This window comes from Danio rerio, chromosome 22 (genome assembly GCF_049306965.1).
Source record: "Danio rerio strain Tuebingen ecotype United States chromosome 22, GRCz12tu, whole genome shotgun sequence".
NCBI lineage: Eukaryota > Metazoa > Chordata > Actinopteri > Cypriniformes > Danionidae > Danio > Danio rerio.
Window position 1 is genome coordinate 30368519 of NC_133197.1, and position 72089 is coordinate 30440607.

At 36.9% G+C, this 72089-nt stretch overlaps 2 long non-coding RNA genes across 2 annotated transcripts; both read right to left on the reverse strand.

Moving 5' to 3' along the window:
* Positions 1-11793: 11793 nt before the first annotated feature.
* On the reverse strand, positions 11794-40569 carry LOC141380215 (uncharacterized). Its single transcript, XR_012397854.1, has 4 exons — positions 40495-40569; positions 24042-24153; positions 16175-16283; positions 11794-13188 (listed from the first exon to the last, which is right to left on the reverse strand). It is a non-coding gene; the product is annotated as an uncharacterized lncRNA (long non-coding RNA).
* An 11573-nt stretch (positions 40570-52142) lies between these two features.
* Positions 52143-58529, reverse strand: LOC141380216 (uncharacterized). Its single transcript, XR_012397855.1, has 3 exons — positions 58285-58529; positions 55318-55718; positions 52143-54828 (listed from the first exon to the last, which is right to left on the reverse strand). It is a non-coding gene; the product is annotated as an uncharacterized lncRNA (long non-coding RNA).
* Positions 58530-72089: the final 13560 nt, after the last annotated feature.

Here is a 72089-nt window from a genome sequence, read left to right on the forward strand (position 1 = left end):
GGGGTTGGAACTAAAATATGCAGGACATCGGCCCTCCAGGACCGAGTTTGGAAACCACTGCCTTAATGTGTTTATGTCTTTATTAATTTTTTTTTGGTAATGTTTACTTTCACCGGCTCACTTAGGGAAACTCCTGAGATAAATAAGTCATGTCTTACAACTTTAATTATACATATATTTAAAATGCTGCGCTTCTCACCACCTTTATTCAGTTGCAATGACTTTTGGGACATCTCGAGAGAGAGTTTGATGCTTAGGTCTGCATCGGTGCTTTTTAGATACCAAAAACACACACAGGAACTTTCATGCATCTTCCTTTCTTGAGTTTTGGAACTGAACTTTTTTTTTCAAGATCGCTGAAAAAACTAAAAACATTGAGAAACAGCCTATGACTTACACCAACCCTAAATCGAACCTACTTGCAGTATAATCTTTTCCGCTTGGAGGTCTCTGGGCTGCAGTGATACCTACACTGTAAGAAAAAAATCGTAAAAAAAAGGTCAAATGACTGGCAGCTACGGCTGCCAAACAAAAACCATAAAATTTCGGTAAAATGTCTTTGTTGAAATAAAGTGCAAAAAATAATAAATATACAGATATTTTCATTCAAATGTTTACAGAAAAACACTGTTATTTTACAGACTTTTCCTAGATTATTACGATCAAATCCGTTCAATAAAGTTGCACACTAAGATTTTTACAAAGAAACACTGTTATTATACAGACTTTTTATAGATTATTATGATCAAACACCATCAATAAAGTGACTGCACTAAAAGTTCAAGAGAAAACAATGTTATTTACAAAAATTTTCCCTAAATCATTACGATTAAACACCTTTAATAACATGCCAAGACATGCTCATGATTGTAATTTAACAGTTTTATTTTGGATCAAAAAAATTAGGAAAAAACTACAATCGAGATTGTAGTTTAACAACTGATTAAAATTATCACAACTTTAAAATTACAGTTGTTACATTGTATTGAATAGCATTTATGTAAAACATGTAGAGGCTTAAGTTACATGGAATGATTCAGTTCCAAATCCTTAATGAAAAGGAACTGTAAGGTGAAGATCCAAATGCAGGTTTATTACACAGAGATGGCCAGGCAAACAACAGTCAACACAGGGGCAAACAGATGTAACATTATGCAGGGAACCCAGAGTCATGGTCAAATAACAGGCAAACGGTCAGTCCCGGTAGCAAACAACGTAAATAATTAACAAACAAAGCAAGGCAAAAGAAGAGAAATGCGTCAGAATGTTCACAGTAACAGTATAACAAGATTAAGCAATTGGTCTATGCTGCTTTTAAAGTGCATGTAATCAGTTCATAACGATCCTCCGACTGTGTGTTTGCAATCGGCGGAATCCGGAACAGGTGCATATGAGCGCACTTAGTGTGTAACTTTATTGAACGGATTTGATCGTAATAATCTAGCAAAAGTCTGTAAAATAAGTGTTTCTTTGTAAAACTCTTAGCATGTAACTTTATTGAATGGATTTGATCGTAATAATCTAGGAAAAGTCTGTAAAATAACAGTGTTTTTCTGTAAACATTTGAATGAAAATATCTGTAGATTTATTATTTTTTGCACTTTATTTCAACAAAGAAATTTTACCGTAATTTTATGGTTTTTGTTTGGCAGCCGTAACGGCCAGTCATTTGACCTGTTTTACGTTTTTTTATTTTTTATTTTTTTACAGACCAAGTAATTACAATTTATTACTTTAATTTTACATAATTTTAAATGTACTTTAAAAAAAAAAACTGGAAAAAACACTGTGTTTATAATATGGAAATTTTGTTGTATAAAACAGACAAATTGCTGTAATTTGTCATTACTTATATAGTATATAAAATAACAGTCAAGCTGTTAATTTACAGATATTGTTTGTAATTTTTACGGATTTTTGAATATAAATTAAAAATAACTGAAAAAAATACTGTATAAATAATACAGTAATTTCCCTGTATAAAAAACTAAAATGTCAGTAATTTGTCTTTAATGATAAAGTACCTAAAATGAAAGTCAAACTGTGAATTTAAAGAGATTGTCATTTTACTAAATTCTATATATAATTTTAAATGACAAAAAATTATTGTAAAAAATTTAGGGATATTTTCTGTAAAAATAGTTTTTTTTTTTTTTTTACAGTGTACTGTACTTCCAACGATCGGCTTGAAGTTTTCAGACCTTTTTAAGAATAAAATGAGCATTATGAGATCATACTTCCAGTACGTAAACTATTCAAGAAAGTTACATGTCTTGTTTGATCGTTTGGTCAAATGTCATATATATTACAAAATGATCATATCACACCTTTATACTTACAAGAACTGAACACTTTAAGAAAGATGACACACTTTTTTATAGGGATGCACCAGATTTTTGTCTGCTGAGAAATTATTCTCTTCAAGAAAGTATATTGTTGTTTTTTATACCCCATTAAGAACAAGCTGTAATTGTGCATATACTATGTTCACATTCCTTTCTTTTAATGCTGAATGACAATGTTTATGACTCCACATCTACAGGATTGTAGACATACATGCATGTTTCTCATTTTGGGCAAAAAGAGAAAGGACAAACCACTGATGGTTACATAAGAAGATTGGCCTTGTAATGTAATTACCGCTGATGAATGAACTGTGTGCACTGCCTTGCCCTTCTCAGATCAGTCATTTTTTGAGTGATTTGAAGGTTTTGTTGTTGTTCTGGTTCTGCTTTCAAAGTCCTGTTCTTAATTAAAGCAATATACCAGTAATCTGGCAATGCATGTAAGATTTAATGCACAGTCTGGGGGTCATTATCACAAAATAAACTATAAAGGGCAAAGTTAGAGTTGTTTACCAAATAAGTAAAAACAAGGTAATAAAGTTTTTGTTAAGAATGTTTCCGTATCTGATTTTTTTAATTTAAACTTTTGTTAAGAAAAACAGTACACAAGAACACATCATCAGTAATGATCTATTGTCTACTGACAAACTAATGTAATTCAAATTTACAAACATTTCATTACACATATATTTTGTTGTTGTTATTAATATAAACAATATGAAAATGAAATATATATATATATATATATATATATATATATATATATATATATATATATATATATATATATATATTTTTTTTTTTTTTTTTTTTTTTTTGCTATATTAAATTTTACTAATCCTAATAATTTGAATAAAAACATTTTTATTACATAAACATTCAGTTTAAACCGAGCATCAGATTGGGGAAGGTGATTTAAATGACTTTGAATGTGGCAAGGTTGTTGGTGCCTGACGGGCTGGTCTGAGTATTTCAGAAACTACTGATCTACTGGAATTTTCAAACACAACCATCTCTAGGGTTTACAGAGAATGGTCCGTGTGGAGAGGAAAGCATGATCGAACACCCAATGAGGGGAGAGCATGATCAGAGCCCGGCGACTAATTAGCAGTCCAATAAGAAATAATAAATAACACCTGTTTATTCTAGTGATTGGGCTGGAGAGACACCCTTCTTAAGGAGAACAGAAGGAGCAGCCTGGAGAGAGTAGAGAGCACACAAACACACAGCTGCACATGTGGTGCCATTTAAAAATAATAAAACATTTTTGCTTACCTGAATCGCCAACCTTTACTACTTCTTCCCACAACAATGAACTTTACTACAGTCCGAAAAAGAGAAAATATCCAGTGAGCGACAGTTCTGAGGACGCACATGCCTTGTTAATGCCAGAGGTAAGAGGAGAATGGCCAGACTGGTTCCAGCTGATAGAAAGTAACTGACATATCCACTTGTTATAACCAAGGTATGCAGAAGAGCATCTCTGAATGCATAACATGTCAAACTATGAGGAGGATGGGCAACTGCAGCAGAAGACTACACCTGGTACCACTCCTGTCAACTAAGAACAGGAAACAAAACTGGACAATAGAAGATTGGAAAAACATCAACAACATGAAAGCATGAATCCATTCTGCTTTGTATCAACGGTTCAGGCTGCTGCTGGTGGTGTAATGGTGTAGGGGATATTTTTTTTGGCACACTTAGGATCTATTAGGGTAAATTAAGCATCTTGTCAATCCCACAGCCTACCCGAGTATTGTTGCCGACTATGTAACAATGTGGACCACAGCATACCCACAGTGTTACCACAGCGTATACATCTTCAGATGGCTACTTCCAGCAGGATACTGTACCATGTCATAAAACGCAAATCATCTCAGACTGGTTTCTTGAACATCAAAATGAGTTCACTGTACTCAAATGGCCTCCACAGTCACCAGACCTCATTCCAATAGAGCACTTTTGGGATGTGGTGTAATGGGAGATTGGAATTATGGATGTGCAGCTGACAAATCTGCAGAAACTGTGTGATGCTATCATGTCAATATGGACCATATTTGGGGAATATTTCCAGTATCTTGTTGTTTCTATGCCAAGAAGGATTAAGGCAGTTCTAAAGGCAAAAGAGGTCCAACCTGGGACGAGTAGGGTGTACCTAATAAAGTGGCCAGTAAGTTTATATATTTTAGTTAGTACACATGCAAACAAGATCAAACACTGTCACCACCACCTTGTGAAAAAAAAAAAAAAAAAAAAAACATATGATGCTTGTTTCAAAGACCACTGGGGTAAAAGAAGACAAAGAGGGGAACAGACCATTAAACTAAAAGTTTGGCAAAGCACAAAAAAAACTCTCAAACTGTTCAATGTGAGATCTCATTTCAGACGCTTCATAGTCATACTGACTACTGGCAAGCAAAAACGCCATGTGCGCATGAATTCAAAGTCTGGATTTATGAGGCCAGTAGCACTGAGGTGTGAAAGGAAAATGGTTTGTTGATGTTACTGGCCAATCTGATTCATTCAACTCTCCATCAGTACTTCATCCAAACGTACAGCGAGAGAAATGCTGAATTGAAAGTGAAGGGTGAAGTCTCTCAATGCTAAAGCGCCTTTGTTCAAGTGTTCACTAAGAACGTCATCTGTCATTTGGGATGATCCTGGTACTTTACTGAGTTATGGCGGGCTCTCTTAGGAAGAGCTGACACATTTGGCCAACCCTACTGTCTTTATGTCATCCTCAGGAAGAATCATTGGAAGAAATCATCATTCACTAATAAAGCGCATGTCATGCTTACCATGGAAAATTATATGTTGCTGCAGACGAAGGGTTAAAACGAACTCTGGGATTTAAGACTTGTATGGTTTGATTGAATGTAAGAAATATAATAAAAAAGAAATATAATATTTTAGTAGTTAAACAAATAAAAAGAAAATAACAATCTAGTTTTTATATGGAACTCAGTTTCAATAAATTTGTAAGTATTTTTGTATTTTCAGAAAGATGGGTTTATGAAAGAATAATGTAACGGATCTCCAATACATTTAACATTTTCTTAAAACCTGAAATTTCCACTACCGATTAAGATCTCTCATATCGACAGCTATAAATGTGCCGATAGCCTCAGTGATTTGTTTTGCCCTGTTCGGATGTCTGGGTTTACATTGACGTTACTAGCCATTTTGCGAGCTAGTGTAGCACGTGCCTGGCTGGAGTAGTGTTTAGAGGTGGGCGGGTATGGTGATGTGTAAACAGGTTATTGAGATTGGATGTTTTGTGTCAGTGTCCAGGGTTGGTGGAGCAACGGAGGCGAAGCCAGCACGAGCAGGCTGACACAGAAGCAAGTAAGACTGCTATTGAGTGCATGCTTTAACAAAGTGATGATCTGAGTTCAAAAGCGATAATCTACTGTTTAACATGTGGAAGACAGCATGTTGTCTGCCACGTCATTTGGGATGCCATGTTGAGGGTTGCCACACTGAAAACCTTTTATTTTGTACTTGTTCTCTTTTATCTTATTACATATTAGTCTGAATCGAATCATTCGCTTCGTAATACATATTGAACCGAAAATCTCGTACCGAGTGGTTCAATACACAGAGGCATATCGTTACACCCTTAATATATATATATATATATATATATATATATATATATATATATATATATATATATATATATATATATATATATATATATATATCAAAGGATTATGCTGTAGAAAACCAATTACAGACCTTATTTAAGATCACAGTTGAGTTTTGGGCAGTTAGTTTGGGCAGGTCTGAATTAGGGGCAAGAGAAACAGAAAATCTATTTATCAATGAATTTCTCTAGCAATTCTGAAAAAGAATTCTCAAAAGTTAATTATTCAAATTAGATAAGAATCAATTTGATTATATCAAATGAACTAGCTAGAAAAATAATAAACTTTGGCAAGTGGATATTGGCTTGTCATACACAGATCACCTTGCAATCAACTGACCTAATGCCAGATTCACATGGGGCTTCAGTGTCAACACTTGACGGAGGGCATGTCTGAAGTTGGGGCTGATACGATCTTCATAGCAGCATCAGCCATTAAAATTAGTCCGCAATCGGCTACTGTCGTCAACTGGGGTATTTGCATAAAGTGATCTGATTGGCTGACACGTTCGTTGACTTTAAAAAAGTTGAGAAATTCCTAATTCCAGGAGCAATCAACGCTGCTAAAAATAGCACCAACAAATGCACAATTTAGTTCGGCAACACTTGACGTCACCCATTCAAAGTGAATGGGAAGTGTTGACGCTGACGCTCTATGTGATTTGGGTGTATTGAACCCAGATGTTAGTGTTTTAAACAGTAATTGTAAAAAAATATCAAATAGTGGTGAGCTACCGAGCACACTGACCATGGCAGATAAGCCATAAATACGTTGGTAAGACTAATAAGTGTTCAATTAGATTAATAAGATAAGTTGGTAAGACTAATGTGTTCAATTACAAATCATAGATGCTTTTAAGGTGTTTTGTGGTATTTTCTTGGTATAAAGCAAATAACTTCGCAAAAATAATATTCCTTGAAAAGATGTCCCTCTTATTCATCAGTAACAGTGTGAAAAGGAACAAAAGTTGTACAATATCGTAAAATTTAATTTAAACTACAGGAAAACACATGTCAAAGTAAGTTTTTACAGTTTTAAGTCAAGTTCGCTTCACATGTCGAACGATACAGTAGAACAAAATGTTGTGTCTCACAGGACTATGGTGCTACATAAATAAACATAATTATATATATGAACACAACACTGGATGTGGGCAACGCAATGGCGCAGTAGGTAGTGCTGTCGCCTTAGAGCAAGAAGGTCGCTGGCATTTCTGTGTGGAGTTTGCATGTTCTTCCTGCAATTGTGTGGGTTTCCTCCGGGTGCTCCAGTTTCCCCCACAGTCCAAAGACATGCAGTACTGGTGAATTAGTCGGCTAAATTGTCCGTAGTATATGAGTGTGAATGGGTGTGTGGATGTTTACCAGAGATATGTTGCGTCTGGAAGGGCATCCGCTGCGTAAACACGTGCTGGATAAGTTGGCGATTCATAAAGCTGTGGTGACCCCGGATTATTAAAGGGACTAAGCCGAAAAGAAAATAAATGAATGAACACTGGACGTAAGAGCTATTTTAAACTACTATTGTAATACATAGCTAACATAATCTAACTATACTAACTATACATAGACTAATAGTGTGTGTAGAGGTTTTTTTAAGGTTAGACTGGTCAGCAAATGTTCAGCATATATTCAAATTCCTTTAGCGCTATCTCCATTGTATATATGAAATAACATTATATTTGTGTATACAAAGTGTTCATATGGTGTGCGCTACCTCAAGTTGACTGACACGGCACAGCACTCCACCTCTCTTTAAGTGTGTGACCTGCTTTAGATGGATCATGTGACATCTTAATGCAAATTCAAACCAAGCCTATTTTAGCAAGGCTACATTTGTTGGATTGATTGCTAAAATTTGAAATATTAAGAGATTAAATTTTTTTTTTACTTTCATCATCCACCATACCGGGCTTTATATAGTTCTATCATTGTTTCGATGTTTTAATCTTATATTTATATAAATCATAGAGACCAAAGGCTCTTGAAGTCAAAAGCAATAGTAAAATTACAGTTTTTTACAATGGCTATGACACTTTTTTCAATACATTTAACAAGTTTGCTAAACTCTTAACGCAGCAACACACCTAAATTACACAACTGGCAAAACAGTTAATTTTATGCTCAAAATCACACATTATAAACGAAACCTCTAAACTACTTTTCAAAATACAAAAATAAACGAACACACTACACCATGTCTAACAAAACACTACAATCATGTTTCAAAATGAAATTATTGTTCAAAACACTAACACATGTTCTCTTCCAACATAAACATTCAGTCAATCAGAACACACTGACAATAAAAACACTACCATCAGCTGACATTACAGAAACTCCATTAGTTTATGTCAGCTCCGCTCTTATATTTGAAGTCTCGTTACAGTTTTGTTTCGTTGGGTTAAGTAAATGCATGCATTTTCTTTCGTTTACGGCAAAAATTATATACAAAACGAAGAAAAAAAATTGCTTCATAAAATTTACAGTTTATGTAAAAAAAAATACAGATACAGAATTTCTGCAGTACAGACTTTTTTTGCAGAAGGACATCACTGCAAACAGAAAAAGCACCACAATTATAATAAAATAACAAAGTAATCTTCTATTCTGCCCGGTCTTTTACCACATGTTCTCATCCACATTATACTTACAGTTTTTTACAATGGCTATGACACTTTTTTCAATACATTTAACAAGTTTGCTAAACTCTTAACGCAGCAACACACCTAAAATACACAATTGGCAAAACAGTTAATTTTATGCTCAAAATCACACATTATAAACTAAACCTCTAAACTACTTTTCAAAATACAATAATAAATGAACACACTACACCATGTCTAACAAAACACTGCAAACATGTTTCAAAATGAAATTATTGTTCAAAACACTAACACATGTTCTCGTCCAACATAAACATTCAGTCAATCAGAACACACTGACAATAAAAACACTATCATCAGCTGACATTACAGAAACTCCATTAGTTTATGTGTCAGCTCTGCCCTTATATTTGAAGTCTCGTTACAGTTTTGTTTTGTTGGGTTAAGTAAACGCATGCATTTTCTTGCGTTTACGGCAAAAATTCTATACAAAGCGTAGAAAAAAAATTGCTTTATAAAATTTACAGTTTATGTAAAAAAAATACAGACACAGAATTTCTGCAGTACAGCCTTTTTTTTTGCAGAAGGACATCACTGCAAACAGGAAAAGCACCACAAATATAATAAAATAACAAAGTAATCTTCTATACTGCCCGGTCTTTTGCCACATGTTCTCATCCACATTATACTTGATATCTTCTGTGGCCCGGCACGGTAACTGTGGCCCTTTGGCCTATTATGTTTTTCCTACGGCGACATCCCCAGCCTTGTCAACATTGAAAATTTTATGTGGTACTTGATTGGCCTCTAACTTCATGACTCTCTGAAAGTAATTAGACACAGTGTATGCAAATGCTGTACTGTATATGTACTGTATGTACTAATGAACTCCAGGTTTAAAGAGTAGTTTACTGCAAAACACACTGTGTATAGTACAGTAATGACTGTAATGCATAATCTTACATGGACGTATTGGTGACAGAGTTCTTTGATGCGCTCACTGTTCCTTTCAAAAACCTCAAGATTCCTCTATTAGAACATATGATCATGTGATTGGAAAAACCAAAACAAGACATGAGTGTGCTTTCTAGATGGGAATCAGCTGTCATATATATATATATATATATATATATATATATATATATATATATATATATATATATATATATATATATATATATATATATATATATATATATATGAGAGACTCATATTGCGGTTATAAATATATATAAATAAAAAAAATAAATAAATTAAAATATATATATATATATATATATATATATATATATATATATATATATTTATTTATATAACCGCAATATGCTGTTTCTCATTGGCAATTGAATAAAAACAGGGAATAAACTTGTGTTTCAATTCACAATTAGAACAGCTGTTCACTTTGACTTTATCCTATATAATTTCTGTTTAGAACATGGTGTTATCTGTTCTGACATACTGTGTTAAAGCATTTGTAAATTTGACTGTAAAATTACATTGTTTTGTTCTTGGTTGTGCTTGTGTGTAAAAGAAGTTCAAGCATTTTAAATTTGTGTTAACTGGATGCATTTTGTGTCGAAACAACAAGAAATGTGTTAATTGTATAGCCCACGAAGACGGATGTTGTGCTAACTGTGTTAAGAGTTTAGGAAACTTGTTAAATGTATTGATAAAAGTGTCATAGCAATTGTAAAAAACTGTAATATCTTCTGTGGCCCGGCACGGTAACTGTGGCCCTTTGGCCTATTATGGTTTTCCTACGGCGACATCCCCAGCCTTGTCAACATTGAAAATTTCATGTGGTACTTGATTGGCCTCTAACTTCATGACTCTCTGAAAGTAATTACTCACAGTGTATGCAAATGCGGTACTGTATATGTGCTGTTTGTACTAATGAACTCCAGGTTTAAAGAGTAGTTTATTGCAAAACACACTGTGTATAGTTCAGTAATGACTGTATTGCATAATCTTACATGGATGTATTGGTGACAGAGTTCTTTGATGTGCTCACTGTTCCTTTCAAAAACCTCAAGAGTCCTCTATTAGAACATATGATCATGTGATTGGAAAAACCAAAACAAGACATGAGTGTGCTTTCTAGATGGGAATCAGCTGTCATATATATATATATGAGAGAGACTCATATTGTGGTTTTATATATATATATATATATATATATATATATATATATATATATATATATATATATATTTTTTTTTTTTTTTCAGTTGCCAATGAGAAACAGCATAATGCGGTTATATAAATAAATAAATAAATATATATATATATATATATATATATATATATATATATATATATATATATATATATATATATATATATATATATATATATATACATTTACTTATTTATTTATATAACCGCAATATGCTGTTTCTCATTGGCAATTGAATAAAATACAGGGAATAAACTTGTGTTTCAATTCACAATTAGAACAGCTGTTCACTTTGACTTTATCCTATATAATTTCTGTTTAGAACATGGTGTTATCTGTTCTGACATATTGTGTTAAAGCATTTGTAAATTTGACTGTAAATTTACATTGTTTTGTTCTTGGTTGTGCTTGTGTGTAAAAGAAGTTAAAGCATTTTAAATTTGTGTTAATTGGATGCATTTTGTGTCAAAACAACAAGAAATGTGTTAATTGTTTAGCCCACGAAGACGGATGTTGTGCTAATTGTGTTAAGAGTTTAGGAAACTTGTTAAATGTATTGATAAAAGTGTCATAGCAATTGTAAAAAACTGTAATAGCTTATGTATTTTCCCAGCAAAACAACACATTAATTGCTGCATGTATTGAAACTAATTTCAAGAGTTCACACTTAGATATTGCTTGACAGCTGTAAGCAGGTTTGGCATGCTGTCCCGGGAGAGAACCCTGAGCTCGGAGATAGTTGAGCCCAGGGCTCCCGCCAGGTCCATAGAGCATGTGAGGGGAGTACGAGATCAGGTGGTTCTCGAGAGCTCCCCTTTTTGTAAAGGAGAAAAGGAGGAGAAAGGGGTGGATGGGGGGTTTCTTCGGAAAACGAAGATAAGGGAGTAATGTCTAGCTAGGCTACTTATAGTGGGTTAGGATAGATCTGATTGGCTAACTAATGAGTGTAGATAGGTGGCCAGCTGCTGTCAATTATATCACGTGCTCCTCTCGAAATTAGTTTAAAAACTTCACTTTGAGAAAAATCACCGCAGAACAATCATTTCAGGACAAAATAATCAAATGTTTCTTGCACAGATTGGTGGAGCACTGAGCACAAACCTTAAGTTTACAGTATTCTATCAGGTTAAGCCTGCTGAATTCATTTTATTGCTGATAAACAAGTGAAAAAGAAATGAAATCGCAGTAAACAATAGAACAATAACAATAGACAAAACACATAAACACTGTATAACCCCAAATCAGAAACAAAAAAATGGGAGAATATAGAAAACAGAAGTTAAAAAAGAAAGTAGTTATTTCAAAATTTACTTTGACTTGTATTTCATTGCAGACAATATAACAAACATTAATATAATGTATTCCACGTGACTTGTATTGTATATATATATTTTTTCAAAATAAACATATTTCAATTTTAATTCTTGCAACACATTTTAAAAAAAGGACAAAAGTTAGGACAAAAGCAATATAGAGCTTGTACTTGACCGGCTTGCCTGTAGTCCTGAACTGTCTCCAATAGAGAATGTGTGGTGCATTTTCAAGAGCAAATGCGACAACGAAGACTCTGTACTGTTGCCAACCTTAAAACTAGATTAGGTTAGATTCAACTTTATTGTCATGTACAAGTAAAAACAAAATGCATTAAGACTTGTTTGCTATTAAGACTTGTTAATTTATTAAGACTTGTTTGCAATAAGATCGAGACAAAATTTCATCCGAAACACTTAATTACTTACAGTTACTAATTACTTACATTAGTGTTTACAGTCCCTAAAAGCGTTGTAAAAAGGAAGGGCAACATTACAAAGTGATAAATGCTTTACAGTTCCTATGTTTTTGAAATGTGAACCAAAATTGGAAAACGTTTTTACTTTGAAAAAGCTAAAATAATAAAAATCATGAGGAACACCTTAAATAATGTGCTGTTGTATTGACTGCGATGAAACACATGTCAAAGTAATTTTGAAACCACTACACTCTTTTTTATTTGCGTTTTCCATACTGTCCCAACTTTTTCTGATTTGGGGTTGTATTAATGGGAAGTAAAATTTAAAATGACAAATTGAAATCACTGGAAATGAACAAATTGTTAAAAAAATTAATAAATAAATAAATAAATAAATAAAAAACTGGCTTTCAATGTCAGCAATAGACCTTTTAAAATTCCACTATATTCCATGTATTCCATGACCTGTGAATACCGGAGCACCCCAACCTTATATGTGAAGGGGGATATTTTTCACTCCCGTTCTCCGTCTCAAGAGAGTGTCATAATGAACAGAGCAGATACTGTCACAAAACATCAAACTCAGTTAACAAACCTTTAACAGGACACTTCTCCAGGTACAGCATGTTCTGAGCCTGTGGATATCACTGCAAATCTTTCCAACAGAAACTTTCATCTTATTTCTGTGGAAACATAATGAAGTCCGGAGTTACAGGTCAATCTACTGAATGGGAGGCCATTTATGAACATCACATAAATGTGGGTATAAACAAGTTGATTTCTAGTAGATTTCAATAAAATTTTATACATTACTTCTTATTTTTGGCTAGTAGTACACTGTAAGAAAATTGCAGGGTTCCACACAATTCATTTATGTTATCCCAACACAAATCAGTTATGTTGACTTAACAAATTTAAGTCAATTGAATATAAAACAATTAAGTTTTCCCAATGAAATCTCAAGAACTGTGATGTTTCAGCTTTTCTGTAGTTTGAACAAGCAGTAGTGTATTAACTTGAGTGTAAATAACAAAAACAAATTTTGACCTTCATTCATTCATTCTTTTTTCTTCAGCTTAGTCCCTTATTTATCAGAGTGCTAAGGTGCCACAGCAGAATGAACCATCAATTATTCCAGCATATATTTTATGCAGCGGATGCCTTTCTAGTTGCAATCCAGTGCTGAGAAAATAATTGTGATCTTTTAACTCTTTAGATATTTGGGGATGACACTGTGATTATTAAAAAAATATTTCATATCTGGGCTACACACAAGCTAATTTAATCATTTATTTTTTAATTTAAGTAGATTCATTAAAGAGCTTGAAGTACTTTTCAAATTTACTACCTTTTGTCGTTTTGTTATGTTAGGGATAAAATTGTGTTCAGTGTTGCTTAAAATGTGTGTCAAAATAAGATATGTCACCAAAAATCATTCCACTAGCTGACACACAGAAAAAGTTATGGCCAAATTAAGCACATAAGGGTTTAAACTACTAGGTTGTCCACAAATAACCTTATTATTTGGGTTGTTTTAACACATTAAATATAGTTTGAACAAGCAGCAAAAGTCTTTTTTAAGTGTGTTACCATCCTGTGTTTATATTATACAGTTCTCTGTTCTAAAATATTTTTTAAATAATTTTTTCCTTAATATATTAAAATGTCAACCTTTACATGCATCATAATGACAATTACAGTATATTACATTGATTTGTCTGTAAAACCACATTAAAATGTCAACTATTTTATTAAGATGGGAATAACTGCAAGGTGTACAGCTATTTAAAGAGGCGATACTATGCTTTTTTTTTCCCTCTCCAATGTCCCCTGAAAATGTTCAGCTCAAAACATATTGCATCTTTTATAACACTTTTTTAAATGGAAGCAAAATCACAAAGGTGGGCAAAAGCCTTAATGCCTTTACAGTTTGTGCTTCAAATAATCTTGCAACAAAAACACACAATAATAATATTATGTCTGTGAATGGTGAAAAAAGGTATACCTCAGTATATTAGATATGTTCATTAGCATCTTTTGGACATGAAATCAACACAATACTAACACAACTCAACCAGAGGCCTGTTTCAGTAAGGAGGTTAAACCATCTCAGAGTTTAAACTTGAACTCTGAGTTGACTTACTGAGAGATTAAAAACTCAAGAGTTTTCGGTTTCAGAATAGCTGATCTGAGGTAGGTCAATCAAGTCTGAGTAGACTAAATTAGAGTTGAGTGTGCACACCGCGACTAAAAAAAAAGGCATTATCAATAGAGCGCAAATATTATGAGTCACCATGGCAACAACTGAAAAAAAAGAGATCAGCATTTTTTTTCTTCCTGCTGAAGTTATAGCAAATATGACCATCATTTTATTTTTCAAAAGCAACACCACTGCATCAGTGAAACAGAGATAACATAGCTGCTCAAGTTAATGCATTTACATTTAAAATATTTAAAGTATTTAGTATAAATAAATAAAAACATTTGTAATGTAATGTGTGACGTTTATAGACTTTTTTTTTGAGTGGAATTGGCTGTAATTTACTAATTATTTCAGATGTATTTGCATTAAATTACATAAAGTAGGCTACTGAATAGTTTCTACAACAAATTTAACAAAACAAGAATGCATAAAACCTTAACTCCATGTTCTGTGGAAATCAATTAAGTTAACGTTACACTTTTAACAAATTTATGTGGATTAAACATATTAAAAAAGTTGTCCCAATGAATTATCAAGAATTGTGTTGTTTCAAAGGGGTGGTCCACAATGTAATTTTAAGGCTTGGTTGTGTTTATAAGATGCAAAGCAATGTGTGCTCATGTTTCACTTGAAGGAAATTGCGTTATTTTTTCATATATCTCACTTTGATTATACGCAGCTCCTCAGCTAACATGAAAACGACTGTCATATTTCCTAGTTCCTCTGAAAGGCCCACCCTTAAGTGACTCTGATTGGTCATCGTCATAATGTGCTGCTATTCGCGGATCGGCTTGACGTCACGCCTGTAAAAGCACGCACTTTTCTGCTATGTAAACATGCAGTCAACCTCCTGCCTGCTCTAAAATAAAATCTGATAAGTGTCTGTAACGAGTGAAAATGAGGTGCGGCTCCTTTAAGAGTTTGCCATTGTGTGTGTGGTGTGAAAGTTGTCTGCGTCTATGTGTGTGTGAATGTGTGAACTTTCTGTAACAAGCGCATGTGCGCAGGACTTTCTTTTTCTCTGATGCTCGGATTAAGCAATTTTCTGTAATATATCGTGACAGAAGAATAAAGCACAAGATGTGGGATGCTACCTGTTAAGCCTTGATTTATTATTCGACCACAAGTCAGGTAAGCTAACCTGTATTTTTTTAAATCTATGCGTTACACGACGGCTTTCACGTGTATCCGGAATATGCAGGTGTAAGTAATATGAATCATCCAGATATCTTTTGCGACTTCTTTATCCGAGATATGGAAAATATGCCTGAAAAGCTGCCTGAAGACAATCAGTGCAGTCGCGCGCACTGTGTGTTTACAGCAGTTTGACTGATAAATATGAATTTGTAGCTCACTCAATTGCCCGCAAAGCAGCATTTCCCATTGTTTACATCATTGCTACAGCATATCGTTAACGCTAGACACTGTACATGTCATGATCATTTTTAACTAATAAAAACACTTACTGGTTGTGGCTTATAGCTTCTGCTGAAGAGATTTTAGCCGAATCCAGCACTGAACTGCTCTCTTTGTGTCGTGTCCTTTGGAAGCCCAAATACAGAAACAGACGAAGCTCTGTGGAAACAGCTGTGTTTAGATGCATTTTTAGCTTCATCTCTGCTATAACGTTACAGCGCCTCTGGCCACGGCCCTTACCTGCATGTGCAGTTTGGATGCACAGTAACAAACTTTTGTGATCTCACAGGGGGCGGAAGTATTTTTTGTAGTACCCAAAATGTATTCATTGTAGGCTTTGCTAAGCTAACTCTTTAAAAACCAAGGTCTCCCTTTGCATTGAATTTAGAACTTTTTACATTCAGAGATTATGTTTATGTTAATGTTTATGCTTATGTTCACACAGCTACATTACACTTAACTAAAGTTTAACTAAAGTCAACTAAAGTTTAAAATATGATATCATAGTGGACCACCCCTTTCAACTTATTTTAATTAAGTTGTTTGAACAAGTACAAAAACTTTAGTGTAGAAGTGTAGAATGTAAGTAGAACTAAACAGTAGTTTTTATTTGATAGTTTTTAGAACAAGTAATAATCCCATTAATCTAGTTACAGTACATGTCCCTGTTGAAGGTCAGTGAAATTAAGCTAATTATTAATTTTTTGCAGTAATATCAAAGGTAAAACTTAAAACTAAGGTATTAAATCTAATTGTAATTTTCCTTAAAGAGCCCATATTATACATGAAATAAGGTCATATCTTGGTTGTAAGGGTCTCCAACAACAGTCTAATATGCATGCAAGGTCAAAAAACACTTTCATGGTCTTATAATCTGCATTTATTTTTACCTAATTATCCCAGCGACTCCTGTATGAATCGTCCAGTGATTCATTTGTTCCCAAACCCCTCCTTAGCGCGGAGCTAATCTGCGCTGATTGGACCGATGACAGTCTGTCGCGATTGGTCGACTGCCTTCAGTCAGAGAGGGAAATGGCCAATAGCTAATCAGCAATTTAAAAAGTAATCACAGTTCATACACGCTCGATAGTGTAGGCGTGGACTTTAGCTGCCACACTATGGCGAGTGGATAGTGCCACGGATAACCGAACGAAGGAGACAGTCGTGTACTCGCCATACCACACACACACAAAAACACACACACACCTCCGGATGACAACGCTCCCGCTTCAGCCCGCACCTGCCAGGTTTTAGCCTGAGAACCCGCTCCGTTTTCTGCCCGCCGCGCCCGGTCCCGCTAGAGCGGAGAACACAACCAAATATCACCCAGTATACAGTCCAGACAGCCAAGGTGTCTGTATAAACACATACACACAGCACAAAGTACACAAAGCTCGTTCGTTCGTTCGCTCTCTCTCTCGCTCTCTCTCTCTCTCTCTCTCTCTCTCTCTCTCTCTCTCTCTCTCCCCGCGCCAGATTTCTGCGGCGCGGGAATACATTTCCGAATAAATCGCGGGAGCAGAACTCTAGCACGGAGCTCCATAAACAAACAGCACGCGTCGCGTTTTTAACGTGACTTTGCACGCGATAAGATAATATATCCAGTTAACCTGATACAGTACACGCGGTTACAAGTAACAAATCACAACTAAATACATTTGCAAGCTAGAGTAAACGAGGCAACAACTTTAACCGCACGTACTTACACTTGAGAAATGTAGGAAGAAACCCATCCTGACGTCCATCAGTTACTCTTTACTGATCCTTCCTTTAACAAACTCAGATGAAGTATTCTTTGTAGCATGTAGCTTCCAGAAGTTTCCAACTGCTTGGTTATAATGCTGATGTTTCATCTTTGGGTAGAGACTCAATATATCCATCTGCAGTGTGACTTCAATCGACCGGCATGTTTGTGTGCGTGTGTTTGTGGGTGTGCGTGTGTTTGTGGGTGTGTGTGTGTGTGTGTGTGTCTGGGTTACTGCGTCAGAGGGCGGGGCCTCAGGTTTGAAATCTCCCGGGTTTGCGCGTGCACGTGAAAAACTTTGTTTCGTTCGTACGTCATGGCGAAACACCTAATGAGTCGGTATCAAGGCGACTCGTTTGAAGCACTATGATTCGACTCTTTTATAGATGAATCAACAGTTTTAAACACTGTATTCTTACAGATTTAAGCCTTAGCTGGATACTTCACTTCACTTAGAGCTGTGTTACACACTACATGGAGGGGAATTTTCAAAAACCCATAATATGGGCTCTTTAAAAGGGGAAAACTTTGCTCTTTGTGTGACTGAAATGTGAACTCAGAGTTTAACAAATAAAACATGTTCCATGCTTACCACAATAACTGACTCTGAGTAAAAGTTACCTTTCTTTCAGAAACAGGCTTGACTTGCCCTGCTTTCTCAAGTATGACAAACCTGCCATTTTGAAATGGTAAACGCCCAGGTTACGTACGTAGCCCACGTTCCCCGAATAGGGAACTTCGACGTGTGTCTGTATAAGCAGACTTTGGGAGTGCTTTAGATGACCAATCATTTCTGAAGAAATAAAAACGGGCCAATGAAATGCCAATTGAATTGGTGGAACTTAGCTCCACACCTGAAACTGATGAGCCAATTAGTGCTATATCAGTCGGCTGTGTGAGTTAGCTCGTTAGTTGGCCAAAGCGTGAGCGCACTGACATCACCAAGAGCGCAACCTTCCAACGTCCCCTAGGCCCAACATATTACCATTACATGGGAATAAATGTTTAAGTTTAATCGGGGGTTGTAAGTGTGCTTTTATCTAGCTAATATAGACTAGGGATTTTTGGAAATACGACAGTACGTTGGGAAGCGTCAGTCCCCGCAGGGGGAGGACGCGGTGGAGACCACCTGCTACCCAGAAGGGGAGACCTGATGGTAAGGCGGCATATGGACTAGCCTAATGAGGGGGAGTGCTACATATGATAAGTTGGTTAGCGGTCAGGGAAGACACAGGACCGCCTGATAAGGGAGAACACACAGTGATAATAATGCATATGGCATCACCAGGTGGGGATGCACATAGCTGGCATTGATCCTCAATATGCGTGTAGACCAAATGGGCGTACCAACTGCACACTGAGCCATGCATTCGACTCCTCCGCTGAGTCAATGATGGGGGCCTCGGAGGAACTCTCAAGGGTTCGCCTGAGAAGGGAAACTTACTAGCAGAGTAGAAAAAAGCGTTTGTGACACCGAGCTTAATTCCCCCCCGATTGATTGGGGTTACCCAATAATCGGGAGGAAACTGGCTCCACTCGAAGATTATAGAACCTCGCGAATGTGTTAGGTGTCGCCCAACCCGCTGCTCTGCAGATATCTGTGAGAGAGGCGCCCATGAAGAAGCGACACCTCTTGTAGAGTGCGCTCTCACGCTAGGAGGGCGCGGTTTGCCCTGGCGTTGATAAGCGAGGGCAATGGCATCAACTAACCAGTGGGCCAACCTCTGTTTTGATACGGCACTTCCCTTCTGCCGACCACCATAACAGATAAAGAGATGTTTACATGATCTTACATTTTGCGTTTGTTCCACATAAAGGCGCAAAGCGCGAATGGGACAAAGCAGTGAGTGGGTTAAGCCTGCCTCCTCCAAAGGCAGCGCTTGCAGGTTCACCACCTGATCTCAAAATGGGGTGGTAGGAACCTTGGGCACATAGCCAGGTCTCAGGACAATGTGAGAGTAACCGGGCCCGAATTCAAGGCAAGATTTGCTGACCGAAAATGCCTCCAGATCCCCAACTCTCTTGAATGACGCCAATACGATCAGCAAAGCTGTCTTTAATGACAGAATTTTAAGAGATACTGACTGGAGTGGCTCGAACGGATCTCTCTGCAGACCCGCTAGGGCTAGAGAGAGATCCCAAAAGGGCATGAGAGTGGGGCGGGACGGATTTAACCGCCAGGAATCGGATGATTAGATCATGCTTCCCGAGCATGTTGCCATCTACCGCGTCATGATGAGCGGAGATCGCAGCCACGTAAACCTTTAGAGTGGAGGGTGTCAGCCTGCACTCCAGCTTATCTTGAAGGAAGGATAACACAATGCTAATCTGGCAAGTTCTCGGCGAGAAGCGCACCACTCAGAGAATAGACTCCACTTCAGGCCATAGGCATGCCTCGTAGTGGGTGCTCTAGCCTAATTGATGGTGTTAAGTACCGCGTGCGGTAAGTCACCTAAGTCTTCCGCGCTCCGTCTATGGATCACATGTGGAGGTTCCAGAGATCTGGGCGTGGGTGCCAGATGGTGCCCCGTCCCTGAGAAGGTCCTCCCGTAGGGGATGCGCGAAGGAGGGGCTGCCGCAAGGAGTGTGAGCTACGAAACCCAGGTCCGGTTGGGCCAGAGGGGCGCAACAGACAAGACCTGCTGCTTGTCCTCCCTGACTTCGTACAAAGTTTGTGCGATTAGGCTCACTGGGGGAAAGGCATATTTGTGCGTGCCTGATGGCCAGTGCATCCGTGCCGAGGAGGGCCTCGGTCAAGGAATAAAACAGCTGGCAATGTGCATTCTCAGTGGAAGCAAACAGATCGATCTGGGCTTCCACGAAGCACGCCCATATCAGCTGGACCGAATCGGGGTGGAGTCTCCACTAGCCTCGGGACATTAGCTGCCGTAAGAGCGCACTGGCTGCACGGTTGAGCTTGCCCGGAATGTGGATGGCACGCAGCGATTTCAGCCGCGTGTGACTCCAAAGGAGCAGACGGCGAGCGAGCTGAGACATATGGCAAGAGCATTTACCCCCCATATGGTTGATATAAGCCACCGTTGCCATGCTGTCAGTCCTGACCAGCATGTGTTTCCGCTCCAGCACCGGAAAAAAGCGGCGGAGAGCCAGATACACTGCCAACAGCTCCAGGCAGTTGATATGCCAATGCAGGTGGGGTCCGGACCACAAACCCACGGCTGCATGCTCGTTGTACACGGCCCCCCAGCCCATGCTGGAGGCATCTGTCGTTACGACAACATGCCTGAATACTAGCCCTACAGGCACTCCCACCTGTAGAAAAAACAGATCCGTTTGAGGGCTGAGGGTGCGGAGACACAGCGGAGTGACGTGCAAACGGTGCGTGTCCGCGCGCCATGCCCGTCTGGGGACTCAATCGCAAAGCCAACGCGAAGTGGTCTCATATGAAGCAAACTGAGCAGCGTGACCGCGGATGCCATATGCCCCAGGAGCCTCTGAAAACATTTCAGTGGGACCACTATCTTTCTGTGGAGCTCGTTTACACAGGAAAGCATCAGCCTGGCGCACTCCTCGGAGAGGCAACCATAGCAACCGAATCCAGCTCCAGCCCAAGATAAGAGATCCTCTGCACAGGGCAAAGTCTGCTCTTCCCTCGGTTGACCTGAAACCCCAACTGGTCGAGGTGCCAAAGCACTTTGTCTCTGTGCATAATCAGCTGATTGCGGAATGAGGCTAGAATGAGCCAATCGTCTCGATAGCTGAGTATGCGTATGCCCGCAAGGAACATGAGCACTAAGGCACCCTCCGTGAGCTTGGTGAAAACCTGCGAAGACAGAGAAAGCCCGGAGGACTTTGTATTGCCACGCTCATCCTTCAAACGTGAACCAGAGAACAGGGCGGTGGCGTGGAAGAAAGGAGACGTGAAAACATGTGTCCTTCAGTTCTGAGGCTGCAAACAAATCCTATGGATAGACGCCCTGAATCAAGCGTTTCTGCGTGAGCATTCTGAAAGGCATTTTGTATTGCCCCTTCGGCGAGGAGCTGCCGCAGCGGAAGGGGCAGTGGGAGGAGCAGTTTTCCGAGCCCGCTGATCGATGACTACACCCATCGCCTTGGACTGCTCTTTCACCGTGGAGAATTCCTGGGTGAACTCCCCAAAGGATGTCGCCGAACAGGCCAGCCTGGGATATGGGAGCGTTAAGAAAGCGAGCTTTGTCAACGTCACTCATATCAGCCAAGCTCAGCCAAAGGTGGCGTTTCTGGACCGCTAATATGGCCATCGTCTTCCCCAGGGCACGAGCATCCGATTTGGTGGTCATGAGAGCATAATCGGTTGCCGTGCGGAGTTCATGCAGCAAGCCCGGGGGAGAACCTTCCTCCTGCATCTCGGCCAGCTTCTCGGCTTGGTAGCGTTGATAGGTAGCCATAGCGTGCAGAGCGGAGGCGGCCTGACCCGCAGCAGTGTAGGTTCTGGCCATGAGAGACTCAGATAACCTGCACGCCTTGGAAGGGAGTTTTAGACATCATAGAGGGAGGTGAGAGCGGGAGCGCACGAGGACCGGGCAGAAAAAGGTGCCCTCCATGCCTGCGTGAGCTCTCTGTGTACCTCCGGGAAGAAGGGGACGGGGGTCTAGAAGGCTTGGCCTTCACCCCCACGTAGCACCCGTCTATGCAGTCCGGCCGCGGTTCTGGGGGACAAGCCATCTGCAGCCCCATGGCCGAAGCAGCCCGGGATAATGCGGCTAACATGTACAATTCCAGATCCATAACCATACTGACAACCCCGGAGGGTGGCAGGGGGTCCGGATCTTCCTCGGAGCATGTCAACCCACCCTCCGATGCATCGATGGATGTCACGCCCCCGTTGTCATCTAATGCAAGCACGGCCAGCCCGGACGATGGACCAGCACTTACACTCGAAGCAGAAACAGAGCGCACTGGAGAGGAGCGGCGGCGATGGATTAGGTCACACTGTAACCCTCAGGTCTGCCCAAGTGCTAACCGCTTGGCAGGGAGCAGTAGGGGTGACTTGCCCTAATAAAAGAGCTCGCCGCAACCTCAATTGCGCAACAGTTAAGCCATCACAATGCGGGCAAGAACTGTTCGCGAGCACCGCATCAACATGTTGGACCCCCAAGCATGTAACGCAATACTCGTGCCTGTCATCCGGGGCAAGGAAACCACCACATCCAGAAACGCACGGTCGAAACAACATCTTTAAAAAGACGAGCTGTACGACCGTGTGCTCTCTTAGGGAATTCTGCTCTTTCAGTAAACTGCTCTTTCAGATCACCAGCGAAACGCCAAGGGGACGGGAAACCCAGCTCGACTGCCACTTACACGTCTTCTCCCACACTGGTAAAGGTAAGGCTTTCTTCAATGTTAGAAGTCAGCTAAGCAAAGGGGTTCTCCAGTCTCAGATCGGGTCTGAAGCAACAATTCCGACGAGCTAACTTACACAGCCAACTGATATAGCCCTAATTGGCTCATCAGTTTCAGCTATGGAGCTAAGCTCCACCAATTCAATTGGCTTTTCATTGGCCCGTTTTTAAATCTTCAGAAATGATTGGTCATCTAAAGCACTCCCAAAGTCTGCTTATACAGACACACGTCGAAGTTTCCATATGACAGGGAACTCAGAGTTTCTTTCAATTCAGGGTTAACATACTCTGAGTTTTCACCTAACTTCCTATCTGAGACGGGGCCTTGGTCTCATTAACTTGAGTGGGAATTATCACCTCTATCTCACGACAGTTCGTAACTTTTTGATTTATTGGCTAATTTGTATGAATTTGTACAATCTCATTTGTACAATTAAGTATGATTTGCTTATCCCCCAATGATGTTTGGGTTTATTGGGTGCCCGCCTCCTTTTTAAAATTGTAAATATTCATACAACTGAACTCTCATTGTAATGTACTGTAATAAGTCACTAAACTGACAAAACGTAAAATGGTTATGCTTCCTTATGAGCTCAGGCTGGGATTATTTATGTTTGGAGAAATTATGACAATTAATTTTCCAGAAGTAAGAATGCAGATGTTTTTTTTGTTATGCTCTAACAGCAACCTTACGCACTAAAGGAACTTTAAAGTGCAAAAACCCTAACAGGATGCCTTGTAACTAATTTCAATAAAATTAAATACATTATCTGGCTGCACATTAGACAGTATTTGTGTCGCAGAATGTCTAAAATCACCATAAAAAGTCACCTGGAAAAGGCGCCCGCTTCATCACCCAACATATGTTTCTTCATATTCATTCTTTCCGAGGTACCGCAAGGCAAAAACTCTCTTCCTGTTCCTTCCTCCATCCTTTCGTCATCTGCCAAAGAAAAGACAGGAGGACAGAGACAGAAAAACCTCAGCGAGCTACTTAAAATAATTCATTATTCGCATGCTAAGCCAGCGTGTCCTCAATAATGGGATGTGCATCACGTTGATGCATTCGCTACTCTTCCTTCTGGACCAGATTATTTTTTTTAACAAGGTCGTTTAATCGGACATCTGGGGGAGAAATTATGGTTAAAGTGAAATGCATTGATGGTTGCATAGAAGTATATCCGGATATATAGCTCTATCATCATAAACTTCTTATGATGAACACAAAACAATCTACTTTACTTGACAAAAGTCTTGTTGTCTATCTAAGTTTTAGAAACAATAAATAATAACTTGTTGATCATTCGGTATCAGAAGTGGCTTATATAAAAGGCAAAGGCCTAGATTACGCTTATTTTACCTAAATAAAATATGATCATCCCTTGATTTTTAATTATTTCATTAGGACAGTAAGGTCTGACTTTTCTTTGACAAAAGTCTTGTCACTTAATTAAATAATGTACAGAACAGAATATAAAGTCATGGTGAGCAGCAGTTCTGTGGGTGCAAATGCCTTATTGATGCCAGAGGTCAGAGGGAAATGTCAAGATATAATACCAGTTTTTCCACTTACACGCTTATGGCACGACGCAGCTGTCTCTTAAAGGGAATGGGACATGAGACTCTAATTGGTTTATTATCAAAACACACCTATAACTTATTAAGAAAATAAGCTCAACCCTTTTAGACCATGCACCACGGCGCAAAGCGAATTTTCCCCGTCCTTAAAATAGCAAAAGTGGATTCTGAAACCCCCTGAAAGTGTTTGCGCCCTGCACTTTCCACTTTACGCATGGACCGTCAAAATAGAGCCCAAAGTATTCATTTAAATCTACCCAACAGATCTTCTTATAATTGTCTCTGCACAAGTTTTTTTAATAAAAAAAAAGCAATAACTACACACATTACTCTTTTTCTCTTAGTGAACATATTCTTAATTAAAATTCTGAAAGGTATCCTTACAAATGTCATTGGAAACTACAGTAGATGGAAATTTAGCTGAATGGACACTGCATTTAGCAAAAAAAAAAAAAAAAAAAAAAAAAGATGTCTGTATGAAGTCAGTAGCATTTTAATCCCATTTGATTGTTAGCTATTATGAGACACTTTCTTATCCAAACACTGGAATAAAAATATAGCAGTTGCAGACTGAACATACCCAGTTATGTTATAGTAATTCTGCCGTTCTGCAATTCATTCTAGTGTGGTTTTAGTTCATATTTGGAATTTCTAATTCTATTAAAGATTTAAAAAATGATATGCACTCACTGGCCACTTTATTAGGTGCACCTAACTAGTACCAGGTTGGACCCTTTTTTGCCTTCAGAACTGCCCTAATCCTTCAAGGCATTGATTCAGCAAAAATATTCCTTAGAAACTTTGGTCCAGTTTGACATGATAGCATCACACAGTTGCTGCAGATTTGTTGGCTGCACATCCATGATGCAAATCTCTCATTCCACCACATCCCAGGGTGCTCTATTGGATTGAGCTCTGGTGACTGTGGACGCTATTTGAGTACTGTCATGTTCAAGAAACCAGTCTGAGATGATTCGCCCTTATTGACATGGCATATTATACTGCTGGAAGTAGCCATCAGAAGCTGGGTACACTGTGGTCATAAAGGGATACACATGGTCAGCAACAATACTCAGGTAGGCTGTGGCATTGACACAATGATCAATTGGTACTAATTGGCCCAAAGTGTGCCGAGAAAATACAACACACCATTACACCACCACTAGCCTGAACCGTTTATTCAAGACAGGATGGATCCATGCCTTCTATTGTGCAATTCTGGTAAACCTGTGTAAAATGTATTCTCAGTTCCTTGTTCTGAGCTGAAAAGAGTGGCACCTTGTGTAGTCTTCTGCTGGTGTAGATCCATCAGTTTTAAGGTTTGGTTTCTATCAGCTCAAACTTGTCTAGCCATTCTCTTCTGACCTCTGGAATGCCACAGACTGGATATTTTCTCTTTTTCTGACCATTCTCTGTAAGCACTAGAGAGGGTAGTGCGTGAAAATCCCAGTAGATCAGCAGTTTCTGAAATACTTCATACAACCATACCACATCCAAAGTCATGTCATCCAAAGTCTTCTTCATTCTGATGCTCGGTTTGAACCGCAGAAGATCCTCTTGGCCATGTTTACATGCCTAAATGTATTGATGTATGTGATTGGCTGATTAGGAACTTGCGTTAGCAAGCAGTTGGACAGGTGTACCTAATAAAGTGGCTGGTGAGTAAATCTCAAGCATGGAAGTCACATATGAAAACAAACAGGTGAACAGAATGCTCATTAAAAGAATTTATCAACCAAAACCGAAAATTCTGTCATCATTTACTCATCCTTCATTTGTTGCAAACCTGTTTTAATGTAATAAGATTATTTTTAAAGAAAGCTGAAAACTGGTAACTTCAATGACATTTGTCATACCTACTATGGAAGTCAATGGTTTTCAGCTTTCTTCAAAGTATTAACAGAATAATCAAACGTATTGATAGTTTTCACGTGTTGTCACACTATCAGGAGAACGCCCTCCTGGCGGGCACAACATTACTCTCTCCTGTTGACCACCAAGTCATGAGCTGAAAGATTTATCTTTTTTTAGCCAAAAAACACAGATAATTGTTGGCCAATAGGATACAGCATTAATAAATGATGAGAGGGACGTCTGGGCTGTGCTTCCACAGAAATTCCTTCAGAAAAAAAAAGGCAGAAAGAGGAAATTCATGGATTTGTGACAAATGTTATAATCATTGACCCATATTAAGCTATGGTAACTATAGACCATTTTGGGGGATGCAACCAATAACAATGGTCCCAACGTATTTCTGTTTTAAATTTCTGTAGCTTCAAAGAATCCAAAAAGAGCCACATATTGATAAATAATGTTATGAGAGCTTTAACATTAGGGTATGATTGAATTGTCTCTTCTTGCAGTTATGAAATGTTCTTGCATGGGACAATGACATGGCCACATTGAAATGGTCTATAACTGTCAGTACTGTACGTTTGTGTGCTTTTTATACAGTTTCTATTTTAATTAACAGGTTAGGTGCAAAATATAGTCAAAATATAATTGGCAGAAGTGCACTAATACAATTTCTCTACCAACATATTAATCAAAGCAAAACAAACATCAAATATAAAAGCAGACACTTACGAACAATAACGGCATCACTAATGACTAAATTGCTGAGGAGTTTCCAAAAGACAAAATTCATCAAATTGGAGCTCTGACAGGGGCATGATGGGTTTTAAATCACTGAAAAACAGCTAGGGGTGCAGTATATGGATCACAAGTGCCCAAACTATACAGTTTGTGATCATTCATTTTCTTGTCAGCTTAATCACTTTATTAATCCAGGGTCGCCACAGCGGAATGAACCGCCAATCCATCCAGCAAGTTTTTACGCAGCAGATGCCCTTAAGGCCGCAACCCATCTCTGGGAAACATCCACACACACATTCACACATACAATTTAGCCAACCTCATTCACCTGTACCACAAGTCTTTGGACTGTGGGGAAAACCGGAGCACCTGGAGGAAACCCACGCAAACGCAGGGATAACATGCAAACTCCACACAGAAATGTCAACTGAGCCGAGGCTCGAACCAGCAACCCAGCAACCTTCTTGCTGTGAGGCGACAGCACTGCGCCACTGCTTCACCCCTGTTTTGTTTATATGTGATCCAAATATTCATAGCTTGAAACAGATTTAAATATGACCAGTTTGTACTGCGTTTTTATGGAGATCCCAATGTAGCTGCCATTATAGCCCATTGTTTTTTGCTCTGCAGCCTCTGCACAGATCACGTGACTGAAAACTATAAATTAAGGTTTGGATAGTAAAACAAAAAAAAAAATCATTTTAAGCTAGTTTAGTTAATACAAAGATGTTTGGCAATAATTGTTAGTAGTTATGAGTGTTATTTGATTATTATTATTTGAGTCCCTTTTGAAATCTGATAGTCAATATTTTTTTCTTGTTGTGTCAAACATACAAGATTTTTTCTTCTTTGAATATAAAATGTCTTCTTTACGAAGACTTAACCCCAATGCCCCAAACAAGCATCTATTAATTACAACTTACCCTGACCACAAAAAAAATGCAGGTCTCCTGAGGCTCCTGCAACCTTGGTGAACCTCTCTGAGCTGACGGACAGGGCGGTGAAGAATTGAAAACAGTCATGATACAAGATGAAAGCAATTATAATCAGGATGGAATGAACCTCACAGTCATGGCGGAGAGAAAGCCAAACACCACCAGTTTCACCATCATGAACTGAAGCAGATATATTTTAAATCCATGAGTTTTAGCGTCACATGCCTGAAATAACCATAGGTCAGACATATAAAGTACCACCACCTCAGTCGCAAATTGTCACATTTTGACAATTTGCCAGTATTCCTTCAACAGAATAGCGTAGTAGTATAAGTATAGTGTTGTATTCCAAGTCTTATGAGGCTGCACTATACAATTTATATGTGGAATAAAAAGAAAGTATTGTAGTTGAGATCCAAAAATGTTTCTTTAAAAGGCACCTATTTTACCCCTTTTTTAAGATTTAAGATAAGTATTTTGTGTCTCCAGAATGTGTCTGTAAAGTTCCAGCTCAAAACACACATCAGATTATTTATTACACCTTTCTGAATAAAGTAAATCTGAGCTGTTATGACATTGTAGCTGTTTTTGTTGCCTGTGCCTTTAATGCAAATGAGCTGGTAGTCCCTGCCCACCGCTCCCATGTGCCTGTCAGAGCCACATCTCCCTGATGGCTGTAGCCTTCACCTGCCATGTCTCACATAGATAAACAGCAGAGGAAGTTTGGTGTTTTTAAAAAATTATAATATTAAACTATTAGAATTACCATATTTTATCCTTAACTTACAGAAGATAAAATATAGTAGTTAATTGATTCGATAAAAAAAAAAAAAAAAAACAACAACAACTTGCAAATAAAAAGCCATCAAGCCATTTAAATGCAACCTTTTAGGGGATTATGTTAGATTAATGACAGTGATAGTAGGTTAAACTTTCTGACTACTCAGTGACACGGAATTCTTAAATATAATCATATTTAATATTAATAAAGTCTTTAGTGCAATCCTGAGTTCAGACTTCACAATTCTGAATTTGTGAATCTGTGTTTATTAGCTTTCAAAAAAAAGATATACAGAAATAAAAACAAAAAACCCTGAAATTTAAACTTTACGTGTCCCAGATTAAAACTAACAGTTTAGAATTTTTTTTTTTTGACTCACAATTCTCAAAAAATAAGTCTGAATTCTGACATAAATCCAGATATTTTCCACACTTTTGGACAGTGTTGGGGGTAACGCATTACAGGTAACGTGAATTACATAACAATATTAGATTTCTAAGTAACAAGTAAAGTAATGCATTACTTTAAAAATTAGTAATATTTGAGTTACTTTTTTAAAAATTTAACATTTACCTTTTAGTTTATTTAATTAGCTTTTAAAAATAAATTGCTGAATTTCAATTAACGTAGACACAATCACGCAGTCGATGAGAGAATGTGTTCATTATTTTGAATGCATAGAAAAAAAGGGAAAAGGAGATTGTCTCAAACAGATATTACTTAAGACAAATACAGCACAAAAGTTGCAAATAGATTGCTTTATATTTTCAATAATCTGTATACATGGCGTGTAGAGCTCTGGGGTCAGGAAGTTCTCAGATAACATTATCCTAAAGTATTATCTTTTATGTGTTTTTTTAAAGGTGCGAAGGTGTAGGATATATAGCACGTTAATTGCAGACCTCTTATATTAAAAAAAAAGAAAGAAAGAAGACATGTTCTGAAAAAGGTCAAGCAATAATAAAAAGGTAATAAAATGTAACGCAAAAGTAACTCAAAACACAAGTAACAAATCACATTACTCACCATAAAAAGTAACCAAGTAACCAACTAGTTACTTTTTTGGGAATAACCTGATTTTGTAATGCATTACTTTCAAAAGTTACTTTACCCAACACTGCTTTTGTGTGTGTTCATAAATTGATAAAGTACTTGGCCTTGGAATATTGAAAAATTTTTTTAACAAATGTGAAAATTTAAATTCAGGGTTTCTGCAGGTTTCTTCAAGTAAAATTTAAGACTTTTTAAAGACAAGGTTTATTACAGAGCTAAACAAGGCTTAAATGTTTTTTCTAATGGACCAGCTAGTTCTGTAATTATTTTTTGTATTAATGGAAGATCATGTAAAGTGGTGTGCTGCTTTAGTTTTCTTTTCCTGATTAGGGAATTTAATTAGCAGAATTTTCAGTAAAAACAGCCATTATGAATTTTCTCTCTTCGCAATAAAAAGCTTAAATATATAAAACAAGTTTTGAGATGTATTATTGGTAATTGAGTGTTGGGTCGACAGGATAACTTTACCAGGACATAACTGAATTAAGCAACAGTATCTGGATGCAGCTTTTATGATCCAAGCTGAGATTGCATCACTCAGCGATGCAAAGTCAGACACAATGCACTCAATGAAGTGAGTGACGTCACTGTGACGGGTAGGGGTGGGGTTAGGTGAGCGCATTAAAAAGCATTGATTGCAGCTCAGATTGCACTGCACCAGGTCTGCATCCAGACCCCTCTCAAATTAAGACCTGTTAAAAATGATTTCAGACCTACAACACAATATTTCAGTAAGTTTAAGACCTAGGCCTAAAATTTTGTTTTTTAAATTTAAGACATTTTAAGACTTTTTTTAAAGACCTTGCAGATATCCTGAAATTGTGACTCTAGTTATATTTGCCAATTTTTTAACAAACAGATCATTGGGCTTTTCATTATTTTGTGTGTGTAAATTTATAACCATACCACAATATACTAAATGTGTCATAAGGACAAGAAATATATAATTTTTCGGCAATGAATTCTTTCATGCCCTTCATTCCACATGAAAAAAATACTATAATCATTTATAGTAAATGTTGTTGCATTTCAACCATATTATGAGGTGCAGAATTAATCTGCTGAGCTAATTATATAGTTGATATGGTAATACAGCAACTATAGTCATATAAACATATTAAATTGTAGTTTTTTTACAACAGTACATTATACTACACCACAATTTATTGTTGTGAAAGCTAGCTCATACAAGAGCATTACAGTTTACTAATTTACTACGGTTAATACTACAGTACAGTATGCTGTCACATTCATTAATAAAGACTTGTAAATAGTTTAATAAACAATTCTACACTATAGTGTTTACTATTCTAGAAGTATTAAAGGTAAATACCTATAGTACTTTCTCAACTGGGAAGTCTCTAAGCTAAGAGGTTTCTCAATGAAAACAATAGGTTTCACTGCACATAGAAGAAAATATGTCAAAAAGGTCAAATGGAAGTGTATATTTGTCAAGACATTAGACACATTATATGTTTTTTATACAAGAAGCTTTTTTCCATTTATTCTGACACCATGAATGACCTCCTAGCTCTAGCGTACTGGCTTTATGCTTTTGTTTCTTGATTCAGCTTCTCATGTTCATACCTGTCAGAGTAAATCTGCCACAGAAACCACACTGGCTTAAATCCTGCCATCTGATTCCCTCCACATCAAGACTCCAGCTCATCAGAGCGCTGAGACACTGTTGAAAAAGACTAAAAAGCTGGAATACAGGAACCGCAGTGTCATTGGCGGAACGGCCAAAATGTTTGTTGGGTTTCCATTTGCATGTCAGGTAGCAATTTTCGCAATTAATCGCTTTAAATGACTATGCTTTTAATCAGAGTCTTGATGTTGCGGCTTTGGTCTTGAGATCTTTTGAGACCACATTAATGTGACGGTGTTGTAGGTCTCATTACTCAGTGTCTTGGTCTGATCTGGGTCTCGGCTTATGGTCTCGGACAAGACCGCAGTCAAATTCCAGTATATTAAAGGTGAAAATTACCTCCACCGCAAGTCAGCAGGGTATCTTCATCATTCAGCAGGAGCCACTGAAGGTGTCTGGCACCAGACCTTCCATTGTGAAGCCTAAAATCCTCTTGATTTAAGTCACTGCATGGTTCTACCTCTTTTTTACTCTGTGACCCAGTTTTAGGCTTCAAACTCCATGCAACCAGTTCAGATGTGATACTTCTGACACTGTATAGACTTCAGAATCTTCAGGATTACTATTTTAAGGTAGAAATTTCATTCATTTAATGTTTGACAAAGAAATTATTGATATTTCAAGCAAAAAGAAGTAACTTATTAAAAAAGAATGTTGCTACTTGTTCAAACTACTTACAACAACACAACCTGTAAGATTTTTTGAGACTTACTTTTTCGGATGTTCAATACTTAAATTTGCTAAGTTAATTTTGATTTGTGTTTGGACACATTTGCATTTTTTACATTGTTGGTAAAGTGAGGATGTTTGTGGAAAAACATGCCAGGCTCATTGTGAATACAACATTTTTGCAAAATGTAAAATCCATTGCACTAACTACATTTCATTACATGTTTCTCTCGACAAATCCACTAGAGGGCACCAGTTACATTTTTGCAAATCTGAAATATGTTTCTCATGTTACAAGTGAGATACAAGTTCTTCGTGTTCAGTTCCAAGAGAAGACAGACCTTGTTGTATCACCTAGTGAACAACTGAGCTAAACCATTCCCTACACCCAACCAATAGTGCTTTCAAAAGCCGACATAAATAAAAGTAGAGCACTAGTTTTGATTTTACATTTCTTTTATCTCTTTTATGGAACTGTGCTTAACCGGACTGTTGCTTAACAAATAGAATGTTATGGTTTGTGGGAGTTTGGATTTTTCCTCTCTCGCTCTTTCTCCCCTTGTCTGTCATTCGCTCTTTGTCTCGCCATATCACCTTTTGTTCTGCTATTTTTTCCGAGCCTGTCACTCTTTATTAGGTTTCTTCATGGACCAATCAGGTTGTGTGAGTTTGTGCTGTGAATGCTCATTTATGTTTCTGGATTATGATTTTTTTTTTTTTTTGTGTCTGAATGAGTCCAAGCAACTGTAAATTCAATATGGTTTAAAAGTTTATCATTCCTTTTTTGGTGTAAATGGCACTAGGTTAACAAGTTGTGTGACATACATTTTGTCCATAGTTATTTGAATTGTTCAGAAACACTATATAAGTGGGTTAGCACTGCTTTTTGTTTTTATTTGTTTTTGTTTAATTTAATAGGAGGTGTTATTTATTAGCGTCCAATACACTGATGATTTCAGTTTCTTTTTCACATTATTATTTTCGTTGAATTTTTTGCATTGATGCCACTCTATACCCCCCCCCCCCCCACACAATAATTCCGTGATTGCTTCTATTTATTTTCAAATGCACTGTACAAAGCTCAAATACATGACTCTCTTTTGTTGGCTTTATCAATTTTCCTTATAGAGGAATAAACAGATTAAGTGTTAAGATTGTGTATCCTTGTTTCCTTATTTCCATTCATTTCCTTCAGTAATAATATAATATTCTAAATGTTACATTTTGTCTCACTGGACACCTTTTTAAATAATAACATTTAATGGGAGCTCGTCGGGAATAAAATATCCTTAATATCTTGTTTTTTTGTTGTTGTTTTTTTGAGGTGTTGACTGCGTAACTGGTTACTTGTGTCTTTTTTTAACTCTGTCTGTTTGTTAGATTAGCCGATCTAACACTATCAGTATTGCAGACTTTATTTTGGAATAATTTATTAATGCGCCTTTGGTTGAGCAACTCGATAAATACCATAAAGATAATTTGATTCGTATTGGTGCTCACTATCAGACTGTGGTGACTAGACAACAAATAAAAAAAGACATTAAAAATGCTATACTCCATCAGCTAGTGGAATTAGTGGTACCTGCAGGAGTCGAGAAAATTTCTCTCAGTGCCAATATTCACACGCCACTGTCTGATGAGGAGGAGCTGAGTGGGGATGTGGAGGTAGTGGGTTCCGAAACCAAAGCTTCACTGCCGCCCTTTAATCCGCTTTCTCTGGACTCTATGGGTTCTGGAACTGATGTGCGACTGAAAGTCCATTTGATGCATGTCCAAATGGAAGTGCATGAAATGGTGGAGGACTCTCACTGAGATGAGATTGCGACTCAAAATACGCTACTTTGAAATTAAAGCGAAAAAGCAGATAAAGCTGCGTGAAAATGTACAAGGTGAGCTACTGAGCTCTGTACTGTGAGTTTTTGTTAATACCTAGCAAAGAAAAGAAAAAAAATTATCCTTTATTCATCAATATTATGTAACTCATTAGTGTGAAAATAAACAAAAAGTCATTGGCATCATACTGCACCATAGTGTTTATTTTACCTAGAAATTGCAGTCAAACATATCTTTAAGTATATTTTGGCAGCTTCATAAAAATGTAGGCTGAGGCATGTATTTCAATAATTTTTTTTTGTGGGGGGAAGCAAGGCATTGATTGATTGTTAGGTATATGAAATCAATGCTGAACTTTCTTGATATTCTAAAAAACTGGCAGATCTTGGTTTGGCTCTGCTCCTTTAGTGTTTTAGTTTTGATATGGATCTGTTCCTTGAGGGGTCTAATATTGGTCAGGGTCTTTTGGAAACTCTGGTTTTGGCTTCAACTACTCGAACGTCTCCAAAAAAGCCATCAACACACAAACCAATGTTATCCTGCTGGCTTGCGGACAAGTTTTACTCTTCAAGCACTTACAATATGAAAATAGCCTGCTGTGTTGGGGTTTGGTGGTGAGCTTATGCTGAAGGTGGGTTACGGGGGTCTGGTTGGCACTTTTTCTTTTTCTTCCTAAATATGCGGTTTACCTCAGAATGCTCTGACATGTAGTGAGTGAAAACCTCAGCAAGGTCTTCTGGCCTCTTTAAAGATGACAAACACACCCTGGGGGATGAATAAAAAGGGAAGGAGGACAACGTTTGAAGAGTGAAATACCACCTTTTCCTGTTTGTGGAGATAAATGGCCTGTCGACAGACTGCACTCTGGGAAAAACTGTGCAGTTTGCGCACTGTGTCGACAAAAACAACCTTCAATCCCTAAATGACCCTTAAAAATTGTGTCCTCAAAGATTACGTTTACTTATATAAGAAATATAACGATTCGTTTGTATATTTAACATAAAAATAATGATGCATACTATTTTGTTAATAAATTGCAATAAATTAATTTGTAAGGAGCTTATTTTTTATATATTGTAAAATATGATTAAAGGGACTAATGCGATAAGAAAATGAATGAAGAATGAAAACTAATGAATGAAAATGTGATTATATTCAGTAATAAACTGCAAAAAAGATATTGATCTGATGCAAATTAAATGTATTTGCAAAAGTTGATTATTGCATAAAAGATGATTAAAGCAGTGTTTCCATCATATGAGTCAAAGAGAACAAAATCGTCACTTCTTGATAAACTGGTGCCAAATATCAACAGTAAAGACGTAATTTGCTGGGGTAGGAGAAGCTGCATCAATCTTTTCTTTATTTAAGAAATGACTTTCACCTCAGAAGACGATGCCGACACGCAATAAACGCTTGATGGTATTTGAAGGCAAGAGATGCAGAGCACGGACACTCTTGACAATCCTGGGGGTAATTGATTATATAAAACACTAACACTAAAACGGTTGTGGTGTTTTAGAATGATTAACCCTCAAGGCAGGCGTTGCTGATTTGCAACAGTTAAAAGCATAGATTTTGCCTGTTTCTAAAATTTAATTTGAGCCTGAAAGGGTTAAAACAACATTTAAGATGTTTTACAATGTGCTCAGCTTGCTGGTTTGTCCATTCACACATTTTAATCATATGATTTTTTATAACAAAACACATTACTTTTTTAATGCGATTACTGGAATTATATTGGAATATGCGAGGTAAAAGTGTTTCCATCATAGTTTATGTGCATCTTTACTTATGAAAAGTTCATCCTTCTCAATTATGAGTATATGTTTTTATGTGCATTTTGTGTTTCAATCAACCAATTTATTTATGCGCATATCCAAAATGTGCATAAAAATAGTTGGATGGAAACGTAGCTACTGAGATACTGCTGTGGTTTTTGTTACAAAGCCAACACAGTAAAAACAAATGCTACAAAAGAAGTATACTAATTCATGCTAGCAATGTTAAACATGCTAGACAACAAGCTAAAACATGTTGGCCATGTCATAAATGTAACTATAATGCAAACTCCTACTATCAAAATGGTAAAAATGCTACAAATATATTTTGCAAATATAAATATGAAAAATATTTTATATCATAAAATGATATTATACAATATATATTCCTAATACCTGTGCATACAATATTAGTATAAAGAATCAGATTGAATAATAAAATATTGACTAATTATAATTGTGTATTAATGAAAATAGAATCATTAAAAAAATAACTATAAACATTTCGCATACCAATGTGAAAATATTTGAACAGAAAGCCATAAATGGAACTATAAAATACTTATTTTAAATACTTTTGGAAATTCTGAAAGCCTTACTCAAGTCAAAAAAAGTTAACTAATAGATGTGATTAGTTAGTGATTAACGCATTGCCTTCATGAATATGTTTCTATTATGGTCTAGTATAGTTCTTGTAGGTAGCATAAATTAGCATGCTGCTATCACATTTCCAACATCTTTATCATTTGCTATTTATCATGCTGTTAACATGTTTACCCCATGTCTAATATGTTTTAGAATGTTGCTAGCATGAGCTGAAAGGTCACTAATGTTTAAAAGAGTGTTAGTTAAATATCTTTCCAGCTTGTTTTAGAATAAAGTTAACCTGTGTTAGCCATAGAATTTTGGTTATATTGATAAACACTTAGGTTCCTAGCAAGCACTTGTCTTGTTGTTAGTATGTTTAACACAAGGTTAGCATGATCATGTTTCTACAATGGTTAACATACTGTTATCATTATTTAACATGTTGCTAACGTGTCCTAGGCTAGTTGTTCACATGTTTAGCATGAATTAACATGTTTCTTGAAGTTTTTACTCAAAAAAAAATGTGAGAAAGTCGTAAGGATGCCTTAATTATATTTGTAAATTAAAGTTTTCTGGATTAACATAAACTTCTATCTCTTTTTACCAGAGGCTAACAAATTTTAACTTGTATTTAGCTTGTATAAAGTTTCTTTCATGTGTAACATTTTGCTAACACGTTTTGCCTTGTTGCTAACATTTTTTAACCTTGTTAGCATGAATTAACGTGTTTCTAGCTCAAAAATCTTATTTTAACGAGTTCAGTGTTTTGGTAATAAAAGCTTGATTTAGCATGGCTCATATTAAACCAACGATGCCCATATTGTTTGGCTGAAGGAACGTTGAGTGTGTAACCTTGTTTATGGTACCTGTCACTGCTCCGTTTAACAGGGGTGTTGCATTTTTGCTGTTTGGTACACATTTGATGTGACTTCTGAGATCTGCCTGCTTCTTTTATGACTTTGGAAAGGTCTATGTTCTCTACTTCTGTTGAGTCCTCACGGTTTTATGAGCCTGTGCTTATTACCTTTACTAAAATGACAGAAATTTGGAGTTTGCTTGTGGTGTTCATACTTTATATATTAGGTGCTTATTTTTATATTGCACTATAAGCTATGGATGGGCTAGAAACATGTCAACCTATGCTAAACACCAATTCTTACAAATATGTTATAGCATGCTAACTTGAGTAAAATACAAAATATAAAGCAGACAATGCTGCATTCGCCCCACTCTAGCCTGCTCTAATGAGCCATGCTGAATCAGGTTTTTACTACTAGGACATTGGATACAAATTCTGGATAAAATATCCTGTTTTTTACCACAGTAATGGCCCTCAGAGACGCATAGAGGCCAAGGTAGCAGAAAACACTGCAGGCTTGAGGCTGTCCTGACCTTCTGCTTTATGACTACATTACTAGCTTGGCCTCAGACCCCATTCAAAACTCCTATAAAGGAACAAACTGCAGCTATAACTCTATATGACTCCAACACCAGAGCAAAATAGTATAAAACCTCAAACGCTGGTTGTGTAATCAACATCTGATACACTGCTGGCATGGATTTTCGGTGCATAATCACATACAAAAATAGAACATTGGAGATTTTTTTTAAAGAAAGTTTAATTTCTATGTAAAAAGAAGATGTTTACTTTAGTGTGTTCATGCTAGCATGCTTATCATTACACTTCACGTCTGTCATTGTGCTGTTTATCTGATGCAGCCGAGGTGAAGATTGAGACACAATTTAACCGGCACTTGGGAAAGGTCAGCGGGGAGAACCAGCAAGGCAACAAAAACAGCTATATTTTGTTCAGAGTAGAAAATTTGTATATTCTGAAATGTTTAATAAATAATCTGTTGTGTTTTTGAGCTGAAACTTGACAGACACATTCTGGAGACAAAATACATCTTTTTAATCTTGAAAAAGGGGTAAATAGTTGCTCTTTAAGGTAAATATGAAATTTGCAAATCTTTGTGTGAAAATTGGTTCAAAGTGTTTTTTTTCAGCGTTCTATGATTTTCATGTTTTTTTAAATAGCTTTTTACAATGTAGATTGTGTCAAAGCAGCCTAAAGTAGTTCTAGTAAAGTCTAGATTTTAGAGTTGAAGATCAGTTCGATGTTTTAAATTTTAAATATAAATCAAGAACAAACAAAATAGCAATTTTTGTGTTTAAATATATACTGATTATTTCTGTTTCTTTTCAGTATAGGATAATTTAAAAAAAATAAAACTAGTTAAAAACAGTTAATTACAATTACAATGTGTTTATTGTGTTGGTTCATAAGTATGATAAAATAATATTTGAAATATAAGTATATGTTAAATAATATACTATTCTGGGTGTGTCCAGCATGCAGCTAGTTATAAATCATTCATAAAAAATATATTTTGACAAATAATAAAAAAAAAATGCAAGTTCTGCGAGTGCAATAATGCATTTTTTTTTAAAAAAGCATTGACAAGTAGAATTCTTTTTCTGTCATGTTTACCATCACCTTGGGTGTCCATTATTTATGCAACTCTGACTTTTTCCCCTTAAAAGTCTGTTTGGTGGGGGTGGATTGCATTGAGAATCATTAAATTAAACACAACCTCTTGTCCCATTTTTTCAGCCAAGAGAATCTCAGCTTTTGATGAATATCCACTGAAACACTGGCTGACAAGATGCTGAACCAAACTACGCACAAACAAAGCTCTAAATCACCAGCTCCACCTGTAAATATCAGTGAGAGCAAGTAGGAAACACAGCAAATGAAGTTACAGCACTGTTATCAAGTACTATCCATTACGTTTCAGGATCAGGAAATGGAATTAATTTCCAAGCGATGATAATCACCCTATACCAGCTGTTCTTTAAGGAAGTGTCACTGCATGTGATATTATCCAGTGTTTCCCTATATGTCTTTCATTTCTGTACTTTCTCAGCCCCTTTATACACTGCTGGTTAATTGTTAAGAATCTTGTTGAGGAAATCTTTTAAGCTCCTCATAGAACAAAAATACTAGGTAACACTTTAGTTTAGGTCAAAATTCATGCTATTAAGAAATGGCTTATTACCTGCCTATTATTAAGATATTAACTGTTTATTAGTCTTCCTAAATGTGATCTTATTCTGAATCTCTAATCCTACCCATAACATATAAACTAACTTCTACCTTTATCTGATTATTCACTATTCACTTATATGTTTTTTTTTAACCCTGCAATAAAAAGTTGAACTTTCATCATTACATCAGTGTCAGGTGACCCTTAATAAATAATTTAAATGGCTCATTTCCCCTGAGTGGTATGGTTTAGTACAGAACAGTAGAATACGCAACAAGTCCTGTTTACACTGTTACGCCCCATTCACACAGGGCGTCAGTGTCAACGCTTCTTTTTTTATCTTGAATGGGTGACGTCAGGCGTTGCCGAACTGAATTGTGGATTCATCTGCGCCGCTTCAGAGGAGTTGCTCGGTACAGAGGTTGGGACTAGCTCAACTTACTTAATCGCAGATGAAAGCATCAGCCAATCAGATCGCTGTATGCAAATACACCATCTAGAGAGTGGCCTATTGCTGATTGAATTTCATTGGCTGAGGCTTCTATGACGATCGCTTCAGCCCCAACTTCAGACACACCTTCAGTCAAGCATTTACGCTGAAGCCTCATGTGAATGGGGCGTTAGTTGTACAAAGAAAGTAAATTGTGCCATATCACTTTTTGATACACTCTTAAAAAATAAAGGTACTGTCACGGTTTATGGATCTGTGTGTTCCTCCTGTATGTTATGTATCTTGCCTTGTGTGTTGTCATGTGTGAGGGTGTGTGTTTGTTTACCTTTTGTGTTGACGGCGTGCTATAGGATCAGCTGATGTCATCAGCTGACTTAATCATCTTCCAGCTGGTCCTTATTTGCCTGGCTATATATTTCCTCATGTGGTATGTTCTGGTTATCAGTCCGTTGTTTGTCTTGTTTCTGTCTGTTGTTTTCCAGAATCTTTCGTTGTTCATTGAAGTATTCATTGTGATCTGTGGCTCTCTTGTTTTGAACTTTCTTGTCTCCAGTTCACTCCAGTGGTATCCTTTGTTACATATTCCTTTTATTAAACACTTGCAATTGGATCTTTTTCGTCCAGTGTTGTGACAGGTACACAAGCTGTGAGGCAACAGTGCTAACCACTGAGCCACCATGCCACCCTATAATAAGAAACAGTATAATAGTAAGAAAGAGTTCAAGAGTAAAAAAAAAAAAAAAAAAGTACAACAGTATACCTTCTGAAAGTACTAATATTTACTTCAGGGTACCAAAATGTGCACTTCCAATAGGGTGCCAACCCGAGTGACAGCTTGTGTAGCTTTAAATGAATGCCCTTCTTTTGCATAACTCAATGCAGAACATAGGTTGACAGAGATTCATCACTTGAGTTGAGCTACTGGAGTCGCTGTCTTTATATGTCAATAGTGTTGACTGCTAATTTCCAGCATATACCACATCTATCAAGTAATTTAAATATTAAAAATTGGGTAATTAGCAAAGAGAATAGGATGAAAATATCAAAGAGTCATTGTTATTATAAAGTTGGTTTGATGCAGAAATGTTCTTCTATGATGTACAAATAAAAATGCGTACAAGCGTTTAAAAATAAAATTAAAAGCTATACGGCATAGATTTGCCAGCAGAAAGACCTAAAGATACTGGTTTCTGGGAACGTTGATGAGAAAAACTGACTAGAACTTTTTAGTTGGATTCTAAATTGCCCCTATTCCCTCATTCACTATTTTTTACATTAATCCACTATTGTGGATTAAACAAGTATTAAAGGAGTTAATGAAAAGGAGTAGGTATTTCAGAAACTGCTAATCTTCTAGAATTTTCATGCAAAACCGTCTCTGTAGAGTTACTTGGGATATTGGTCTGAAAATTTCCCAGTAAGCATTAGTTCTGTAGGCAACATTTTTTTGTTGCTGCCAGAGGTCAGAAGTGAATCACCTTAAAAGATGAGCTACAGCAGCAGAAGAAGAGTGCACCTTTAACACTCCTGTCAGATAAGAAAAGGTAGTTACATTTTACATGGGTTCAATAAAATTGAACAATAGAAGATTTGGAAAAGATTGTCTGATTGATTGATTTCAGCAGCAGTATTTGAATGGCAGAATCTAATTTTGGTGGATTAATCATGCCTTTTAACAACAGTTCAACATGGTGTTGTAATGTGTTTGAGAAATATTATTGGGAAAACTTTCAGCTCTTCAGTGTCAACTGAACATCGTTTACTGTTAATGCCACAGCCTGTTGTTGCCAACCTTATGCATGCATGCCTTTCTGACCACAGTAAATGCATGTAGGGAGGGTTAGTTCCAGTAGGATAGCACAATATTTCACTAGGCTCAAATGATCTCAATGTCAAACTGAATTCTTGAACATGACAGTGACTCATTCAACTCAAATGACCTCCACAATTACCAGATCTCATTCCAGAGCACCTTTGGGATGTGCTGGAACTAGAGATTTACATCATAAACATGCAGCCAACAAATGTAATTTGACTGTAATTGCATAATGATGTTAAATCAATACGGTCCAAATCTCTTTCTTTTCACTCTCTGCCATAAAGAATTAAAGTCAACATGAAATCAGAATTTACTTTATATGTATTTAGAAGTGCTTGCTATAAGTGATGTATATTTGTCTTTCATTATTAATCTTTAATCAAACAACATAACCTTCTCTCCCCCCTAAAGATGACTGTTCATCATGGGGGGTTTAGGGGTGAGGTTGGGTGCCACGCCTCCTTTTGCAAATGATACTTTTTTATACAACTGAACTCGAACGAAATAGCCACTAAACTGACAAAATGTAAAATAGTTATATTTCCTCGTGAGATCACCTCAGTGAGCAGTGCTTCCCACAGGTTTGAAATATACTTGCAGTGGTAGCCAGATTGAAAAACATCTTTTTCCCACAGCACATAAATGGTCAACTACATGCGACAAACAAAAAATGATATGATTTTTAACTTGATTTTTTATTTATTATGACACTGTTAGACACCTTTTATTTTCAATGGGTTAAAATTATTTTAAAAAGGCTGTTGAAATAGTAGAAATCCATTATTTATCTTACTTTTATGCTATTTAGGAGCCGTGTGCACCCACTGACAGGTACCTGTAAAGGGTGCTCTCTCTCTCTCTCTCTCTCTCTCTCTCTCTCTAAAGTTGCTATATTGGAATGACATTTTCAGCATTGTCAATCCATTTTACATATGTATAAAGTATTTAATATGTTAACATCATAAATTAATAAAATATACAGCAAATCAGAAATAAATAACAGAAAAAATGAATAAAAATAGACATTATTGCTTAAAATTATAAGGCAACACTTTATATTAACTACACACTATGAACCATTTATTAAGCATTAGCAAATAGTAAATTTATTTTCTGTTAAGCATTAACTCTACATCAATAAATGTTAGTAAGCAGTTAACAACTGCACATGTTGTATTCTTGACTTATAACCATATAATGTGCTTATTAATTGTGCTTTCATACTTTGTTAATATTTTATTTTTCATTACAAAATTAAGTATTGCATTATCTACAAACCAGTTATTTAAGCAGAGTTAGTTGTTTTTTTAAGATCATTCAGAATGAGTTAATAAATGATTAATAAACTATTGAAATTAGCATTTATCATTTTTAATATTCAGGCATACTAATAGTTAATTTGTATGTTAAGAAATGCTTTATTAACTCAACTTCATCCAGTTATGTGACCTAATTTAAAATGAGGAATATTTATGGTTTATAAATCCCTTAAAAATTGACAATTAAAGGCTTAGTTAAATTTTAAACAGGAAAAATTACATAAACGACTTTATTCAATCCTTTTCGTTTGAAGATACACAAATAAAACTGCACTTCAAATAAAAAATTTATCTTTGCAAACTTATCTTAAATAAAATGACTGTACAGTTTAAACACTGCTTCTTATTACACTGTTAAATTATTATATTGATGTTGTTTTATCCAGTTTTATGTTGTATTTTGAAACTCCTGTTATTTGGCAATATTTGAACTTTACAGTAATTTTATTATTTAGATAAGACTGCAAATATTGTTGTTTATTTGATACTAAGCCTTTAATTGTCATTTATAAGGGATTTAAGAAGCATGATAAGTCCTCACTTTAGATTAGGTCACAAAACTGCATGAAGTTGAGTTAATAAAACATTAATTAACATATATAGTAATCATCAATATATGCCTGAATAATAAGCGTTGATTTCAATAGTTTATTAATCATTTACTAACTCATTCTGATAAATCCTTATAACCACCAACTACCCTTGAATACAAATGGTTTGTAAATAATGCAATATTTCATTTAGTACTTAGAAATAAATCTTTAACAAAGTATGAAAATACAATTATTAAGCACATTATAAATGTGGGTGTAAGTCAAGAGAAAAGCATTTGTAGCTGCAATTATAAACTGCTTACCAATGTTTATTAATGTAGAGTTAATGCTTAACAAATAATGAATTCACTAGATGTTAATACGTTGTAAATGATTCATAGTATGTAGTTATTATAAAGTTACCAATTATAATGACTAGAATAAAAAGTGTAGATTATTTAAATAAAGCTAATTAGTTGATTAGCCATTTCTAATAGTAAACAATTATTTTGCAGCCATTATAGATGTCATTTTGTTCTCTCCAAGTATAAATTTTATCCGAGTCGTTTATTAAATGAACTATCATTTACCACCTCCCATCACCATCACTCCCTCTCACCATCTCCTTCCCTCAGCACCAATCATCGCTCCCCATCCCCTGTCACCTCTCATCAAACCAGAGCATCATCACCTAAGTTCTAACCAGACACACCTCCACCCCTCATCAGCACTACCTATATAAACCTCTGAGATTCCAGTCTTTCAGTTGCATAGAATCGAAGTTTGACGAGTCACCTTACCTTTTTCCTGACTTGCCTGTTTACAACATAAACTACAATCCATCTGCTCTACAGCAAAGACTTTCACTTACCTGCTTCTCCTGTTTATTAATGCACTACTTCTTTGAATAAATTAATGAAAAGAGATAACCCTCCTTGTCGTCATTGTGTGACCATCATGTAGAGGGTCCATTAAATGGCATAACATATTTTCGGATGATATATTTTCGGTGGCTAAAAGTTGGGTACATCTCCAATTTCAATAAAATTTTAGATTCCCATTGTTGCACATTTCTGCTGTATGATTGGCTCTTAGATCAATATAGAGTTAAAAAAAGAAAGCTTATTGTTATTGACATAAATTTTATTGCGATTCGATATATTTTTGTTTATCAGCCCAGCCCTACCTTGAGGTATTAATAATAAACCATATTGATAACAGTTTGGTTTCTAGGGATTTTAGAAACCAAAACAAAATTTCAAATGTTTTACAACGTGGTCAGTATGTACAGGTTTGTCCATTTAATGCCATCCCATCACACCTACATTTGTTTGTGTGTTTTTATTGTAGTTTTTGTGCATTTTTTCTTAGGGGATAAAAAGTTTGTCCTACTCAAAACTTAATTGTGTGCATTTTCAAAATGTGCATAAAAAACAGTAAATGGAAACGTAGCTAATGTTAACTGCTAGACGGGAGACCCTTGATCACTGATGATTGATGGTGTTTCCTTGCACTTAAACACCACAACAACAGTTCTGCAAGAGCAGCTGTGTGCAATTACCCCCAAATTGCACTGTATCTGCAGACCGATTCCTTGAAACACCTAAAAAATCCTTCAAAGCAAGAAAACAAGAAAACAAAATACATTTTAATCCACATCTTTCCGGCCCCATTGCTTTACGAACAAATCAAAGTGAAATGTTGTGCAAAATCCAAGAAAACAGAGAAAGACTGTGCTGCTTTCCAAAAGGGAAAAACTGAGAGGGAGGTTCATCATTAAGCTGAGCTAAGGAAACCTTCAGAGAGAAAAAGTATTGCCTGCGTTCTGTTGATGGAGGAAGCAGAAAGGCTGGCAGCGGGACAGTGTTGTGTGGTCCCGACTGCAAAGCAAGGGTTGGGAGCAGAGGGTGGCATAACATTACATCACATCCATAGGGACCTAATTCACATAAAATCATGAACAGAAGTGCTGACTATGTTTTGAAATTAGACTGTTATGACACCATAGTCACCTGCTTTTGTTCATGCAAAGAAAGTCAAACATTTTTGGACCCTACTGACCTCTGTGAACTGACATTTTTTTACCAGACCTCTACTAACAGACAACTTAAGAAATAGTTAAACAGGACTGTAATACTGTATAAAATATACACTCCCCGGCCACTTTATTAGGTACACCTTACAAGTACTGGGTTGGACCCAATTTTGCCTTCAGAACTGCCTTAATCATTCATGGCATAGATTTAACAAGGTACTGGAAATATTCCTCAGAGATTTTGGTCCATATTGACATGATACCATCCCACAGTTGCTGCAGATTTGTCAGCTGCACATCCATGATGCAAATCTCCTGTTTCAACACATCCCGAAGGTGCTCTTTTGAATTGAGATCTGGTGGCCTGAACCTGCATACGAGCATACCTCGGTTGTAATAAGTTGTTAGTTGAGTTACTGTAGCCTTTTTTATCAGCTCCAACAAGTCTGGTCATTCTCCCTTGACCTCTGGCATCAACAAGGCTTGTGCACCCACAGAACTGAAGCTCTACCGATATTTTCTTTTTTTTACGTACCATTCTCTATAAACCCTTAAGGTGGTTGTGCGTGAAAATGCGAGTAGATCAGCAGTTTCTGAAATATTCAGACCAGCCCGTCTGGCATCAACAACCGTGCCACATTTCAAGAGTTCACACTTAGCTGATGATTCATAAAAAGGTTGTTTGGCATGCTGTCCCGGAAGAGAACCCCGAGCTCAAGGGATCCTAGAGCCCGGGGCTTCCTCCCGTTGGTAGAGCGAGAGTGGAGCCTGAGCTTGGTGGATCTCAGAACTCTCCGGCTGCGTTAGCTAGGGGAACGAAAGGGGTTAGACAAATGTTTGATTTTTATGCATGTTTAAAGTCTTTGGATGGTGGGAGGAAACCGGAGAACCCGGGGAAAACCCACGTGGACACGGGGAGAACATACAAACTCCTCACAGAAACGCCCACCGGCCTGGTGTGACCAGGGCCGGCAGTGTTCTTGCTGTGGGGCTCACAGTGCTAACCCCTGGGCCGCCGTGCCACCCGATCAGAGGTAAAGGAGGAGATAAATCGTGATAAATCATAAGCACGTGATCCTCTGGAAATTAGTTTATGAATAAACTTCACTCAAAGTCACTTAAACCACTTTTCTTCCTCAATCTGATGCTAGGTTTGAACTGCAGCAGATAGTCTTGGCCATGTCTACATGCCTAAATGCATTAAGTTTCTGCAATGTGATTGGCTGATTTGAAATTTGTGTTAACGAGCAGTTGGACAGGTTTCATCCCAATCTTTTTGGAAATATGTGCCTCAATCTAAATGCTTGCTAAATTGAACTGTATTGCTCTGGGTGCATTTTGTCACACGTTTTAGGTTTACAAATCCACTAGAGGCACTTCAGATTGTAGCTAAACTGATATACGTTACTTAGAGTATGTTTTTGTTGTATGTTACAGATACATGTCCACAAAGGGTGAGGCTTATGCAAACCACAATAATATCACCTTTATTTTACAGGGCTTTTATCTCTTTTGTGCTTCACCAAAGATCAAACCTGAGTGCTCTGCATCACAAGTACAAGGTGAGCCAACGAGCAATCTGACCACTCCAAGGCCCAACCCCAATTCTACCCCTTAGCCCTTCCCCTTACCCCTCGTTTTGCCCGTGCCCATGAAGGGGTAGTGGTGTCCGAATTCTCTTTAGCTTGAAGGCGTAGAGAAAAGGGCAAGGGGTGTACACCACTTCAAATGAAGATTTTTCAGGACCACACTCGAAACCAAGGGGTAAGAAAAAATTCCCAGAATTTGCCAGCTACAGCTGCACCCGGAAGTAAGGAGATCCACAAATTAGTATTTTTTGTCATTATTTCGAATTTTTACAACAAACAAACACGTTTTGACATATTCATAACGCGTTTGTGTTTTACCGTCATGGTATTAAAAAAAAACGCTAAAAATAAAAACTGCTACATTTTGTGATCTATAACCTCTAATAATAACTTCTGTACAGCAGTCCCACAACATTCTGACACTCGATGACACTGGAATACCCTGTCAGAAAGTTTAGTGGCAGTCAATGGGCTTTTTACAGTGTCTGCTAAAATGTTAATGTTGTTTTTAGTGTGTTTACATTGATGAATATGGCCACTGTGTTAAATGCACAGTATTACGATCTTATTGCCACATTAGATCGTTATGATAACATAATATATGCCTTCAGTCATTTCCTGAAGATTAATACCAAAAAATACCACAACTAAAATCACTACAGCAGTTGCCATCGTTTGACCTCATATTAAGCAAAAGATGGCGATGACGTATGATGACATGTGCAGGTGCTGTAGTGCTGTCCCAATTTCTTAGGGGTAAATTTTGAAACCTTCCCCTTAACCCTCGGTTGTAAGGGCCAAGGGGAAGGGGAAGGGGAAGGGGTAGGGGTACAAAAAATAGAATTGGGATTGGGGCTAAAAAGTTGTCTATATGGAGATCGATAGGTAAAACTTATTAAATTACAAATTATGCATATCATTAAGTTGTTTTGTGGCATTTATACGTGGTGTCATGCAAAGAACTGCACAAAATAGTCCTTTAGTCATTAAAAACAGTTCGTAAGATGATGACTTTGTTTAGCCAGTAGGAACTGGTATTCTCCTCGTCTCTTCCAGCCCTTTTGTATCCTTTGAGATGTATTTTTCTGTTCAGCAAATAAATTCTTCATTCACTATTAGATGCTCTCTGTCTGGTAACGTGACACTTTTTAATTATAAATCCCAAATCTAGAATTTTACATAACTGCCTCAGTGAAATTGTATGGCAAATAATAAAAAATAAAAAAATACATACTTGCATAGAGTCCTGCTGTCATATATTTTTCCTTCTTAACAGACCAATGATTTTTTTACAGGACTTCCTACAACAAATTTTTTAACCATTTTAGGGTCAATATTATTAGTCCCCTTATTAAGCAATATTCATATTATACACACAAATTCATATAAAATGGCTACTTTAATCGCAAAAAAATTAAATAAATAATAATAATAATTCATAAATTTAAAAACTTATTTCACGAAAAATCCACTGAGAGTAAGCATGTGTTTCACAAATCCAGGCTTTGGGATCAGATTTCATCATGTGGAACGTAGACTAAATTAATTACCCCCAAATAAATTTGACTTTTTCCTGTGCCGAAGAATGACATAATATTTAGCTGAGGGCGCAGATAACCTCGTATGGTCCTGTCAGTAGAAACCAAATGAAAGAATCAGTAAAACTTAACCCAGCCAACAGATAAACAGATATTAAGCTGCAAACAATGCTACATTCATCACGTGAACACAAACAGGTTGCTAATAAACCACAGTTATATAATTTTATAACACAAATGAGTGGACAGAGCAATCCCACCTGCTGCCCATCTGGAAGAAAATTACTAAAAAATTAAACAAATCCATTTTGATTCAGTCTAAATTGTTTATAGAACTGCACAGATTCCAGAATATGATTGTTTTGGGGTTATTATGGTTTATTTAGTTAATTTTTTTCACAAGAAACGTCTTGGCTATTCAGTTTTATCTGCTATTTAGCCTTGAGCTGCCAAAAGTGATGGCAAATTTCTATGAAAAACAACAATAAACGTTAGCAGGCGTGCTGCGTTAGCATTTTCATGATGACTTCAAATACTTGTTGAGTTACACAGCGTGTTTGCAGCATGTCTGTTAATGTGTCACAGAGTTTTTAGTTAAAAACTCATCTGACTCATCCATACCGCCTGCCAAACTAATCTTCAGAGGGTTTCTGAGCTGAAAAGCAGAAAACACAAGCTGAAGTCTTATCAAGTGCACAGTCACTCAGTTTACCTCACATGTAGCATCAACGTGACCTTTTTATTTTGTTTTTGCTCTCGAGCTGATGCTAACATACTGTTGCTACATGACAAAGTTTATGATAAATAACCATGATAATAAATCAACCATGCTATTGTAAAGTGTATTTTGCTATATACAGTGGGGAAAATAAGTATTGAACATGTCATGTTTTGAATAATATTTGTAAAGGAGCTGTTGACATGGAATTGAACCAGATTTTGTTAAAAATAAAAAGTGAGTTATGTGTAATAACAATGAAACAACACAAGGAGAAAGTGCTGAACTACTGAAATGTACAGTTGAAGTTGGAATTATTAGCCCCCCTGTTTATTTATCCCCAATTTCAATAGCCCCCCTGTTTATTTATCCCCAACGGAGAGCAGATTTTTTTCAACACATTTCTAAACATAATTGTTTTAATAACTCATTTTAAATAACTGAATATTTTATCTTTGCCATGATAACAGTAAAAAAACATCTTAGATATTTTTAAGACACTTCTATACAACTTATAGTGACATTTAAAGCTTTACTAGGTTAATTAGGTTAACTAGGCAGGTTAGGGTAATAGGCAAGTTATTGTATAGCAATGGTTTGTTCTGTAGACTATCGAAAAAGAATAAAGCTTAAAGGGGCTAAAAATTTAGCTTTTGTTCTAGCCGAATCAAAACAAATAAAACTTTCTCCAGAAGAAATTATTATTATTATTATCAGACATACTGTGAAAATTTCCTTGCTCTGTAAAACATAATTTGGGAAATATTTAAAAAAGAATAAAAGGAGGGGGAGGGGGGGTGGCTAATAATTCTAACTTCAACTGTATTTATTACTTAAATAAAAGGTTTTTTTTTTGGTGATGGCAGCTTAAAGATGCCTCTCATATGCGGAATGAAGTTACATAAATTGCTCAGGTGTGAGTTTTTACTTCAACAGAGTGTAAAAATGGTTCTGTGGGTCTTGTCTATTAAATCTGATCTTAATTTTGTATTCTTTATTGGATTCAAGTCAGGGGATTGTCTGGGCCATTGTACAGCTTGATTTTCATTTTCTGAAAGCATTTAAGAGTTTCGTAGGCTGTGTTTCGGGTTATTGTCTTGTTGTAATGTCCACCATGGTTTCATCTTCATCATCATGGTAATGTACAGTAGATGTTGGACTGTAGCAGCTAATATTAATTTACAATGATGAAGGGCAGAGGGTTGTAGAATAACTGAGAGATTTCAGCTGCTTTCTGTGCTTTCACTGCCTTTCTACACCTTCCTTTCTTCGTGTGTTCAATACCTTTTCCCTGTGTAATTTCATTTTATTACACATACATTCATTTGTAAACTAATTAGTTTTGTTTTCTTTGCATATATGGATTTCTTTGGTTAGTACCAACATCTGGGAAACATTTCAAGTCAACAGCACATTTAGAAATATGTTTTCTGAGACAAATGGTGACATGTTCAATGCTTATTTCCCCCACTGTATATTGAGTATTTACAACACTATTTTGATGATAATAAAATTATTACAATAAGTAAATATAAATATTTGCTCAACCTCAGGTGGTTCCACACCTTTATAGAGGTCTTTGTTCCACTGAACACAAAAGAAGATTTAAAAAAAAAAAAAAAAAAAAGAAGACTGAAAATCTGTAACTTTTGACTTCCATTGTAAGAAAAACAATTACTTTGGCAATCAATGGTTACAGGTTTCCAACATTTTTATAATTATATTAATTTGTGTTCATCGAAAGAAAGAAACACATCAAAGTAAAGGGTAAGTTAAGGATGATAGAATTTTAGGGTGAAATATCCCTGATAAATGATATCACGAACTGATAAACAGTAATAAATAATGTAGTATACTTTAGTTTTTTCTACAGTAACTGTTGTGTATTGTAGTATAAAACATGCTAGAACTACATTTTTGCATAATTTGTATTACTATACAGTAGTTCTTGTGTGACTATAGAAACTATACAGTAACCACAACAGATTCATTAAAATACTTCACTATGGTTCAAACATGCTTTAATGTAAAATACTATAGTTTTTTTTTTTTTCCATATGGGCTTAAGTATTACAAATAAGACAAAAGAAATGTCAGCATCAATAGCCTATACTGTATAAAATATCTGTTCCGAATTTTGTGATTCAGGTTTTTTTCTGTTAATTTACAGTTACAAATTAAGAAATTGTGTTGTTATAAGTGCATTATTTAAAAAAAAAACATACGGTTAAAAAGACATTTTGATCACAGAACAACTAAGCTTGTTGCCTGAACCATAAATGCCATATGACTTTTCACTTTTGAGCTAAAGGAAAATTGCATCATGAACAAATATTAATATTTTATCATCATTTATTCACCCTTTCTCCTGGTCAACATCTATTTCTTACCTCTGTTGAACACAAGATTTTTTTTTTTTAAATGTTAGCTGGAACCTACTGACTTTAGTAACTTCTTTTTCCAAAAGTCAATGGTTGCCAAAAAACAAACATTTTTCAAAATATCTTCTTTTGAAACTCAACAGTTTAAAACCACATGAGAGATGAGATGTGATGAGTAAATGATGACAGAATGTTAATTTTTGAATACAATTTCCCCATCCACAGTCCAAAGACATGTTCTATAAGTGAATTGGGTAGACATTGGCCTTAGTGTGTGAACTTTAGAGTGTATGTGTGTTTACCAATACTGTGTTGTGGCTGGAAGGGCATCTGCTGCTTAAAACATATGCTAGAATAGTTAGCGGTTCATTCGCTGTGGCCGACCCTGCTAAATAAGCGACTAAGCCAAAGGAAAATGAATGAATGGGTAAACTGAAAAAAATGCTAAATTTACAACTTGCCTTGTGTATAATTGTTTTGGTAAGTGAAAAAAGCTCATACTAAGGAAACGTAAATGCCGGTGAACTTGTTTAGGATTTATCATCATGGCGTTTCACAAGTGATTTCACTGCCAACTTGGAAATTTACAGTAATTGCTCCCAAAGTGTGCATTACTCCAAGTCATAATAGCTTCTGAATCAACTTAAATTATAATTGTCTGGATGTTTGCTGGAAAGGAAACGGGTTGAACCTTTATTTAATACTCCTGGTTTATGGGATGCTCGAGATAAAATAAACCTCAGAGATACCGTGCTCACCTCAAATAAATGGCCAGCGGGCGACAAAGACAAAATCCAGATGGAAGCAGCCATACAACATGCATGCTAAAGTTCCCTCGTGTCATTTCGACTCACTCATCCATCTATATTTCCAGTGTAATCTGCAGCTCTCCCCTGGTGAATGATACAAAGGCATAAATATCGTGCAAACATCTGCTTTTTGGTCTCTGACATCAACATAACCAGCTCTGGCTTGGAAAATCTCTGCAGTCCTTAGGTTGACAGGGAGAGACGTCTGTGTTGTATCAAGGTTAGTAGTTTAATCCGGCCCTATACGTCATTTAACTAGGGCAAAACTGAAAGGAAAACCTATTTCTGTTTAACTAAAGTGAAAAATATCTGTTCTGGAGGTCTGTAAGATACAGTTATAGGTAAGGTTTTTTTACAGACTGTACATGTCCATTTTGGGTGACATTTTTGGATACAATCAGACATACTCCAAATCAGTGGTGCTTAACCCTGCTCCTGGAGATCTACCTTCCTGCAAAGTTCAGCTCCAACCCTGGTTAAACACACCTGGACCAATTAATTAGAGCCTGAACAGCACTTTATAATTACAGGCAAGTATGTTTGATATGGGTTGCAACTGAAATCTGCAGGAAGGTAGATCTCCAGGAACAGGGTTGGTCACCTCTGCTCTAGATTGTGCCACTCGATCAGATCCAAGACTTGTGAAGAGATGATACCAACCGTCCAAGAATTTCGAGGACAACAAACACTTAACACTTCACTGAACATGTATAGTACACATACACTGTTTCTTTTTGTTGAATGTAATGTTTAACACTTTACAATAAGGTTTATTAGTTAATGCATTTACTAACATGAACTAATCATGAACAACACTTGTACAGCATTTATTAATCATAATTGAACATTTACTAATGCATTATTAACATTCAAGTCCATGCTTGTTAACATTAGTTAATGCACCATGAGTTAACATGAACTAACAATGAAAACTGTATTTTCATTAACTAACGTTTATTAACATGAATATATACTGTAGTTAATAAGTTGTTCAATGTTTTTTCATGTTAGTAAATGCATTGCTTAACATTAACTAATGAACCTTACTGTAAAGTGTGACCATGTAACGTAATGATGTGCATCTTTTGGGAAGCTCTTTGGAATGATGAATTGTGAAATGTGCTCTACACGTGTGGGAATGAAAATTATTATTTGCATTTGTTTATATGGCAAAACGTCTTTTTCACCAACGAAGTGTAGTGTGGAGCTCTCATGCTCTATACCAGGGGTTCCCAAACTTTTCAGCCCGCAACCCCGAAAATGACAATGCCAGTGACTCATGTCCCCCAAAATCCTCTGAGGTGGTTAGAAATACAGAAATCTTACATGCAATGGCACACACATACCAATAGACCCAAGTCTATTTTTTTGTTTAATTTTTTCAATGTACGCAAGTGCTGTAAATTGGCCAGAAAGTTTAACATGGTATTACAAAATCAATCTGCTGCATCTGACGCTATTGCTGTGTCAAATAATATAATGTAATTACCCCAGGGGTCGCAATCCAATAGAACTAGTAACTAAAGTATAAGCTACTATAGTAACTATATAGTAACTACATACCACATTTGTTTTCTCTTTACTAGGTTATGGATAAAATATGGTAATTCTTATGGTTTAATAAAAATAAATAGATTTTTGGAAAACAAGAGGCAACCCACCCTTCATTGTCCCGCGACCCCTCGGGGGGTCCCGACCCCCACTTTGAGAATGACTGCTCTATATTATATATATTTTAAAGTCAGGTATGCATCTTTTGATCTTAGATCTATCTTTGAAAATTTGAGGTCTTGTATTGATTGTTTATGAATTGACTGAATGATTGGCATAATACACATTTACCTGATTATTAAATTGTTATGTTTGAACACATTCTGCTTACTCTGTGATGATTCATTTTAGTAGATTACGCTGTATCCTTGTTTACGCACTTCCTGCTTCAGGTCAGTAGAAGCACTGAAGTCTAATTGAGATGGAGCATAGTCCAACGGACTCTTGATATTGATTCAAGTGTCCTCCGGTGAAAAAGGGGTTAATTCCATCCAGGGCAGCAAGGTGTTGCACAACTAACCTACATAGTGTACCTGACTCTTGTTTGAAAGTAATAATATTCTAAATTAAGTGTACATGAGAAACCATGGGTATGGCTAAACCTAAATTATTATAGGAAATAGTAGTCTGTTAAATTTATAATAATGGCCTTGACCTCTGATTGGAAATGATATTGTCTTTACTCAAGGGTGTGCATCTAAGGGGGACTAATCAAAAATACTTTAGTATGAGCAAGTATAGGAGCAGCCATTTAAAAGGATTAGTCAGTTACTTCTGTTTAATAATCAAGAATGACGAGAGTGTGACCGTGAGGGACTTCATCGGCCAGGGTGATTTCTTTGAGCAACATGAGCACCTGAATAAACAAATGTAAGTTACGAGTGAAGACAAAAGGTTCAAAAATTAATATAAATGATATATTAATATAATCTTTTCTATTGTTTTATGACTGGAGTCAGTTAAAACAAAAGACAAATATATTAATATTTTTAACCACCTCATATTCAAATTGAAGTCCGAAATGAGTTAAAGTTAAACTAAAACAACATTGTGCACTGGAAAGGCTGAACATGCAGTAAAACTTCATCCACCAGTGGACACCCTCATTGGGCCAACCGGGTTGACCTTACAACAGGTAGACTTAAATAAACTTACATTAAAGAGAAAAGGTTAAATATATCCACAATTGCCGGTCTCAAGACCAGATGAAAAAGGAGGAGGGTTAAGCATGGGGCTAGCAACCCAACCTCATAAAATCTTCACCGCCTACAGAAATGTCAAAATGAGAAACAAGAGACTAACTTCCAGGAAGACGAAGGACCTGTGACCACCCAGAGACGCATGATGCTAGATGGTGGAAGCCAGAAAACCTGGAACTGAATACCCTTCTTTCGAACACATTCGCTGGCCCGACAAGATCAGTAACACCACCTTATGAGAAAGGACTTGTCAACGCATAGTAGAAACCGAAATCTGGAAGAGAACATGAAGTTGGATGAACCAATCAATTAAGACCTGCAGCAGCAAAACAAACAGCACCTGATAACTACAGGCAGGTATGTTTGATATGGGTTGCAACTGAAATCTGCAAGAAGGTAGATTTCCAGGAACAGGGTTGGTCACCCCAATAGAATCAGAAATCTGGAAGAGAACATGGGGTTGGATAGGGCACACGCTACGCAAACCACCAACTATCACCACCAAAAAGGATCTTAGATAGAACCCCCAGGGGAAATGGAAGAGAGGACGTCAAAGAAATACCTGGCAACATGACCTAGAGCCAGAAATCACAAGGATAGGTTACACCTGGAGACAAGTAGAAAGAATAGCCCAGGACAGATACCTCTGGAGATCGACCTTTGGCAGCCCATACCCTGGAAGGGGCGGAGGTCATAAGTAAGTAAGAAGTAAGTACTTTATATAACTGAGTAGATAAATACCCAGCAGGCACAGGATGTCAACATGACATCAGATTGGCATTGTACCCCAGCGTTGTAGGGACGTTGCATTTTATTTGGAAATACAAATCAGGTTGACGTCAGAACTTAACATCAAGCTAACGTCAATGTCAAACATCCAACCTAAAATCAACCTCATATCAACGTCTAATGATGTTACAGCTTGATGTTGTGTGGACATTACTATGAAGTCAGTTTTTGGTTGCCATACCTGACGAGTAAATGTCAGTATTGGACGTCAATATGACTTTGGTTTAAGATGTTGGCCCGACATTGGATTTTGGTCACTTTTCAACACAACCTTAAATCAACCAAATATCAAAATCATTTGCCAACGTCATGATTGGACGTCAAAATAACGTTGTCCTTAGATGCTGGCTAGACATTAAATTTTGATTACCTGGCGCCACATCCTAAATCCAACCTAAAATTAACATCTTATGATGTTGTGTGAATACTAGGTAGCAATAATTTGTTTTACTAATTATTAAATCAGCAACACTGTAAAAAAAATAGGATTTCGATATTTTGTGATTCATGCTTTTATTTCTCGGGCTGCACGGTGGTCTGGTGGGTAGCACGTTCGCCTCACAGCAAGAATGTCAATGGTTTGAGCTTTGGCTGATTCAGTTGGGGCATCCAAAGACATGGAGTAAAGGTAAATTGGATGGGCTAAATTGTCCATAGTGTATGTGTGTGAATGAGTGTGTATGGGTGTTTCCCAGTGATGTGTTGCAGCTGGAAGGATTAACTGTGTAAAACATATGCTGGATAAGTTGGTGGTTCATTCGGCTGTGGTAACCCCTGATTAATAAAGGGACTAAGCTAATAAGAAAATGAATGAATGCTTTAAAGTTTGCTTAATTGAAGATTCATCTTTGATTCAGTAACTTATGGTTTAATACTGTTAAATTGCATTGAAATTATCTTTATTATAAAAAGTGGTTTAAAATTAAAGCTGACTTGATTAAATTAACTGCTAAAAAAGCCACACAACTCAACTTAGGCCAAATCCCAATTCTATTTTTGTACCCCTACCCCTTCTCTTTCCCCTTCCGCTTGGCCCTTAAAACTGAGTGTGAAGGGGAAGGGCTTCAAAATTTACCCCTAAGAAAAAAGACAGCACTACAGCACCTGCACATGTCATCATATGCCATCACGATTTCTTGCGTCATATGAGATCAGACGATCGCGACTGCTGTAGTAATTCCAGTTGTGTTATTTTTGGTATTTATCTTCAGGAAATCACTGAAGGCATATATTATGTTATCATATTGATTTAATGTGGCAATAAGATCATAACTGTACTGTGCATTTACACAGGGGCCATATTTATCTATATCAACACCCCAAAAACAACATTAACATTATAGCAGACACTGTAAAATGCTCATTCTCAGCCACTAGACTTTTCTGACAAGGTATTCAAGTGTCGAGTGTCAGAATGTTGTGGGACTGCTGTACAGTAGTTATTGGGCCCATTTCAGAATGGAGGTTTAGTGAAAACTCAGAAAATTTTAACCTTGAAATGAAAGAAACTCTTGAGTTTTCTGTTTCAAAATGACAGGTTTGTCAAACTGGAGAAAGCAGGGTAAGTCAAGCCTGTGTCAAAAGAGAATTAACTTTAACTTAAGAGTCGGTTACCATGGTAACTTACTCTTTGAACCTAACCTGGTCAGGAGCAGGTTTTATTCTCTAAACTCGGAGTTTCTGTCGAGCTCCTCCTCCTTTTTAAAAACGTATTTCTTGCCTTAGCCTTACTTTTCCACCCACCTAATGTTATGATCATTTTGGAAATGCACATAAAAAACGATTGATGGAAACATCATGATGTACATAAGTTTAAAAAAAAACGCACAAAAAACATGAGTATGATCGCATAGGGTAGCATAACTGAGTAGGATAAACTATATTCGATAAGAAAAGATGCGCATTAACTGCGATGGAAACACTTTTACTGAACAAATTTCAGTATGTGCATTAAAAAAAGGTTTGTTATAAGAGATTATATGCTGATGAAAATGTGTGTAAATGGACAAACCAGCAGGCTGAGCACACTGCAGAACATTAGAAATGTTGTTTTGGTCATTCTAAATGCTTTAACCAATTCAGTCTTAATGTATATTATTAATTACCTCCAGAGTGTCAAGAGTGTCTGTTCTCCTCGTGTCATATGGCTTCAACTGCCCCCACGTGTTCATTGTGTGTCAGCATTGTCTTCTAAGGCACATGTACATTTCATAAATAAGGGAAAGATTGACGTAGCTTCTTCTACCGCAGTAAATTCTGTTTTTACTGTTGATATTTGGCACCGGTTATTCAGGAAAGATTTTGTTATTATTCAGATGATTTTGTTCTCTTTGATTCATTGGATGGAAACGCTGCTTTATTCGCACATCTTTTATGCGCTATTCCAGTTTTGCACATAAATTTTATTAATATTTTTGGATGGAACCATAGCTATTGCCTACATTTCAGTCACACAAAGAACAAAGTCACATATGAGAATGGCTTGTCCTTTTTAAATAATAATTAGCTTAAATTCACTGTCTTCAACATGTACTGTAACTAGATTAATGGGATTATTATTCATTCTAAAATTGTTTTTTTTAGTACTGCCTACATTCTAAATGTCATATCAACCTCTATCACTTGATCAATAACAGAGGCAGACACACAAGTGCACTTTTAAATCTATTAAAACTGATCAACGTGTATAAAAGTGGGTAAAAATTGTATAAACGTCACACAACATTACTTTTTTATTAAACTTAAATATTTAAATACTTTAAATGTAAAATAACGCATAAACTTGAGCAGCTGTTTTCCCACGCTAACTGTCTCTGTTTCACTGATGCAGTGGTGTTGCTTTTTAAAATATATGGTCATATTTGCTATAACCCTGCATGAGCACATCAAGTTCAGCTGGAGAAAGAAATGCTGATCTCTTTTTTTCAGATATTGCCATAGTCACTTGTAATTTCTGCGCTCCATTGATAATGATAATGCTTAATTGATAATTTAGTCACGGTGTGTGCGCTTAACTCTGAGTAGGTCTACTCAAAGTTGATTGACCCAACTCAGATCAGCTATTCTGAAACCAAAAATCTTGAGTTTTTAGTCTCTCTGAAAATCAACACAGAGCTCAAGTTTAAACTACAAGTTGGTTGTACTTCCTAACTGAAACAGGCTCATTATTATGGATTATAGATAGCAAAATTTGAAATGTACACAATGAGACTTCAATCTTTGAGTGGATCTTGGATGAGTGGCAGCTTTTAAAAAGCTTTCCTTCAGTTCAGTTCACATGGAAGTATTGAAATCTATTTTGACAAATGAAAAACATTTCTGAATTTCTGTAACCCATTAGCACTATCTAATAAGACTGAATAATAATTAAGGCTATGATGTTAGCAAGCCTTTTTCAGAACTTCAAAAATTATTTAATGTTAGAAAACGTTTGAAACCCCACATGCTATTGACACCTACTGATCGAAGTCGTCTAAATGCAACAAAAACTTGTAGAAAATCCAAATTTCAAACATTAAACAAGAATGACGCTTAGTTGTGCATATGTTGAGCACCTGTGTTTGCACACACACTATTACATTTAAAAGGCTGAGCAGTGAATGTTTTGTAGGTAAGCCAAAAAATGTAAGCTTATATTGAAGATAAGTAGCAATGGCGTAAGATTGGTTTTGGGGTTTAGATGATGTATTAATGTTAATGAAGATGTCCTGTAAGTCTTGGATAAGACTACCAACCATCCATCATGTGAGACAGTCTGCCTCTGATCTCCATAGATGCCAAAAGAAGAGAGTAAATGAGGTTTCTGGCTACCTCATCTATTTTAATGAACACAATAAGAGTCTGTGCCAATTCATTGAAGCTTTTAGCTGTATCAAGACCAAAAATGAGAATGAGGGCAAGTCATGTGTGTGAGAAAGCAAGAGAGATGAATAATACCTGCCAAGAATACTTTAACTCTCAGGAATCTTTTTCTTTAACCGCAGAGAGCGGAGTGGACAGATTAATGGGCTTTATTTACAACCAAAAATTAACAAGCCCACTTTTTCTTCTCTTTGCCAAGAGCACAGTACATCATTATTTATCCCCCCTGTTTCTTGTTTCTGTAGATGTCATGCAGAACCTGAATATATTTTTCTCCTTGACACACCTGGACTGTCTGCAGATTTCTGCTGGATGTGCATTGATTATGTATTGAGATCCAGTATTTTCAAGGCCAAACTGGATTTTCATTCTAGGCTGAATCTCTCAAAGGAATTACAAAGTGCTGGAAACATTTGTAAGATATTTTAGTCCATATGACATGATAGCATCATGCAGTTGCTGTAGGTTGTCACCATTACAGCAGGCTGAACCGTTGATAGAAGGCAGGATGAATCAACGCTCTCATATTGTTTTCACCAAATTGTTATGCAATCATCTGGATTTTGCAGCAGAAAAAGAGATTCGTCATTCCAGACAACCCAATTTTTTCCAATCTTCAATTGTCCCATTTTGCTGAGCCCATGTGAGCGGGCCATGATCTTTTCAATCAGTAAGTCCATTCTCTTCTGACCTTGTCGATATTGACACAGAAACTCACTGTATATTTAATGTTTTCAGATTTGGGTGTAACACGTCACCACAGTAACAAGTTACTGTATTCTAATTACATTTTTTAATTGCAGTAAAGTGACGTACTACATTTAAAATTGTGTCATTTGATTAAAGTTACTAAAGTCAATGTAACTGTGTTACTTGCGTTACAAATACTGTATAGTTTTAGGAAGTAAAAAACAGATTATTTTCAATCACATTTTCTGCTGCATAAACATGTGCTTTTAAATTGCTGGAGAAAGCGAGCTGAAATGGTTGCTGTCGAGAGAGCTTTCTTCTTGAGAAAATGCAGAAATTTCATTAAGCATAACAACTCAAATATTGTTGTGAAAGTCATGTCCAGTTTTAAAAGAACTTTCACCTGCTGTTAACCAGCAACTTGTTCAAGCAATAGAACAGAAACCATTCTATGACAATACTCATCACCGAGAAGGACATAGGCATTCAAAAACACAGTGATCAAACTCAGCCTCAACAAGCTAAATTGAATTTTTGTGTAGGATCGGGAGTGAAGGTACCTTCTGAATGTAAGAGAAGCGTAGCTGCTTATGGGGCCCTTCACATATCGTGTCTTTTGGGAGTGCATACTCCGTGCACTTGAATTTCCCAGGCACCCCAAGTTGAAAACCGCGAGTCACGTAAAAGAACTGATCAATCAGCTTTAAACTTTGCCGCTTTCATATACACCTTTCGGTAGACTAATAACCATTAGACAAACACACAACACCCAAACACTCCCGTGCTTTTTCATACGTCATACGTCAGATGTCAATTGTTACAGGTATCCAGTTTTCTTTTATATGTATTTTTTTTTGAGTTAAAAAAAAATAAAAAATTAAAAAGTCAAACGGTTTTGGAGCAAGTGAATGAAGGAACAATTTTAAGCTTAGGGTGAACTTTTTGAGTATTTTGAATATGCCAAGCTGTTGTCATCAATCCATGGTAATGTCTTTCAGTGAATACTAAATTACAAAAACAGCTGCAGTAAATTTTGTACTTTTACAGGTATATTTGAAATGTTTTAAAAATAACCAAAGTAATTAGTAATCTGATTACTTTTTACATAAAGTAATTAATGTAATCACTTTACTATTTTCCAGTATTAATCAGTGATTTGTAAGTATTTTTTTTATGTAACACTGATTGTTTTGAGTAAACCTTAAAAATGGTTGTGTGTGAAAATCCCAGCTGATAAGCAATTTCTAAAATACTCAAACCAGATTGCTTTGGCACCAACAATCATGCCATGTTTATTCATTCATTCATTCATTTTTCTTCACCTTAGGCCCTTATTTATCAGGGGTCACCACAGTGGAATGAATCGACAACTATTCCAACACATGTTTTACACAGCAGATGCCCTTCGAGCCACAACCTTGTACTGGGAAACACCCATACACTCTCACATTCATGATTTTATTCAATTCACTTATTGTATAGCGCATGTCTTTTAAGCGTGGGGGAAACCAGAGCACTTGGAGAAAACCCACGCAAACATGGGGAAAACAGGCAAACGCTACACAGAAATGCTGACGGCCACAGCCAAGTTTATCTGAATGAACAGCATTTGTGGTATATTAGTCATAAACAAACAAAAATAACTGATAAAATAGCTCAAATCTGGAGTACAGTAAAGCATTTTACAATGGAAGTGAATGGAGACAATCTGTAAAAACTCTAACGATCACTACTTTTCACAATTACAGCCACAAGGCATAATCAAAATACAAAGATTTCTTTACTCACCTGTTTCTGTTAATAAAGTATATGTTATTTTAGCATAAGCACTTAAAATGACTTCATTTTAAATCAGTGTGCTTTTATAAAATTAAATTATTCATATTTCTGCTATTAATGTCTACAAATCTTGGTCCCATATATTGCATTTATTTTTAATGACAAATGTTGTTGACTGATCTTATTGAATCCAGTATTTTTATGATAAACAGAAAAGCCATCATCTGCCCAGTAATTTTACTCACATTTGTCTTGGGAACTCTGGGGTGGGCAAAGCTGTTACCGGATACACGTTCATTAACCTCTGCCACTTTTGACACAACTCAGACTCTACATACTGTATACTCCACCATTGCCCCTCCAGCCTCAGACCACCGTGTGGAGGAAGGCAAACGTTTATGGAGAAAAGTGTTCAATCAGATCAACCAGTTCTGCTTCCCTTCAGCTTTCAATTCATCTTGCTGTGCTAGAATTAGGACTACAGAATCAGAAAATAACTATATTTCCTGTGTAACTGTGTTAAGCTCTGACCACAGTGACACTGTAAGAAATACAATAAAACCTTTATTTAACATGCGTTCTTTATAAAACAGACATTAAGAAAAGGGACTGACTTTAAATGTAAACACATGTTGGGACAGCAGTAGTCCTCCAAGCCTAACATAAATCTCAAAAACATTCATATTGAGAGATGTAGTTGATTTGTTAGGAGTTTATGTGTTCCCAAAATGCATTTAGATTATGGGGTTGTTTTGTTGGTTGCTGGTCAGCAATGTTTTTGGCTTTACCGTTGGTTATTTGTTGTGGTCATATAAAGAGTTTGTCGTCTTTTTAGTTAAAGTTTGTGAGTAAAACTGAGATGTTTATGTGTGTATAACGTTATTGCATTGCATTACTTCACTTTTTGTAGAGACAAATATTCTTTATACATAAATAAAAGGTTCACATATACACTCACCAGCCACTTTGTTAGGTGCACCTTACTAGTACTGGGTACTGGGTACCCCCCAACACCCCCCCCCCCCCCTTAGATTCAACAAGGTACTAGAAATCTTCCTCATAGATTTTACAACAATACTCATGTAGGCTGTAGCGTTGACAAGATGCTCAATTAATATTAATGGGCCCAAAATGTGCCAAGAATATATCTCCCACACCATTACACCACCAGCAGCAGCCTGAACCATTGATACAAGGCGGTATGAATCAATGCTTTCATGTTGTCGACGCCAAATTCTGACCCTACAATCTAATTTTGGTAAACCTCATTGTAGCCTCAGTTTCCTGTTTATAGCTGAGAGGAGTGGCACCCAATGTGGTCTTCTGCTGCTGTAGCCCATCTGCTCAAGGTTTGACATATTGTGTGTCCAGAGATGCTCTTCTGCATACCTCGGTTGTAAAGAGTGGTTATTTGAGTTACTCTTGCCTTTCCATCTGATCAAACCAGTCTGGTCATTCTCCTCTGACCTCAGCATCAACAAGGCATTTGTGCCCACAGAACTTCCGCCCACTGGATATTTTCTCTTTTTCGGACCCTTCTCTGTAAACCCTAGAGATGGTTGTGCTTGAAAATAGTACATCAGCACATCAGCAGTTTCTGAAATGCTCAGACCAGCCCGTCTGGCATCAACAACCTGCCACATTCAAAGTCACTTAAATCACCTTTCTTCCCCATTCTGATGCTCAGTTTAAACTGCAGCAGAATGTCTTGACGATGTCTACATGCCTAAATGCATTAAGTTGCTCCCATGTGATTGGCTGATTAGAAATTTGCGTTAGCAAGCAGTTGGTACCTAATAAAGTGGCCGGTGAGTGTATAAGAAAAATTAAATGACCTGGCAACTATTAATGTTGATTCAAAGATCAATTTCTCATGGATGCCTACATACTAGAGCTACACGGAATGAAAAAATCTAACATTGTGAATATATATATATATATATATATATATATATATATTCATTTCTTGTCGGCTTAGTCCTTTTATTAATTCGGGTTCACCACAGTGGATTTTTAGGGTATCTGCAGCACATTTTTACGCAGCAGATGCCCTTCTAGCCGCAACCCATCTCTGGGAAATTATATATATATAAATAATTATATATATATATATATATATATATATATATATATATATATATATATATATATATATATATATATATATGTTTTTTGCAATATATATTGCAATATAAATACAATATCAACAGATGACTAAGACTAAGTTCCCTGACACATTTTCATCATGGTCTGTATGCTATTTGTAGTGCATTTTTGTATTTGCGTGTGCTGTGAGAATTTTCAATCATAACTATCTATCAATATAATAAAAAAATGAATAAATTATTTTACCATATCCCGAGTCTAACAGTACATTAACTGAATGATAAAAATTAAAATATTTTTAAAAAATAATTGTAGTTAAGGTCACAAATGGTGCAATTTCTTATACCTGAATGCTTTTAAAGTCATTATACAATTCAAGGCATTAAAAAACGGATGCAAATGAAAATTGTGATACAAACTCAACATTGCATATCCTGCAATTTGACTATTGCGAATGATCACATTGTGATTTTGATGCTGAAACTATATATTGTGCAGCCCTACTGTAAACTGAACATGTAAAGCTCAATTTTTTTTTTAAATCTGTCAAAAAGTCTTTTTTGGCTCCTAAAAGGCTGCTGTTATGTAAATAAACTAAAACACGAAAAGAAAAATCTATTTTAGTTGAACACAATGCTGTGTAAACACTCATTGTTTTTTCTATAAAATTTGTTTCATTTTTTTGTATCCTAAAAATATACACGTCTCAAATTGATCCTCCAGGGTTAACTTCAGAGCAATAAAATGTTCTTCTTGTTGTAACTGCATCTTACTCTTCATTAAACACACTATATTTTTCTCCAAATCTCACAAATATACACTTTAATTCTCAATTGAGTTTTATCATGACTCCAACTTCCAACACAACATGACAACGAATAAACCATTAATCCACATCACAGTGATGAAGCTCCTGCCGACCAGCGCTTCCTTTGTCAAGCACCCAACATAGTGACCAGCCAAGTATTCGTTCACCTCATACCATATAATACATCCACATCTAAAATAGCTTAACCAAACACATAAAAATAAACCTAAGCTTTAACCACTAAAGATGAGCTCAAGCAGGTGCAACAGAGTATATGTGGCAACGCATATATCTCTGCACATAAACTAGCTTCTCGAATGTCTACGAGGCATTGAATAATGGAATATATTTTAAGAGACGTAGCATTTTTAGTGAGCCAGAGCTTGTCTTTCACTGCGCGGCACATGGAGTACCGAGTCTCAGAGGCTTTAATGTCAAATCAAGGGATGAAAATAAATCGAGCTATGATCTATCATCTCAACGGTGCACAATGAAAGCGCACCAAAGGGCTTAGAGGAGGCTGATATATGAAAATAGGCAGAAATACAGCTGTCAAACATTTCCACAACTTTGGCCTTATTAGGTACTGTAAACCATGAGATTAGCCTTTTCTTAAACCGACCTAGCTGAGGCTCAATGATCCTCAAAGCAGGATTGGAGGAAAGTCACTCCTACAGCCAGAGAAGGAGATTTCCTTGATTTAAAGGCCAAAGATGGAGAATTAGAAGCTCTGGATTCTAAATTAAACATCTTTGCTTTAATAATGAGCAGTCAGTCATCACACTGTGAGAAGAAAGAAACAAGTATGTGCCATTGTTTTTTAACCCCTTTCAATTCCTATTGTAAAGCTCTTTTATGTCTATGCGAAGTGGAAGTTGCTGAGACTTTTTTAAAATAACATTAAAATATGTTGATGCACTTCCAAATGAAATTGAATATTGAGTAGGAGGTTAGGCTTTTTTAGCGCATTATTCCCTCATAGCAAACTTACGGTAAGAGAGCTGTGGTTAAGTGTCAAACTGACATAAACAGAGAAGGACCGCCACTTTTAAAGCAGAAGCAAATTGTCAAGATTGTCAAAACAAGGTTTTTGTTTCAATAGATTACTTGAATGGAATAATTGTTTACCTAAAAGATAACTTTTGTGGAGTGGACACTAGCAAGGAACAGACCATCGTTTACCGCTTGAGCGAAAGAAGTCCTTGTCAAGGCCACTTCAGACCCAGTGACCAGCCCAACACCTATCTGCAAGGAGCGTGTGTTAGAGCCCAGTGCAGACTGAGAGACACCCACGGTGTGTGTGAGTTATCGCCATCGAGAACAACAGAGCTAGACAGCACAGACCAGGAGGAGCTCAACTAACCGTCCGACCAGGTGCAAGAGCCGGCAACACCACAGAATATGGGAGTCCTGGGGCCTCATGTAACAACGCTGCATACGCCAGATTTCATGCTCACGTTTGGATTTACTAAGGATGAAATGAACATGAGGATGTGCGTTGGTCCACGCCAACTTCATGCCTGGCATTTCTTGTGTGTGTTGGTTTTATTTTCATTGGCGATTCGTAGAGGCAATTATGCTAAGTTGCACACTTCTAAGTATCTTTGAGCCGTGCAATGGCAGCTGTATAGGACGGGATCATCCGCATGTCTAGCAGGTTTATAAGGTTTCCATACCATGCAGTTGACCAGCCTAACATTAAAGTGCAATTTGCAGTGATAGCCGGTTTTCCCAATGTAATCGGAGCAATCGACTGCACGCACATTGCTACAAGGGCGCCATCAGAAGACGAATTTGCATATGTGAATCGGAAACATTTCTATTCAATAAATGTGCAAATGATCTGTGATGCTTAAATGCGCTTAACATAATACACACACTTATTAATGACTCCTTGTCTTCCTCATTATGAAGAGTAGGCAAAATCTGATACGTAGTGGGGCAAAAAAGAATGAGTTTATCAGACGCTGGGTTCAAACCGAGTTCATGATCGATCGTGTCAAAACATATTGCCATGTTGCCATTTACTCACAGTGCAATGATCAGACTCAACTGCGTTAACGCATCAGCTAAACTCTCCCACTCTATTTTTTTCTTTTGTTGTTAATTCCGGAGCCCAAACTTGCAACAAAACACAGTTTTTCTCCGGAATTGGAGCACCTCCAAATCACATTCTGTTCAGTTTCTCTTCTTGCTTGCTTTTGCCATTGCTTTTTTGTTTGGTTAGCATTTTCATATGGGGAAGGAGGCAGGGGGGGGGTGGGGTTCACTCGTGCACGTGCACTCAGTTCCATGTTAATTTGGATGTATAAAGGGATTGCGCATACGCAGTGTTTCATACATCTGATTTTTTTTTACTGCAGACGCACATTTACAGCTTTGTTCGTACGCAATATTTTAGTATGAATTTAACGCAAGTCTTCGTACATGAGGCCCCTGGTGGCTGTCGAGTGACGAAGTGACACCACCTACCCACAGCAGAGGGTGAGCTGTTATTTGTCCACAACATACTGCCCATCAACTTCTGGAACGATGTCACACCCCTTCTTCTGTTTCCAGGCAGAAAATTTTTAATTATGAGTTCCAATGAGCTGTTCCCAGACAGCCTCCCAGCCCTGTTGATCCCCAGGATGATAGCTACACAGTCATGAGCAGCACTTCACCCAACCCACCGTCTTCATCTCCGCTGATAACATCAACAAAAGTCATTCAGCCAACTCCAGAGCTGCCACAGTCAGCCAGTCCCCCAGCCCATCCTCCAGTTCCAGGAGAGGAGGTCTCACTGAGGGCCTGCAAACCTGCTTCGCCGACCAGAGGTTGTCGCTCGACGTCATCCCCTCTGTCCCCTGAGCTTCGGACTTCACCTTGACCCCCTGACCCAACGGCTTCACATTGGCTCTCTCCTCCTTTATCTCCTCCTAGTGCCCACCAGGTTCCCTCGTCCACCTGGCTCTGCCTTGGTCAGTTATCACCCTACCTCCACCTCTGGACTTAGCTCCTCTGGCTGCGCCTCGTCCCTTTATCCTGCCAGCTAGGCTGAGCTCCTCCTTCCGAAAATGGGAGCATTTTGAAAATGCTGAAGAGACCGTTTTCATCCTAAAACACTGCTGCTCCGTTTCAGTGTGGATGGGGGAAAACGGAGACATCTGAAAACGGAGGAGGAGCTGCCAACATTCGCCTCTCTTTTTGGGGCTTTTCCTCAATATTAAGTAGCCTACACAAAGTTAAAGTTTTGCATCCTCTCCTTGTAAGTTCAGACTTCGCAAGTTTGATATGGAAACCACGCTCCCGAGAATATGTCGGGTAAATTTTCAAAGGGAACAGTGTACTCTATAACCTTATTCACATCATCCTGGCTACATTGTTTCACTTTCTTAATAATAAAAAAAAACATAAAGGAACTGCTATTTTTATATTGATATTAAGAACTTAACAGACAGCAGAAATGTTGAGGCGTTGTGCTGCATATATGAGCGCCATCTTCACTGTATGCATATTCATAACAAAACGGAGCCTATAACATTACTGCCTCCTTTCATTTTCATTGAAAATACTAAAGATACCCTCTCTTTTGTTAAATATCAGTTTTAATAATCAATAATGGCCATTATAAAAGTTTAACATACAATAAGTTTATACATTACAGGAAATAAAGGCAAGCAATTACTCAATATACAGAATGTACATGATTACATTAATTATTAATTTATCTCTGCAATCAGAAAAAAACACGTTACCCCAGAACAAGTAGCCTAATAGATTAAAAAGACCAAAGTCGGGGAAAATGTCTAGATAGATATAGACAACAAGATAAATTAAATATCGCGTTTAGCAAATATAGTGAGATTAGATCCAGCGGGAGATCCTTCATGAACACTCTGACTAGCACAGCGCTCATCTGGATAGATAAGCTGCAGCGCTTGCCAGAGAGGGTGTGTGGTCATTTGATGTGGGTTTTCAGCGTTTTGGTGTGGACTGAGAGCTGTTCAGAAACCCTGGGTGAAACGCTAGTGTTGACACGGATCGTTTTCATTCTAAAATGCCAAACTAAAATGCACTAGTGTAAACGGGGCCTTAGTGATGTCTGTCTTCACCCCATGTTGTTCCTGAGTCGCCTGTGTTTTCTATGTCCTTCATGTTAGTGTTTATCAATAAATCTACGCGTTTGATAACTCCTGCGATTCTTTCTGAGAGTGTCCAGGCATGACTACAAGTTTAATTAGATTCACATAATCAGAAATTATACTGTAACCAAAGCATTCTGAAAGCAATTTATTTGATTTGGTGACTAATTCATATTATTCTGTATGATCTGGTTGGTAGAATATACTCATTCCATCATTCCATACATTCCATCCCCCAATTAGGGGTAGAGTTAGGGGCTATTCCCCCTTTTTAAAGCCATTTGTTTGTTGTTGTACAAATTAGTTTGACAATACAAAAAGAGTTACATTTCCTTATGAGATGAGCTGTAAAAAGCTATTAGCATATAACTGCTAGCATACAGTATAATCTATTAGCATATAGATTAAGCTGCTAACAACTATTTCACTTGTGTTTAATATTTTAAGCTTCAGACGTGTCTACCATCTTAGAATGACCAAATTGTAGTCATCCACAGTAAAACCAAAAGAGTTTTCTAAGGTTCCACAGCATTGGCCAACCTGTGGTTGTGAAAGCTGTAGAGGTTTAAACTGCATGTCATGATTTTGCTAAGTAAGATGTTATCCTGGATTAACATACATTGTACAGTATGTTGATCCCGGAACATCATTTTTGTTCTAAAAAGTTACTAAATACCTATTCCCTATCGCTAAACTCAACCAATACTGTGTGCCCGTGCCGTGGGTCTGTGACGTGTCTCACAGCTCGGGCTTGACTCTGGCAGGTCTCATGAATAATTAAGCAGCCGGCTCTTCTCATAGGATAAGAAAACTCCGCTATAAATAATAATGAGAAACCGACGCGTCATCATTGCACTTGCAGTTCTGCGCTACGTCGCCGATTTTGATCCCGCCCCAAAAATCATTTTTAACCCGGAAGCTGAAATTAGCAGACAAAAGCTCAAAATTATCCAGTTTTCCCCACAATTGAAGCTGACAGGTGCTAACATCGTCTTAACTGATGCTCAACACACACACATCTGTTAATATTTAAAAAAAAGTTTTCCAGGGTGTCCTGAACCTAAATCATGGTCACTTTTTAACTTTGTGTTTACAAACATTTTTGTTTTGTACTTTGTTAATTTAGTTTTCTTTTAGAAAGTAATTAATATAATTTTATTTATAAAATAAACCTGATTAAAAAAAAAAAATGATTGTAATTTTGATTATTATTTTTTTTACATCACCCTGTTCACTAGGAACAGAGACTATAATACCATAGCAAAAGAGGAATGTGACAAAGAAAGGTCGGCGGATTTTTTAACCAGCTTTAAGGGTAAGTTCTCATTGTCAAGTTTCGTGGAGCTCAACTACCAATTATCATAGCTTTCAGGGAATTATTATCAGTATTCAGACTCCTAGACTCCAGAGTCATATGGTTAATATCACTCCTCACTTGGCTAGAAATACTCAGAGAGATCCGAGCCGTTTCTATCTCTATTTTTCAATTCTTCTCTTCCCCAATGTCTATTCATGACGAGCCATTCATAAGCCATTTCTCTGAGTAGAGGTCTGCTGGGACAGAAGCTCCAAACAAACCGAATGTATCACTATCTGGGACAAAGCAGGAGGACGTGTCAATCAGACCGTGGCCAATTGGGAATCAACATGTGCTCAGCAACAGCATCCAATAATAACAAATCTAACACTTCATCAACTCTATTATTTTTAACATTTTATGTTTATGTGCAGAACAGCTGGTAAAACCGGAGTAAGCCCGGGTGGTCTAATTTCAGAAGAGCTGCATACCCCTGTGTACTAAATGTTGTGTTTTGATTGCAGGAAATGCTAACGTTCTAGTTTAACTAGCAAGTTCTCACTCAATCAATCAGATTTGCTAAAACACACACATGCACAAGTACGCGCACCTAAACCAGCACTAGCCAGTACAAACCAGCCTGAAAAAAACATACTAGTTATAAAAATGAAGGTTTATATTTCCTGGAAGAAAAAAATGTCAGCATTAGCATCATCATTCATCTCCATAGCTGCTGGAAGTTTCACTTCAGACCGACAATCCAAATCAAACTTTCGCGAATGTCTTATCAGTTCAAATCTCTCCCTCTCTTTCTCTTTCTCTCTCACTCTCTTCCAGCATCCCGTTTTGTCTTCATGAGCACACGTGAGGTCAACTTCTCTCCACGTGCCGTCAACCTTTAGCAACGCTTAAGTGTGCTAACCTTCTGAGTCAAACAAATTTCTCTGGTTAAATGAAGTTAACTTTTTTTATTTT